The 60,948-nt window shown below is 42.9% G+C and overlaps 3 protein-coding genes across 3 annotated transcripts; 2 read left to right on the plus strand and 1 right to left on the minus strand.

The window, feature by feature from the left end:
* Positions 1 to 31,884: 31,884 nt before the first annotated feature.
* LOC123450806 (probable LRR receptor-like serine/threonine-protein kinase At1g05700) lies at positions 31,885 to 42,875 on the minus strand (the record flags this gene model as incomplete). Its single annotated transcript, XM_045127891.1, has 13 exons — positions 31,885 to 32,719; positions 32,805 to 32,994; positions 33,103 to 33,159; positions 36,127 to 36,253; positions 36,335 to 36,537; positions 36,653 to 36,810; positions 38,544 to 38,624; positions 38,711 to 38,782; positions 39,782 to 39,853; positions 39,961 to 40,096; positions 41,079 to 41,569; positions 41,677 to 42,259; positions 42,779 to 42,875. Coding segments are annotated over 13 exons (2,637 nt in total), but the record flags the coding sequence as incomplete, so codon positions are not given.
* Positions 42,876 to 49,669: 6,794 nt separating this feature from the next.
* Positions 49,670 to 50,711, plus strand: LOC123449698 (cyclin-dependent kinases regulatory subunit 1). Its single transcript, XM_045127006.1, has 4 exons — positions 49,670 to 49,782; positions 49,915 to 49,997; positions 50,111 to 50,171; positions 50,271 to 50,711. Exons 2-4 carry the CDS (start codon positions 49,945 to 49,947, stop codon positions 50,427 to 50,429), a joined length of 273 nt encoding a protein of 90 aa, XP_044982941.1. The 5' UTR covers positions 49,670 to 49,782; positions 49,915 to 49,944; the 3' UTR covers positions 50,430 to 50,711.
* Positions 50,712 to 52,896: 2,185 nt separating this feature from the next.
* Positions 52,897 to 56,445, plus strand: LOC123449697 (pheophorbide a oxygenase, chloroplastic). Its single transcript, XM_045127004.1, has 7 exons — positions 52,897 to 53,652; positions 53,742 to 53,977; positions 54,098 to 54,224; positions 54,814 to 54,950; positions 55,054 to 55,213; positions 55,547 to 55,825; positions 55,971 to 56,445. Exons 1-7 carry the CDS (start codon positions 53,236 to 53,238, stop codon positions 56,223 to 56,225), a joined length of 1,611 nt encoding a protein of 536 aa, XP_044982939.1. The 5' UTR covers positions 52,897 to 53,235; the 3' UTR covers positions 56,226 to 56,445.
* Positions 56,446 to 60,948: the final 4,503 nt, after the last annotated feature.

Below are 60,948 nucleotides of genomic sequence, written 5' to 3' on the forward strand. Positions count from 1 at the left end.
GATAGATTGAACGGAAAGAATAGCTTCGTGTTATTTTACTACGGACTCTTGAATAGATCGATCAGAAAGAATAACTTTGTGGTGGTTTCGTACCCGACAATAATCTCTTCATTTGTTCTCCGCTATTAGTGACTTTGGAGTGACTCTTTGTTGCATGTTGAGGGCCGGTTATATGATCCAATTATGTTATCATTGTTGAGAGATCTTCACTAGTGAAAGTATGAACCCTAGATCTTGTTTCCACGCATTGCAATACCGTTCGTGCTCACTTTTATTATTAATTACCTTGCTGTTTTTATATTTAAGATTACAAAATCCTATATCTACTATCCATATTGCACTTGTATCACCATCTCTTCGCTGAACTAGTGCACCTATACAATTTAACATTGTATTGGGTGTGTTGGGGACACAAGAGACTCTTTGTTATTTGGTTGCAGGGTTGCTTGAGAGAGACCATATTCATCCTACGCCTCCCACGGATTGATAAACCTTAGGTCACCCACTTGAGGGAAAATTGCTACTGTCCTACAAACCTCTGCACTTGGAGGCTCAACAACGTCTACAAGGCGAAGGTTGCGTAGTAGACATCAAGCTCTTTTCTGACGCCGTTGCCGGGGAGGTTAGCGCTTGAAGGTATATCTTTAGATCTTGCAATCGAATATTTTAGTTTCTTGTTTTATCACTAGTTTAGTCTATAAAAGAAAACTACAAAAAAATGGAATTAAGGTTGCCTCATATGCTTCATATTTTTAATGTCTTTCGTGAAAATGATGGGAAGGAAAATTGTGCTCAAGTGCTAGAAGAAGAATTACATAGAATGCTTGGCATAAAATATGTGAATGATGAGCATGATTGCAATGTTGTTAGTATGAATTCTTTGAATACCCATGATGCTAATGATATGCAAAGCCACAAGCTTGGGGATGCTATGTTTGATGAAGATGATCTTTTTAGTTCCCCCACTTTGAATGATCAAAATTATTATGATGAAAGCATGCCCCCTATTCATGATGATTATTGCGATGATACTTATGCTATAAAGAAGAATGATAATAAAACCTGTCACTGAGTACCCTCTTACTGAACATTAATCTTTTAATGTGGAAACAATTCGTAGTGTTCAAGTCTTTTACGATACTCCCACTACTATTGATGAGAATAAATTTCCTTATGTGGAGAGTAGTAAAATTTCTAAGCTTGTAGATCATGAAAAGAATGATTTAGGTGTTGCTTATATTGTTGAATTCATTCATGATGCTACTGAAAATTATTATGAGAGAGTATCATATGCTTCTACATATTGCAATAATATCAAGCTTCCTCTTCATGTGTTGAAACTTTTGAAGTCATGCTTGTTTTATCTTCCTATGCTAGTTGATTCTTGCTCCAATAAATTGTTTGATCACAAAATCCCTATGCATAGGAAGTGGGTTAGACTTAAATGTGCTAGTCATATGCTCCATGATGCTTCCATTATGTTCCAATCCTTATATTTTATGTGAGTATCATTGAAATCATCATGCCTAGCTTGAAAGGCATTAAAGAAAAGTGCTTGTTGGGAGACAACCCAATATGTATACTTACTGTTTTCGTGTGCTCACATGATTAAGCTACTGTATGAATCATGTTTTATAGCTTTTATTTCAATAAAGTGCCAAGTAAAGCCTTTATGATTAGTTTGGGTGATAGTTGTTTGATCATGCTAAAAAAGACAGAAACTTTACGCTCGCGAAATCATTTCTAATTTCTATCCAGAGAGTGACTTTAGGTTGATTATTTTTTATGCTGATTGATATACAAATTGCCTTAATTTTCATAATTTTGTTTCAGATTTTTTGGTGTTAATTAAGTATGGATCTTGCTGCATTCTTTACAGACTATTCTGTTTAGGCATATTGCTGTTTTGTTTGCATATGTTTGCTTGTTTAATGATTCCATTTGAGGATGGGAGTTTTAAATATGCAGAGGCATTTAGTATGCAATGTGAAATAATAATTTTAGTGATTTTCTACAGTAGAGGATGATATAGTTTTGCATTGATTTATACTAACCTATCTCACGACTTCTTGTTGAGTTTTGTGTGGATGAAGTTTTTAAGATTTTGGAGACCATCATATGAGAGGAATTAAGGAGACACAAAAGCTCAAGCTTGGGGATGCCCGTGTCATCCCCAATACATATTTCAAGAAGTCTCAAGCACCTAAGCTTGGGGATGCCCCGGATGGCATCCCACCTTTCTTCTTCAAACAATTATTGGTTAGTATCGGTTGAACCTAATTTTTTGCTTCTTCACACGATTCGTGCTATCCTTGGAGTGTCAATTTATTTTGTTTGAATAAGGTACTTAAGATCTGAAATTCTTAGATGGGAGAGTCTCCACATAGCCAAATAATTATTCAACTACTCATTGAGCTTCACTTATATCTTTTGGAGTAGTTTGCCTTTTGCTCTAGTACTTCACTTATATCTTTGTAGAGCATTGCGATGATTTTATTTTATAGAAATAGTTGAACTCTCATGCTTCACTTACATTATTTTGAGAGTCTTAAACAGCATGGTAATTTTCTTAGGTTATGAATCTAGTCATAATATGATGGGCATCCAAGAGGGATATAATAAAAACTTTCATATAGAGTGCATCGAATACTATGAGAAGTTTGATTCTTTGCATATAGTTTTGAGATATAAAGATGGTGATATTAGAGTCATGCTAGTGAGTAATTATGGATTGGTAGAAATGCTTGTGTTAGAGTTTTTGATTCCCGTAGAATGCACGTATGGTGAACCGCTATGCTTGGAAGTCGGAGCATGATGTTTTTATTGATTGTCATCCTTTGTGTGGCGGTCGGGATCACGCATGGTTAACTCCTACCAACCCTTCCCCTAGGAGCATGCGTCTAGCACTTTTTTTTATTACTAATAAAACTTCCGCAACAAGTATGTGAGTTCTCTCTAACTAATGTGAGTCTGTGGTATATACACACTCTCACCCTTCCACCATTGCTAGCCTCTCTAGTGCCGCGTAATTTTTGCCGGTCCATAAACCCACCATATACCTTCCTCAAAACAGCCACCATAACTACCCATCATGGCATTTCCATAGCCATTCCGAGATATATTGCCATGCAACTTCCACCGTTCCGTTTATTATGACACGCATCATCATTGTCACATTGCTTTGCATGATCATGTAGTTGACATCGTATTTGTGGCAAAGCCACCGTTACCTTTCATACATGTCACTCATGAGTCATTGCACATCCCGGTACACCGCCGGAGGCATTCATATAGAGTCATATCTTTTATTCTAAGAATCGAGTTGTAAGTAAATAAAAGTGTGATGATCATCATTATTAGAGCATTGTCCCATGTGAGGAAAGGAAGGAAGCTATGATTCCCTCACAAGTTGGGATGAGACTCTGGACTATAAAAATAAAATAAAAGAGGCCAAAGAGCCCACAAAAATAAATGAAAATGAAAAAAAAAAGAAAAAAAAGAGGCCAAAGAGCCCAAACAAAAAAAATGAGAGAAAAAGAGAGAAGGGACAATGCTACTATCCTTTACCACACTTGTGCTTCAAAGTAGCACCATGATCTTCATGATAAGAGTCTCATATATTGTCACTTTCATATACTAGTGGGAATTTTCGTTATAGACTTGGCTTGTATATTCCAATGATGGGCATCCTCAATTGCCCTAGGCCTTCGTGAGCAAGCGAGTTGGATGCACACCCACTTAATTTATTTTTGAGATTTCATAAACTTATAGCTCTTGTGCATCTCTTGCATGGCAATCCCTACTCACTCACATTGATATCTATTGATGGGCATCTCCATAGCCCGTTGATACGCCTAGTTGATGTGACCATCTCTTCATTTTTAGCTCACACCCACCACCATATTCTATTCCACCTATAGTGCTATGTCCATGGCTCATGCTCATGTATTGCGTGAGAGTTGAAAAGGTTTGAGAAAGTAAAAGTGTGAAAACAATTGCTTGACTAATACCGGGGTTGTGCATGATTTAAATACATTGTGTGGGGAAGATGGAGCATAGCCAGACTATATGATATTGTAGGGATAACTTTCTTTGGCCATGTTATTTTGAAAAGACATGATTGCTTTGTTAGTATGCTTGAAGTATTATTGTTCTTATGTCAATATTAAACTTTTTGTCTTGAATCATATGGATCTGAATATTCATGCCACAATATATGTTAGGTAGCATTCCACATCAAAAATTCTGTTTTTATCATTTACCTACTCGAGGACGAGCAGGAATTAAGCTTGGGGGTGCTTGATACGTCTCCAACGTATCTATAATTTTTGATCGTTCCATGCTATTATATTATCAACTTTGGATGTTTTATAAGCATTAATATGCTATTTTATATTATTTTTGGGACTAACCTATTGACCTAGATCCGGTGCCAGTTTATGTTTTTTCCTTGTTTTTTGACCTTTTCAGATAGGAATATCAAACGGAGTCCAAATGGAAGAAAACTTTCGCGATGATTTTTTTGGACCAAAAGAGACCCCCGAAGCTTTGGAAGAAGGTAAGAACAGCCACGAGGGAGTCACCCGGGAGGGCCTAGCAGGCTCATGACTTCCTCGTGGGCCCAACTGTCGTAATTCCACCGCCATAAATTCCTATAAATACAGAAACCCCCAAAAAGAAACCTAGATCGGGAGATCCGCCGCCTTAAGCCTCTGTAGCCACCAAAAATCAATCGGGAGCCTGTTCCGGCACCCTGTCGGAGGGGGAATCCATCTCCGATGGCCATCTTCATCATCCCAGCGATCTCCATGACGAGGAGGGAGTAGTTCTCCCTCGGGGTAGAGGTTATGTACCAGTACCTATGTGTTTGATCTCTCTCTCTCTCGTGTTCTTGAGATGTCATGATCTCGATGTACCGCGGGCTTTGCTACTATAGTTGGATCTTATGATGTTCTTCCCTCTCTCCCTTCTTGTAATGAATTGAGTTTCCCCTTTGAAGTTATCTTATCGGATTGAGTCTTTAAGAACACTTCATGTATGTCTTGCACGTGTCTATCTGTGGTGACAATGGGATATTCCTGTGAGTACTTGATGTATGTTTAGGTGATCAACTTGCGGGTTCCGTGACATCGGGAACCTATGCATATGGGTTGGCACACGTTTTGAGTCTCCGGTAGAAACTTTGGGGCACTCTTTGAAGTTCTATTTGTTGGTTGAATAGATGATTCTGAGATTGTTTGATGCATATCGTATAATCATGCCCACGGATACTTGAGGTGAAAATGGAGTATCTAGGTGACATTAGGGTCTTGGTTGATGTGTGTCTTAAGGTGTTATTCTAGTACGAACTCTAGGATAGATTGAACAGAAAGAATAGCTTCGTGTTATTTTACTACGGACTCTTGAATAGATCGATCAGAAAGAATAACTTTGTGGTGGTTTCGTATCCAACAATAATCTGTTCGTTTGTTCTCCGCTATTAGTGACTTTGGAGTGACTCTTTGTTGCATGTTGAGGGCTAGTTATATGATCCAATTATGTTATCATTGTTGAGAGAACTTCACTAGTGAAAGTATGAACCCTAGGCCTTGTTTCCACGCATTGCAATACCATTCATGCTCACTTTTATTATTAATTACCTTGTTGTTTTTATATTTTCATATTACAAAAACCTATATCTACTATCCATATTGCACTTGTATCACCATCTCTTCGCCAAACTAGTGCACCTATACAATTTACCATTGTATTGGGTGTGTTGCGGACACAAGAGACTCTTTGTTATTTGGTTGCATGGTTGCTTGAGAGAGACCATCTTCATCCTACGCCTCCCAAGGATTGATAAACGATAGGTCACCCACTTGAGTGAAATTGCTACTGTCCTACAAACCTCTGCACTTGGAGGCCCAACAACGTCTACAAGGAGAAGGTTGCGTAGTAGACATCAGTTCTCATGAAGATGTTGATGAAGATTGGTCTCCCCAAGATGAGAGGATTGTTGGTGACGATGATGGCCTCGATTTCCCCCTTCGGGAGGGAAGTTCCTCCGAAGGAATTGCTCCGCTGGAGGGCAAAAGTACTCCTATCTAGGTTCCACCTCGAGACGGCGGTGCTTCGTGTCGAAAGTCCTCTCTTGATTTATTTTAGGTCAAAAGAGAATTTATACCAAAAGATGGTCGCCATAGGTGGGCCAGGGGGGCCACTACCCACTAGCTCGCGCCAGGGGGGATGTCGCGCCCTTGTGCCTAGTGGGCACCTAGTAGCCACCTCTGGTACCTCTTTCCTCCAGTATTTTTCATTTATTCCAAAGCAAATCTACGTGAAGTTTCAGCCCATTTGGATATGTGCAGAATAGGTATCTCTGACATAGCTTTTTTAGGTCGAGAATTCCATCTGCGGCATTCTCCCTCTTGATGTAAACCTTGAATATTATGAAAGAGAAGGCATTATAATTACTCTACAAAGTGGTATAATGCATAAAAAACTAAAAATAACAGTAACAAAACATGATGCAAAATGGACGTTGATACGTCTCCAACGTACCAACGTATCTAATTTTCCAAACACCTTTTCTCTTGTTTTGGACACTAATTTGCATGATTTTAATGAACCTAACCTCGACTGACTTTGTTTTCAAAAGAACTACTTTGGTGTTATTTTTGTGTAGAAATAAAAGTTCTTGGAATTGGACGAAACTTTTAGTGAATTTTTTTCTCGGAATTATAATGAATTACAGAGCGAAGACCTACTCAAGGAGATGTGCTAGGGGGCACAAGCCAATAGGGCGAGGCCCTGGCCGCGCCCTGATGGCTTGTGGGGCCCCCGTGGCTCCTCCGACCCTATTTCCAGTCCTATAAATTCCCATTCGCGGAAGAAAAAATATGAGAGAATATTTCATCGCGTTTCATGAGACGGAGCCGCCGCCACATCGTGTTCTTCCTCCAGAGGGCTGATTTGGAGTCCATTTTGGGCTCCGTAGAGGGGGATTCGTCATCGTCATCATCACCAACCCTTCTCCATCAACACCACCATGATGCTCACCATAGAGAGTGAGTAATTCCTCTATAGGCTTGCTGTACGGTGGTGAGATTAGATGAGATTGATCATGTAATCGAGTTAACTTTGATAGGGCTTGATCCCTAGTGTCCACTATGTTTGGAGATTGATGTTACTATGACTTTGCTATGCTTAATGCTTGTCACTAGGGCCCAAGTGCCATGATTTTAGATCTGAATCTATAATGTTTTCATGAATATAAGAGTGTTTTGGATCATATCTTGCAAGTCGTAGTCACCTATTACGTGTCATGATCCGCATCCCCCAAGGTGACAGTAATTGGGACTCTTTCCGGTGATTGTCGTAGTTTGAGGAGTTCATGTATTCACCATGTGTTAATGCTTTGTTCCGGTTCTCTATTAAAAAGAGGCCTTAATATCCCGTAGTTTCCAATAGGAACCCACTGCCATGGTAGGGTAGGACAAAAGATGTCATGCAAGTTCTTATCGCAAGCATGTATGACTATATACGGAATACATGCCTAAATTATATTGATGAGCTGGAGCTAGTTCTGTGTCGCCCTAGTGTGTAACCGTTACATGGTCAATGTCATCTAAATCATTATCCATCACCGATCCACGTGCCTATGCTTTTCATGTACTGAATCTTGCTAAGTAACTACTGTTGTTGCTACTATCACACTTGCTACTAAATTGCTACTGTTACTTTTGCTACAAAAACTACTACTGTCAATACTATTATTTGTCGTGCTACTAAATCCTTGATGCAGAGAGATATCCCAGGTGCGGTTGAATTGACAATTCAACTGTCAAGGCCAATAAATACTCTTTGGCTCCCCTTGTGTCGAACCAATAAATTAGGGTAAAATACTACCCGTGAAGACTATCGTGGTCCCCTGTAGTTGTGGGTTATCAAGACCTTTTTATGGCACCGTTGCTGAGGAGCATAGAAATATTTATTGTGTTAACTTGAGGGTATCCAATTGCCAGTATTAAGAATCTGAAAGATACACGAACTAAGATCGCCCCCTCTCGCACGAGAGGAGGTAAGGAACTGCCATCTTGCTCTACTTTTGATTCACCTACTGTTTTGAATCAGCTTGTTACACCACGACCCGTTGATCGCCCTGATATGTCACATGAACTTGATGATGCTACCTCTGAAATTAATGATGCTACTACTGCTACATTTGATGAAACTGAAACTATGCCACTAAGTGAGTTACTTGATGCTCATATTGCTAAAGCTAGAGAACTTGAAAATGCTGAAACTGATCAAGATTTTGAATCACCTACTACACCTAGAGCTCCTATCGATTATGAATTGCCTTATGTACCTGAAGGTTATGTAGTCGATGACCAAATATCTAGGGAACTTTTTTCTTGTGAGAATAGAGATGACTTGAGGAAACCAGTGTCCAACCTAAAAGAAAAAACTATGATGGAGAAAATGAAACGTGATCCTAAATTTGCTACTTCTCCTATATTTGTTACTGATAAGGATTATGAATTATGTGTAGACCCTGAGTTAATCCCTATATTTCAATCTGATCGCTTCCATGGTTATGAAAATGAAACTATAATTGGACACCTCATCAAATTGAATGATATTGTTGCTTTGTTTACTAATGAGGAACATATATGCTACTACTATATCCTTAAGCTTTTTCCTTTCTCGCTAAAAGGCAAGGCTAAATATTGGTTTCTTTCTCTTGCTCCTCGTTGTGTGCATAGCACCCAGGATATGCTTCATTACTTCTCTGAAAAATATTTTCCTGCTCATAAGAAACAAGTTGCTTTACAGGAAATATTTAACTTTGTGCAAACTAAAGAAGAGAATCTCCCTCAAGCTTGGGGGAGGCTTCTCCAGTTACTTAGAGCTTTGCCTGATCATTATCTTAAGAAAAATGAAATACTTGATATCTTTTATAATGGAATAACCGATGCTTCTAGGGATTTCCTAGATAGTTGTGCTGGTTGTGTTTTCGGGGAAAGAACTATTGGGCAAGGTGAAGAATTGTTGAATAACATATTGCAAAATGCTAATAATTGGACACTTTCTAAACCACCGTCAGAACCCATTCCAAATAAGAGAGGTATTCTATTCCTCATCCCTGAAGATATGCAAGAAGCTAAGAAACCCATGAAGCAGAAAGGTATTAAATTGAAGATGTCAAGAAATTACCACATATTGAAGAAATACCTGGACTTGACACCCCCGACACAGGTAGTAAAGGTAAACTCTCTCCGTACCATTAATAAAAGTGATATATCTTATACTAAGACTCCTAGTCAATGCATATATGAATTTGATAATTATGTTGTTAAGCAAGAGCATTTCAATAATTATGTCAAAGATCATTTAAGACGTAATGTTATGATGATAGATCGCTTGAGTGACTTGATGTTTAGAATTGCTAATGATGTTAAAGGTCTAGGTAAACATGCTTCTATGGTTCACACACAACTTGACCAGGTTGCTATGTCACAAAATGATTTGCTTGCTGACATAAATAATAATATGAATGATCATGTTGTTAGAGTAATGACTAGGGGAGGTCAAATGACTCAGGAACCTCTCTTTCCTAAAGGTCATCCTAAGAGAATTGAACATGACTCTCAAAGAATTAATAACGATGCACCTAGCCCACCTAATAAGGAAAAGAAGAAGAAAAAGGATAGGACTTTGCATGCTTCCGATGAACCTGTCATTGAAAAACCTACTGAAAAACAAAATGATGTTTCTATTTCTGACGCTCACACACAGTGGTAGTGATCATGAGCCTAGTGATAATGAAAATGATGATAATAATAAGGAGGATACTCACGTAGATGTTCAACCAGACAATAAAGAGAAAGATAACGATGTGGAAATAGAACCTGCTAAAGATCTTGATAACCCACATCCTAAAAATAAGCGTTATGAAAAGAAAGACTTTGTTGCTAGGAAACATGGCAAGGAAAGAGAACCATGGGTTCAAAAACCCATGTCTTTCCCTCGTAAGCCTTCCAAGAGTAAGGACGAGGAGGATTTTGAGCACTTTGCTGATATGATTAGGCCTATCACTTTGCGCACTCGCTTGATTGATATTTTGAAAATTTCTCCGTATGCTAAGTATATGAAGGATATTATTACCAACAAAAGAAAAATACCTGAAACTTAAATTGATACTATGCTTGCTAATTATTCTTTTGATGGAGGAATGCCTAAGAAATTGGGAGATCCCGCTATACCCACAATACCTTGCTCCATTAAACGAAACTATGTTAGAACTGCTTTATGTGATTTAGGAGCTGGTGTTAGTGTTATGCCTTTCTCCCTATATAAAAGACTTGAATTGAATAATCTTACACCTACTGCGATATCGTTGCAAATGGCTGATAAATCCTTTACCCATTGGAATTTGTGAGGATGTTCCTGCTGTGGTTGCAAATGTTACTATCCTAACAGACTTTGTTATTCTTGATATGTCCCAGGATGACAACATGTAAATTATCCTTGATAGACCCTTTATAAACACTGTAGGGGCTGTTATTCATTGCAACAAAAGCAAAGTCACACTTCATGTCAATGGAAAACAACATACTGTGCATTTCCCAAGGAAGCAAATTCTGGTTAATGATGTTAATGTCATTGAGCCTAGTGTTATGGTCATCATTGGAAGCTTTGCATTACCTCTTCCTATTGTCAAGCAAAATTATTATAATCTTATTGTTGGGGAGATGCAAATCCCCATTGAGGTAACTTAGTGTGATACGTGAATTCTTTGTTTTCATGTCAATCGGAAATGATTATTAATAAGACTTGATCAACTTTATTAACAAATCCTTTTTGAAAGACATAAGGATGATGAAGTTAGTAAGCACCTTTCTATGTATCATTAGTTTACTTTCTGTTTTTCTTAGTAGAATAACATAAAATACCATGATAATCATGTTTTCTGATTTTACCGTGCATTAGAAAATAGCCCACAAATAAAAAGTCTCAGAATGCCAGGAAATTTTAACATGATTTTTTCTGGAATATTTAACAATTTTTGGCATAAATATTATAGCAGGGAGGTGCACCTGTGGTCCACAAGCCAACAGGGCACGACCTAGGCCCTGACCGCGCCCTGATGGCTTGTGGGGCCCATAGGGCCCCCCTGCCTTATCTCTTTAGCCCACTCCGTCTCTTACCTCTAGCAAAAATTTCCTAGCTCTCTCTTTCCCGTGTTCTTCCTCCAGAAACTAAAAAATTTGATCTCTTTGCTCGAAACTCCGTGTCTGAAACTGTTTTGAGGAATTGTTCCTTGGTATGTAACTCCCCCACTCCGCCAATTAGTTCTTGTTTTAGTGGTTTATATTATGCATATTTTTCTGCACTTTGTGCTACAAAAAATGAGCTTTCATGTTGAATTATTTGAGTTCCAAGTAGTATGAATGCTTGATATGCACTCTAGGCATCCCTAAGAGTAGTTGCTATCAAACTTACAAAGTTTCATTGACATAAATTTGTGGATCCAAAAATTTTCAGAAATTTGTTCTTGGAAAGATGAATTTCTTTAGGAGCAATCCTTCATAGAGGCACTCTTCGGGAGAATCATCGAGCGAGGGCTCGGCACGAAAAGCCTATGTCCAACTCGGTCAAGTTTAATAGTCATGGCTGATGCCAAATCGTGCTTTTGGGCATGTGAAGAATTCATGAGAGGTGCAGGCATCAAGGAAGAGTTTGATCGATACATTTATAATACCGACCTCGCCGACTTCCTCGCAATTAAGTGTGCCCGGCATTACAATCTTACGCGTACATTCACACAAGGATTTCAATATCACCCTCATAATTCTAGAGTATTGTTCAACCTCTATGATAAAGCCTATAGTTTATCTCTAGAAGAATTCAGCAAGGCTTGCAAACTTCCACTATGGGGCTCATTAGATAAGCCATAGAAAACTGAGTATAATATGTTTCTTAATAGCCTCTGTGTTGGAGAGGATAGAGGAGTAGCACAAGGTAGAATAAAAAGTATTCAATTTCCCTCCATCCGCTATTTTGCTTTATTCAATGGGAAGTGTGTAGTGTGTAAGCAGGACTATAGTGCATTATGCACTCCTGACTTGAGCCTCATTCATACGGCATTAGCAGCCAAGAGACATTATAATATCGGTGGAATAGTTGCTCGAAGGCTGCATAGCAATTCACATGTTGGTGACTTGTATGGGGGGTTTATGCCTCCCGAGTAGATGAAAAATTAAGAGTTTCACATCAACCTAATGACCCCGTGTTGCCTGGTAAATATTTAGATTTTGACGTGATGCGTAGACATGAGTATCTTACAAGTAATGCCAGGGATTATAATTATGAATTAATATTTGATAGATATAGATTTGTCCCTGTCACTTTGCCTGCACCTGCCCTCTTTGATTTTCAGAGCAAACAAAGATATTTTATCCCAGAAAACAAGATGCAAAAATATAAAGATGTGTTGGAGGCCCATCGCTTGGCTGAAGAAGCAGCGAATACGGTACCACAAGCTACCATTCCAATTATTACCCAAACCACCAGTGGTGATTACCAAGCTAGGCAAAAGCATAAGCTTGGGGGAGTACGTATTTCTCACCGACATTACATTCATGTTCGCACATTTCACATCAATTCTCAGTGTTCATCCTCTTTCATTGTACATCCATGTTAGTTTTATTTTTCTACTTTCTTCTTGCATGTTTAAAAACCTTTGAAAAATATCAAAATATTTATCACTTCTTTTCAGGTTTTCTTTCCCATTTGATTAACTACAGTATTAATATAAAAACCAAAAATATTTCTTTTGCATGTTGGGAGCTTTCCCGTGTAAATAGTTTTCTTGTTTTTATTTTTCCTTTGTTTCTTTATTCCCTTCTGGAAAAATCAAAAACTCCAAAAATATTTCAGTGTGTTTCACTGAACTTCTTTTCTTTTCCTTGAGTCGTTGAAGGAAAAATTCCAATGAAAATGTTGAGTGGCTCTCTTATGCATAAATGTGAATCTAACAAAATGAGCCATAATTACCTTGTCTTCACCTTTATTTAAATTGTCTCACAGATTCCAGCTTAGTCCAAGATGCACTCACACTATTATTATTATCATACCATTCGATCGTGCAAGTGAAAGTTAATAATGACAATATTTGATGGAGTGATCGTCGCAAAGGAAGCTGGTATGGACTCTTCTTGTTTCCCATTTTTGTAAATATGTTTAGCTCGTTCGATCTTGATTCAGTATATTATGAGTGAGCATGTTTATGATGACAATTAGAGATTATACTTTCCCATGCCATGCTTAAATAGCTACGAGTCGATAATGATTTATCTTATGAGTCAACATGCATTAAAATTGTTATGATGTGGTATGATAATATGGTATTTTCCTCTGAGTAATTCGAGCAGCTTGACTTGGCCCATGTGCAAACATGTACTTGATTCAAAACCAACGCAACCTTCATGATGTTTAAATTCAGAGTGTTCATATCCTACCCATGCTAATGTCCAATGTTAATTATTCACAATGCATGATTATGACCGTTTTCGCTCTCTAGTTGGTCGCTTCTCAATTTATTGCTAGCCTCTACCTATACCAAGCGGGAATGTTGCTTGTCCATCCAAACTCATAAAATCAAGTTGTTCCACATGAGTCCACCATACCTATATGCGGTATAACCATGTCGTTCCAAGTAAATTTTCATGTGCTATCTCTAATATTCAAATAAATATCTATTTTGTGTGCTCGTACCGCTCATGGAGCGATGGGGCGGTCATTATCTTCCATGCTAAGCGGGTTATTCTCAAAGATGAGTGTTTATTCACTTGTCATTACACAAGAGAGGCTGGTAAAAGGATGCCCAGTCCTGCATAATACAAAAATAAATAAACAAGAGCTCCCCCTAGAAATTTGACTGTTTGGATGGTACCCATGGATTCGGCTAGCCATGGAGTGTGTTTGAATGGTGGAGGGGGAGTAAAATTTCAATTCTGTTTGGGCACCGCCAATAATGTGATTAGCATGGAAGATATTGAAAAATCCATCGTAACATTGACAAGAAAAGCACACCACCCCAAAAATACAATTCCATTCATGTTTTGAACCTTGAGCTCTCGCACCTCTGCAAATCAATGCTTCCTTCTGCGAAGGGACTATCGATTTATTTTTATGCTAAGTCATCGCCTTCTAACTTACTTACCGCACCAGACGGAGAGCACTATTGTCATTCTTATGCATTGAGTCTAGTTAATGTTGGATTTGAGCATGACTATATATTTCCTACTCTGAATTATAATGTTTAGTCGCTGCTTGAACCTCGGAGGTTCTCTGCATTTATGTTTTGCGGTCTCCGTAAGGGCTACCGAAATACCATGTCACCATATTATATCATGATTATTTTGATAAATTGTTGACATATGAGAAATCTTATTATTGCTCACTAGTTGATTATGTATTGCCATGTGTGCATATGATGTTTAATTGTTATTATGAATATGGTTACTTATGATTTATGCTGAAAACCTGAACACTAGCTAAGCATATATACAGCAACAAGAACAAAAGAGTTTGTACAAGTTTTCTTTATCACTTTCAGTTTATCAACTGAATTGCTTGAAGACAAATAAGAACTTCATCACAACACTTTCATCATAAGAACTTCTCATAAACAAGTAACGATTCATCACATCGTCGAAGTATGAAGCATAAAATCTGTTGAAAACTAACAAACTATTTTTTTCAGTTGATTTTGCAACACAATTCATCATATTTTCACGAAGGGTCACATATTGGAGCTTTTAAGCAAGTCTACATAGTCAACCATCATTTAGTCGTCTATGATTGCTAACACTCATGGCATGCATATGAACAAAAGGTTTCAAGCGGACACATAGAAAGATAGGGGCTTAAAGTGTCGCCTCCCAACATATTCACCTCAGGGGTGATGTCAACAATCTTATGATGGATGGCACTCCCCTCCCTCTAGCTAGCCAAGGCACTCTTAGCACTTCTTCATTTCATGTTCCCTTTGTCGCTCATGTTCCTCAGCTTACCATGCAGCTCATGTCTGGTGGTCATATTGTTGACTCAAGTTGTAGGGTCATTCTCGTCTTTGATTCGTCTTCTGTTCAGGATCGTCACATGGGCGCTCTGCTTGGTGCTGGCCCTCGAAGCTCTGATGGTCTCTGGGAGCTTGACTGGCTTCGTCTTCCCTCCGCTGCCACCACTTGCCAGTCTTGCAACCCCTGTAACTACATCTACTAGCTCTTTTCAGAAGTGGCATCATCGTCTTTGCTATTTATGTGGTTCTCATCTCTCGTCTTTGGTTCATCATGGTGTTCTTGGGTCTGTCTCCGGCAACGCTTCGTTCGATTGTCTGGGTTGTAGACTTGGTAAGCAGATTCAGCTGCCCTACCCTCACAGTGAGTCAGTGTCCGAGCGTCCTTTTGATCTCGTTCACTCTGATGTTTGGGGTCTGTCTCCCTTCGCTTCGAAAGGGGGTCATCGCAACTATATTATCTTTATAGATGGTTTTTTTGATACACTTGGATCTATTTCATGTCTTCTCGTAGTGAGGTCTTATCTATATACAAAAAATTTGTTACCATGGTTCATACCCAGTTTTCCACTCATATTTGTGTTTTTCGCGCAGATTTAGCTCGCGAGTATATCTCTCATGCGGTACGAGGATTTTGTGCTGAGCAGGGTACTCTTACTCGGTTCTCTTGCCCTCGTGCTCATGCTCAGAATGGTGTGGCTGAACACAAGCATCGTCACCTTCTTGAGATGGCACGTGTGATGATGATAGCCGCCTCTATTCTGCCTCACTTTTGGGTTGAGGCTATTACCACTTCCGTCTATCTCATCAACATTCAGCCTTATATTGCTCTACATGGTGGTATTCCTCTCGAGCATCTTTTTGGTCATCCTCCTGATTATTCAACGCTTTGTTTGTTTGGTTGTGTTTGCTCTGTTTTTGCTTGCCCATCGTGAACACACCAAACTGACTGCTCAGTCTATTGAGTGTGTCTTTCTCTGATACACTGATGAGCATAAGGGCCATCGGTGTTGGGATCTTGTCAGTCGTCGGATGCGTATTTCCCACGATGTGACTTTTGATGAGTCTCGTCCCTTCTATCCGCGACCATCCTCCTCGACTTTTTCAGCGGAGAACATCTCTTTTCTCATGTTTCTGTATACACCTCCCTTTGTGCCCATTACTCCTATTCCTCGTCCTGCTGTTGCAGATCCGAAGTTGTCCTCTCCTGTGGATTCTTCTCCTCCCTCGTCTTCATCGCTTTATGGCCTTAAGCAAGCCCCTCGTGCCTGGTTTGAGTGTTTTGCCTGTGTGGTGACCACCGCTGGTTTTTCAGCGAGTGCTCATGATCCGGCGCTATTTGTCCACCTTTTAGCTCGTGGACGGACTCTTCTTCGTCTATATGTGGATGACATGATCATCACTAGCGACGATCCTGAGTACATTGCCTTTGTCAAGGCTCGTCTCGGTGAGCAGTTTCTTATGTTCGATCTTGCTCCTCTTCATTACTTTCTTGGAATTGAGGTTTCCTCCACCTCTGATGGCTTTTTTATTTCCCAAGAAAATTATATCCAGAATCTTCTTACTCATGCGGCTCTTAGTGATGAGCGCACTGTTGAGACTCCTATGAAGCTCAATATTCACATTCGTGTTTCCTATAGTGAGCCCTTGTCTGATCTGACACGTTACCGCCATCTTGTTGGGAGTCTTGTCTATCTCGCTGTCACTCGTTTGGATATCTCCTATCATGTCCATATCTTGAGTCATTGTGTTTCTTCCCCCACTTCGGTACACTATATTCACCTTCTTCGTGTTCACTACAAGAAATATGTCAACTTGTGACCTTCTCTCGGAGACCCGAGCTGAATTGGTCGTAAATCCACGACCATTTCGCTAGGAAGGGCTCAAACCCTGAAATTGCCTTACACCAAATGGTCATAAAGCATACAACAGTGGTCAACGACCTTATTTCTACCTGATTACAACCAATATAAATGGTCATGAGGTTGTGAACATAGATGCATTGGTACTTAAGGCCATCTCCTTTTTAAATGTATTGTGAAGGAAGTAACAATTTTTATTTATCCAAACGTTATGAAATTTTTCCAGCGCCTTCATATGCCCAAATTATCATCCTTCTCCAAATTGGAGCTCAATCCAATCATTATGTGAGCCCAACATCAATTTCTATTTTTTGTCGAGATTGGCACATTGCAAAGCAACTGCTATCTAGACCCCTCCTATTTCCCTCAGACTTTTCAGGCTCTCTTACATATTAAAATAATTTCTACATGCCAATATTCAGCTCCATTTGCCTAGCAAAGCTTCGTCAGCAAATTTCTAAAGTTTCTATGAAAAAATAAGCTTTGTGGAGGAAGTACTAGCTAGGATTATCCAAATGATCTAAGATTTTTTCAAATGTTTCATATGCTCAAATAGTCACTCTCCGCAAAATTTTAGATTTATCTAGCAATCCATGTGACCTCATCATCCAAACTTTTATTTTGGTCATATTTTTAGTTCTTGAAGCAACTATATTTTATATTGCTTAATTATTTATGAAACTTTACCAGGGAATTTTCATACCTATATAACTTATCTCCACCAAATTTTAGCTCATTTCATTTAGCCAATTTCTCTCAATAAATTTCCCAAGTTTCTGTCCAGAGAAGAGCATTGTGAAGGAAGTACCACTTTAGCACATCAAATGGTATCGAATTTGTACAGTACCTATCTACACCCAAATTACCATCCTCCGCCAAATTTTAGCTCAATCCATTCATTCATTTGATCCCATCTTTCAACATTCATATTTCTGTCCAATGTGGTACTTTACAAAACAAGTGCCACCTAGGATCCTCCGTTTGAGCTGAAAATTTGCCAATAGAGCCTCCTTAGTTGATGATCATCCTCAGCCAAAACTCAGGTTCATTAGCCATGTTCATTTCCCCCACCGCTAATCAAACACTTAGCTGTGAATTCATGTTTGAGCTTAGTTCCGTCTCCATGTAAGATTCTTCTGTTATATTCTTCTTCCTAACTCCTACCGGGGGAGTGTCCGACACATCAGACATGCCTAGGCCACCCACAACTCGTGGCAACGCCACAGTCACGCGGTTACCACCTGGTTGGCATGCTAGTTTGCGCGCCCTCGAGTTGGGGCCCTCGGACACCATCCAAACCTCGACGTCTTGCCACCACACCATGTATCTCTCATTAAATGGATATTTATGTACCTATAAATGATTTTTAGGAAAAATAAAGAGCAAACTATAATGCACATGGAGTTCAAATTTGACCCGATTCCTCCTGAATCGGGGGAAATTTGTCTTTTTTACGAGAGGTGTCTCAAAGATTTTGACACCCAACCATTTTGTCAATTGTACATTAAATATGATCCAATATTTTAGAAAAACGATTCGATCCAATTTTTCAACAAATATATGGTAGGTCCTTCACAAAAATACTCATTTTGGGCACTCGAAAAATGGAAAATGAATTTTCCGTCCAACGAAAATGAAAACTTCCTTAGACAACATTGTTTGCCATTTCAATATGCACCCTTGTGCACAATATGAGATCATTTGAAGAAATTATGCCATGAATATGGCCATAAGATTGATCATCTCGCTTGAAAGCTATGAATCTTCACACATGATAGCTCATTTTTTAGAACACTTTAAAAAAAATAATTGATGTATTACAAGTTTATTATTTTTTCTGGTAACTTGGTCACATAGAATGACACAATGCGAAGGTTTTACATTTTCTGATTTTTTTTAAATTTTGCATGCCCATTTCAAAATGTGGTCAAAACGACGGCCATGCATGTTCCTAGCTAGTGGTTGAATCTTGATTTTTTTAGGTGTTTATGTGATTAAATAGATACTTTTTTACCTAGAAATATTGTTTGCAAAAAATAAAGAGCAATCTATGAGGTTGCTGCAGCTCAAATTTGACCATCTTCCTACTGAATTGGGAGAAAATTGTCTTTTTCATGAGAGGTGGCTCAAAGCTTTTGACACCCAACCATTTAGTCAATTGTACACTAAATATGACCTAATGTTTCTTTAAATTATTTCGTCCAATTTTGCAAGAAATATATGGTAGATCCTTCACAAAAAACTCATTTTTGGCACTCGAAAAATGGAAAATGAATTTTTTGTCCAAATAAAATGAAAACTTCCTTAGGCAACATTCTTTGTCATTCCAATATGCACCCTTGTGCATAATATGAGATCATTTTAACAAACTATGCCATGAATGTGGCCATAAGACTAATCATTTGGAACACTTTTTAAAATTAATTGTCACATTACAAGTTTATCATTTTACGTGGTAACTTTGTCACATATAATGACACAATGCAATGGTTTTCCAATTTTTTGATTTTTTTTAATTTTTTATGCCGTTTCAGCCACGAATTCCCATAATCTCATTGTGTGACATCCCCGAATTATGCTATAGTCGTGACGTGTAATCAAGCTACAGTGATCACCATGACTAAACAAATGATTTTGCTAGGTAGTGTGTGATCACATTTGGAAATCATATCTCATTTAAAATTCCATCATTAAAAAGGATTTAAAATTAATATTATAAAATAAATCCTCAAACATCAAGGGGAAAATGTTGCACACTTGGCAAAAAAATCCAAAAATTTCGTTGTTAATGATAACAACATCACCCTCAAGCTGGTGTGGACCCCACCTTTGAAAACTGAACCAAAAAACAATTCTTAAATGCTCTTTTGTTTTGTGAAAATTGTCAACTTATTCAAATAATTCCCATTTTTTTGTGGATATGCATAATATTGCATGTTATTTAATGGAGCAAGTCACAAATGTTTTCAAGAAAAATGGTGCTGAAATTAATTAATACAGATCCTTTTTAATAAATCAGAAATGAAAAAGATTTAAAATGAAAAATAATAAACGCCCCCCCCCCCCCCCCGAGCCCAACTCGGCCTAGGCCCACTAGGCCAACCGGCCAGTCCACCCCACCACTGGGTATATCTCCCCTGCCCCGAAACCCTACCCACTCCCCCACCCCCCCCCCCACCCCGATTCACTCTCCCCTCTCCCTCCCGATCTAGATTGGATCAAGGCAACCGACGCCGCCCCGTCGGCGCCTCACCGCTTCCATGCTCCACTCCTCCCTCCCCTCCTGCGAGATCCAATGCGTGTGGCCTCCAGTGAACAAGCGCTAGGGTTTGGCTCGCGGCCTCCCTCTCCTCGATCCAGATCCTCGCAAGGAATCCACAAGGTCCTCCTTGGGGAGCAGCAGGGGGCGCTCCAGGAACCGCATGTCCTCCAGGCTGCACTCGGACACGGCCTCCGCGAAGTAGACACTGTCAGTGGTGCACGGGGTGGCGGGGCACCCCTTCTCCGGCTGCTCCACGATGCACCCCTCCAGCGGGTAGAAGAAGGCCAGCTCCTTGCCGAGGGCCTCGCGGATCACGTCGGGGGCCGTGTCGGCGCCGGACCGGAAGATGTGCATCGAATCCACCAGGCCACGGTGGGTCGGGTACCGGTCCACCCACGCGAGCGGCAGTGTGTGGTCGGGCGTCTCCGACACCGGCTTCACTGCGCCCTCCGAGATCCGCGTCACCTTGAAGCTCGATGTACCGTCCCCTTCCCCCTCCCCTCCCCTTCCTCTTCCTCTTCCCCGCGCATCGTCAATTTCGCCATTTGATTTGCTCTTTGTTCCTCTTCCTCACGCATGCAGAAAGGTCGCGATTTGACTTGCTCGTTATTCCTCTTCCTCACGCACGCAGCAAGGCCAAGACCATGGCGACCACCACCATCCATGGCCACCATGGCGACGGCCCGCAGCATACAACCGACTGTTTGGGTTGGGGATTCTCGATTTGACTCGTTCGGATCTATGTTTGCATGCAGCTGAAGGGCTTGTCGGCGATGGTGCAGGCGGTTCTCTCGGACGACAACACCGTGCATTTTGAGGCCACCACCCAGTTCCGGAAGCTGCTCTCCATCGGTGAGACTTGAATTTACATCTGTTGATGTCTCTGGAGATTATTTTTGCCCTAGTTGAACTATGGGGGATGAAATTAGGATTTTTTTTGGCGAAATTGTGGATTAATAACGCGAGAGGTCCACCAGTTCGAGATTTGCTCGTGGCTAGTATAGGTCTTGGTATATACTTGTGTATTGGGTGGGGATAAATCAATTACTTCTCCCCATTCTACTTTCTGAAATTTAAAATTCACTAAACATGTCAATTCCATTCACCTTTTGGATGCTCCTGCATCGTATCAAATGTTACTACTACTCATAGTGATTGATTTAACTGTTGCCTTTTAAATCAATTTTCCGTTGATCTTCTGAGTCAACTGTTTGTCGATCTAGGTAACATTGTTTCAATAATGTGATCATGCAATGCTTATGACAATAATAACTAGGGAAACAATGGATTCTTGTTTTTTGGTGTAGACCATCTGTTAAACATTCAAAACACTAGTTAATTTACAATCAGTTCATGTATTCAAATTTTTTTTGAGAAAAAGTCGTACCTGCTTCTAATTCAAAATTGTGTCAAGTTCACCTGCTGATATGTTGCTCAATGTTTGTAGAGTGAAGCCCTCCAATTGAGGAAGTGATCAACACATGCATGGTGCCTGATCTGATACGAAGTGGACATCAATTGCAATTGTTATGGACACAACATAACAACAAGTATTGGTTCAGTTTTTATGCCAAATTCAATTGTGAGTATTGTTTGATGATTCTTGCTTCACAGAAAGAAAATCATGGATAGATAGAATAAGGAAACAGCAGGCTTCCTTTCAACTAATCAAAATTTGGCTCATCAATTTTTCATGTCCTGTGTGTAATATGTACCCTACTATAAAATGCCACCATAAAATTAATACTAACACCAATGATCATTTGATTCTAGTCTAGAGATACAACAACAGTAGTTTGGTTCATGGATGGATGAACACACACAGCTATTAACCTAGCAGTGTTAGAAACAACAAAAATTAACCTTGCAATTCATTGTGTTGAGGCAAGCATGCTCTATTCGTTTTACATCCCAGCCATGCATGTACTAATAAGCTAGCTCAAGCACAAACATGCAGCTCAATTTATTTCTATAGGTATAACAGCAGTACGTATGTGTCTCCTATACTCCATCTAATTGATTCGGTTTCTAGTTATTAACAGAAAAACAATAAATTGCATGCACATTCTAAAACCTGCATGTGAAGCTATAAAATTACTTTTTTTTAGTACTCATCCGAGAAGAGAGCTATTATCTGCATGATGTTGTTGTTCCTCACTAATATAATATTTACTGATTGTTGTCAGACACTAGTATTCACTAATAACTACGCCTTGTTTTGTTTTTTCTACTGTTATTTAAGCATAGTCTGTGTGTAAGTTAACATGTTAGAATTTATTTTGTTCCTAACTATTTTGTTTTATAACATGCAGATGGTGGCCTTCATTCTTGTTTCATTGCGAGCTCTAGGATGAAGAAGTCAAAAGAAGCAAGGCATGCGAGATCTTGGCATGCATTCATGCTCTAGTATCGTTGCTTCTACACCTAGCTAGGGAGGTGCAAGACTTTGTTGTAATGTTGAATATTTTGGGAATTTTGATGTACTGGTGATTTTGCTGAGAATTTGGTGTATATCTGCTTGTTATTTTGTTTATTTCTAATGCATTTATGGACTGGAAAATATAATATACCAAATCTATTTAGGCTTTGAAAAGTCCATGGCCCAAAATATATTAGTGAGAACAAAGGCTATGGCCCAAAATATATATTAGTGAGAACAAAGCCTTTGAAATGGTTGTAGTCCAATTAAAATGACTGCGCAGTCACGAATAATCCCGCTAAAGTAATAGGAATTAGGCCTAAGACGATTCCAAATAGAAAAACTTCAATCATTTCGATTTGTTCGGGGGGATAAAAGAAGAGGTACGATCTATCCCTAAATAGTACTCTAAATTATCCACGAATCTCAATGACCAAGAAAAGAATTCCTAATTAGTCTGGAAAAGAGTCGTAGAATACCAGGAATCCCAAAGAAAGATTTTGCTTTTCTGAATTATTATTATTCAGTCAATTCAAATAAAACGTATCTTGTTCAAGCCAATAAATAGAGCTGGGGTTATAGTTAAAGCAGCCAGTAGCAAACCGAAATAACTAGTTAAAGTAAGCATGAAAGAGTTAAATTCCATTAAGGCCCAAAAAAGAAATGGCAAGTAACAGCCCACAATCCAGAAAATAAAAGGCCGAATTATTGGGTCAAGCCCATGTAGCCGATCAGAATTAATAGGAAAATATATATTAAATGGCTGAATTACTCGGCTCGGCCCATATAGACATCGAATTGGACCGGGCTGATTCTAATCGATGACCTTTTCATTTGGTCGCAATTTTGCCACATCAGCTTGCCATGTCAGATCCGACGTGGTGTGGGCAGATTGCCAGCGACCAAAAAATTGGTCGTAGAACCAACGACCTTTCATTTTGGTCGTTATAGTTCATTAGAGACGCTCAGCTTTTGACCAACTGTTTTTGGTCACAAAAAGGTCGTAAATGAAAAATAATGACCATTCAGTGACCAATATTGATGGTCGCAAGTTAGCATATTTCTTGTAGTGGTTCTATGATATCTTCGTGACACGGTCTCTCACCATCTCTGCTTTCCCCGCTCCAGCTCGTTACAACTCCGGGCTAATTTGGATGCTATGTGGGGCTAGTGATCCTACGGATCGTCGTTCACTTTCTGCTTACTGTGATTTTCTTGGTGATTCTCCCATTGCCTGGAAGACAAAGAAACGGGTTGCAGTTCCCGTTCAAGAGCAGAGGTTGAGTTGCGAGCTATGTCTCTTCTCACAGCAAAGTTGTTTCCATATCACATATAACTAGCAGAAAGAAAGAAAAGAAGGTGCTCACAGTTGCCAAGAGCATACACAGTAGCAGCTGGCTCTGGCACCTCTCTGCATCCAACACCTCACCGCTGATCTCTGTTGCCGCTCAATTCTTCAGCAAGTTTACAAAAGAGGGCAAAAATTGCGTGCCAATGCCACATGGGGAGAATTGTACCTCTAGTTCCTGCTCGGAAATTTGGGCAAGTTCCTGCTCAGGTTCAATGTATTCTACTGTATGGCATTCAGAGGAGGACAAGCAACATAGGAGGGCACTAAATGTTTACCCGTAGATGAGATAAATGAGTAGAGGGTCTGGTAGGCCAACCACTGCTCGTCGTCCAACTTCGACAGGCTCTTCATGGCCTGCACCGACGCATACAAGGGGTACAAGGGCACCACACCATGCGTGCAGCAACAGAAAACAACAACAAATGGTCGCACACGTCAGTCGAGCTCAGCAAGAACTGCATAAACAAAAACCAAAGAAAATAAGATTCAAGCTTGCTCATCTTTTGCGGCTCTTCTTCTTCTCGGCTGGACAAATCAACACGGTCGGAAGCGACCTCCGTCGCACCGTTGAGCTGGCTGTTGTGCGAAACCGGAACACCGCAAGCGTCAGCTGTACTTGTCGCTCGTTGCTGCAATTACAGTGCCTTGATACGTCTCCAACGTATCTATAATTTTTTATCGTTTCATGCTATTATCTTGTCAAACTTTGGATGTTTTGCATGCCTTTTATATATTTTTTGGGACTAACTTATTAACTCAGTGCCAAGTGTCACTTCCTGTTTTTCCATGTTTTTTACCCCTTTCAGAGGAGATTTTGAAACGGAGTCCAAACGGAAGAAAATCCCCGAAAAGATTTTTCCTGGAACAGAAGAAGATTGGGAAGCTTGGGAGCCAAGGCAGGGGAGCCTCAGGGGCCCCACAAGCCCCCACCCCGCAGCCAGGGGGGAGGCCGCGCCATCCATGCTTGTGGGCCCCCTGGACGCCCTTTGCCCTAGGTCTTTCGCCTATATATTCCCATAAATTCCAGAAAAAATCAGGAGATCATCGCAATCACTTTTCCGCCGCCGCAAGATTCTGTCTCCGCAAGATCCCATCTGGGGCACGTCCCGGTGCCCTGCCGGAGGGGGGATTCAGACACGGAGGGCTTCTCCATCAACACCATGACCTCTCCGATGATGCGTGAGTAGTTCACCATAGACCTACGGGTCCATAGCTAGTAACTATATGGCTTCTTCTCTCTCTTGGGTCTTCAATACAAAGTTCTCCATGATCTTCATGGAGATCTATCCGATGTAATCTTCTTTTGCGGTGTGTTTGTCGAGATCTGATGAATTGTGGATTTATGATCAGATTATCTATGAATCTTATTTGAGTTTCTTCTGATCTCTCTTATGCATGATTTAATATCCTTGTAATTCTCTTCGAGTTGTGGGTTTTGTTTGGCCAACTAGATCTATGATTCTTGCAATGGGAGAAGTGCTTGGTTTTGGGTTCATACCGTGCGGTGACCTCACCCAGTGACAGAAGGGGTAGCGAGGCACGCATCGTGTTGTTGCCATCAAGGGTAAAAAGATGGGGTTTTCATCATTGGTTTGAGATTATCCCTCTACATCATGTCATCTTGTTTAAAGCGTTACTCTGTTCGTCATGAACTCAATACACTAGATGCATGCTGGATAGCGGTCGATGTGTGGAGTAATAGTAGTAGATGCATAAAGTATCAGTCTACTTGTCTCAGATGTGATGCCTATATGTATGATCATTGCCTTAGATATTGTCATGACTTTGCGCCGTTCTATCAATTGCTCGACAGTAATTTGTTCACCCACCGTGATACTTGCTATTTTGAGAGAAGCCTCTAGTGAACACTATGGCCCCCAGGGTCTACTCCACACCATATTTTCAGCCTTACACTTTTTACGTCGTTGCACTTTCCGCCTTCAGATCTCATTTTGTAAACAATCTTGAAGGGATTGACAACCCCTTTGAAGCGTTGGGTGCAAGCTTGTTTGTGTTTGTGCAGGTACTATGGACTTCACGAGACCCTCCTTCTGGATCGATACCTTGGTTCTCAAACTGAGGGAAATACTTACTGCTCCTGTGCTGCATCACCCTTTCCTCTTCAAGGGAAAAACCAACGCAAGCCGAGCCTGTGTCAACGTGTCAATTTCTAGCGCTGTTGTCTGTGGGATAGCAGAAGAATTTCTGGCGCCGTTTCCGGGGAGGAAGATTAAGTCAAGAACTCATCCAGGTAGGTGTCGCAAACTCATCTCTTTCATTTACTTTGTTTGCCAGTTGCCTCTCTTTTCCCTCTCCCCCACTTCACCAATTCGCCTTTTCGTTCGCTCCTTTTCTCTCGCTTACTCTCTGTTCGTCTGTGTGGGATAGTCTACCCGTTCTCATGGCTAGATCCACCACTTCGAACGATACTCCCGAGAGCGAAGTTCTCAATTTCAAACAAATTGAGGAAGAAAACTTAAAGGACGCTTGGTATAGGAGTTGCAATGCTCAGAGTAGATCTACTCATAAGCAATCCACTACCGTCTTGCTTCGTAGTTTTTATGTGGGTGTTTCTCCTTGGAATAGGTATATTCTTGACACCATCGTAGGTGGAAATTTCTTGGGTAGCCATACCTTTGATTCTTACGGAGTTGTGATAAATTTGGTAGGCTCACCCCCACTCATGGTTAATGGAACTACCTTAACTCTGGAACATGTGATGCGTAGGCTGGACGTTATTGAAAATAAAGTTGCTATGATTGAACTCATTGAGAATTTGGATAAAAAGATCCACAATCAAATCACTCAGTACGAATCCAAGGTGGGAATGGTTTTGAAAAATTTAAAGGAGAAGGAACCCACAGTTAACGAAAAGCTAGGTCACGATTTCGCTAGGATTGGCAAACTAGAGGATGTTATGACCAACTTGGGTTCCGCTTTTGCCGTTGTGCAGAATACTCGAAATTTTGCCCACAATAAAATCACCAAGTCTGTTTTTGTTCCTAAAAGTAGTGGTGAATCTTCTAGCAAGAAAGATGAAAACCTTAAGATGATAAGCGATCACGCTACTTATGGTTTGAGCACCAACGATGACGATACGTGATTCTATCGCTTCTATGCCTACCTAAGGGCGTTAAACAATAACGCTTGTTGGGAGGCAACCCAATGAATTTATTGTTTTTTTTCTGTTTTGTTGAGTCCACACTTTCACAATTCTGTTGTGATTGTGTTTTTTGTGTTTCTTTTTGTGTTTGAGCCAAGCAAAACCTTTATGACTAAGTCTTGGTAATGGTTGTTTGATCCTGCTGGAAAAAGACAGAAACTTTTTGCTCACGAGATGATTTTTCATTTTTATTCAGAAAGAGCTTTTGAGTTGATTCTTTTTGCTTCTGATTGATATGCTTTTTTTCCCAGGCCTTCGTAATTTTTCAGATTTTTTGAGGTACCAGAAGTATATGAAGTATACAGATTGCTACAGACTGGTCTGTTTTTCATGGATTTTGTTTTTGTTGAGTTGGTTGCTTGTTTTGATGAAACTATGGTTAGTATCGGGGGTACTAGCCATGGAAAAGTGAGAATACAGTAGCCCATCATCAATATAGATGGAAATCAAGTTTGCTACAGTACCAAAAGAAGTGGTAGTTTGTTTTCTTGGACTAATGTTATCACAAGTTTTTGTTTAAGTTTTGTGTTGTGAAGTTTTCAAGTTTTGGATGATGTTCTCATGGACAAAGAGATAAGGAGTGGAAAGAGCTCAAGCTTGGGGATGCCCAAGGCATCCCAAGCCAAATTCAAGGACACCAAAAAGCCTAAGCTTGGGGATGCCCCGGGAAGGCATCCCCTCTTTCGTCTTCAATCCATCGGTAACATTACTTGGAGCTATATTTTTATTCATCACATGATATGTGTTTTTCTTGGAGCGTCTTGTATCTTAGGAGTCTTTTCTTTTTGTTGTGTCACAATCATCCTTGCTGCATACCTTTTTGAGAGAGAGAGACATGCACTCATCGTGATTTTGCTAGAATGCTCATAGTGCTTCACTTATATCTTTTAAGCTAGATATTTTTGCTCTTGTGCTTCACTTATATCTTTTAGAGCACAGGGGTGCGTGATTTGGTAGTTGGCTTATGCTACGAAAGTAGTCCCAAATGTGCTAGGTACCCAAAGAGGATGCAAAAAAAAAACCTCCATCTTCGTGTGCATTGAGTAGAAAGAGAAGTTTCGATTCCTCTCAATTAGTTTTGAGACGTGGATTCGGTAATATTGAGAGTTATGTTAGTAGGGTGTTGTGAATCTAGAAATACTTGCGTTGAAGTTAGTGATTCCCGTAGCATGCACGTATGGTGAACCGCTATGTTAGGAAGTCAGAGCATAATTGATCTATTGATTGTCATCCTTTGTGTTGAGGTCGGGATCGCGCGATGGTTAACACCTACCAACCCTTCCCCTCGGAGTATGTGTTCAGCACTTTGTTTCGATTACTGATAAAAACTTTCGCAATAAGTATGTGAGTTCTTCATGACTAATGTGAGCCCATGGTATAGATGCACTTTCACCTTCCACCATTGCTAGCCTCTCTAGTGCCGCGCAATTCTCGCCGGTGCACAAACCCACCAAATTCCTTCTTCAAAACAGCCACCATATCTACCTACTATGGCATTTTCATAGCCATTCCGAGATATATTGCCATGCAACTCCCACCGTTCCATCTCATGACTTGTGCCGTCACTCTCGTATTGCCATTGCATGATCGTAAGATAGCTAGCGAGATGTTTCAACGTCATACGCCATGCTAGATCATTGCACATCCCGGTACACTGCCGGAGGCATTTCCTATGGAGTCATCATCATTGTGATCTTTGAGTTGTGAGTAAATAAAAGTGTGATGATCATCATTATTAGAGCATTGTCCCATGTGAGGAAAAAAAAGGCCAAAGAGCCCAAAAACAACAAAAAAAGAAAAGAAAAGAAAAGAAAAAAAGAGGCCTAAGAACCCAAATGAAAAAAAAGAAGGGACAATGCTACTATCTTTTTCCACACTTGTGCTTCATGTTAGCACCATGTTCTTCACGATTGAGAGCTTCTTGCTTTGTCACTACCATATGCTAGTGGGAATCTTCATTATATAACTTGGCTTGTATATTCCAATGATGGGCTTCCTCAAAATTGACCTAGGTCTTCGTGAGCAAGCAAGTTGGATGCACACCCACTAGTTTTCCTTTGAGCTTTCACATACTTATAGCTCTAGTGCATCATTTGTATGGCAATCCCTACTCATTCACATTGATATCTATTAATGGGCATCTCCATAGCCTATTGATACGCCGAGTCAGTGTGACCATCTCCTCCTTTTTGTCTCACAACCACCACCACACTCTATTCCACCTATAGTGCTATATCCATGGCTCGCGCTCATGTATTGCGTGATAGTTATAAAAAATTTGAGAAAGTAAGAGTGCGAAAACAATTACTTGGCCAATACCGGGGTTGTGCATGATTTACATTAGTTGTGTGAGGATGATGGAGCATAGCCAGACTATGTGATTTTGTAGGGATAACTTTCTTTGGCCTTGTTATTTTGAAAGTTCATGATTACTTTTCTAATTTGCTTGAAGTATTATTGTTTTCATGTCAATAGCAAACTATTGTTTTGAACCTTACGGATCTGAACATTCATGTCACGTGAAAGAAGTTGCAAAGGACAACTATGCTAGGTAGCATTCCACATCAAAAATTCAATCTTTATCACTTCCCTACTCGAGGACGAGCAGGAGTTAAGCTTGGGGATGCTTGATACGTCTCCAACGTATCTATAATTTTTTATGATTTCATGCTATTATCTTGTCAAACTTTGGATGTTTTGCATGCCTTTTATATATTTTTTGGGACTAACTTATTAACTCAGTGCCAAGTGCCAGTTCCTATTTTTTCCATGTTTTTTACCCCTTTCAGAGGAGATTTTGAAACGGAGTCCAAACGGAAGAAAATCCCCGAAAAGATTTTTTCTGGAACGGAAGAAGATCGGGAAGCTTGGGAGCCAAGGCAGGGGAGCCTCAGGGGCCCCACAAGCCCCCAGCCCGTGGCCAGGGGGGAGGTCGCGCCATCCAGGCTTGCGGGCCCCCTGGACGCCCTTTGCCCTAGGTCTTTCGCCTATATATTCCCATAAATTCCAGAAAAAATCAGGAGATCATCGCAATCACTTTTCCGCCGCCGCAAGCTTCTGTCTCCGCAAGATCCCATCTGGGGCACGTCCTGGTGCCCTGCCGGAGGGGGATTCGGACACGGGGGGCTTCTCCATCAACACCATGACCTCTCCGATGATACGTGAGTAGTTCACCATAGACCTACGGGTCCATAGCTAGTAACTAGATGGCTTCTTCTCTCTCTTGGATCTTCAATACAAAGTTCTCCATGATCTTCATGGAGATCTATCCAATGTAATCTTCTTTTGCGGTGTGTTTGTCGAGATCCGATGAATTGTGGATTTATGATCAGATTATCTATGAATCTTATTTGAGTTTCTTCTGATCTCTCTTATGCATGATTTCATATCCTTGTAATTCTCTTCGAGTTGTGGGTTTTGTTTGGCCAACTAGATCTATGATTCTTGCAATGGGAGAAGTGTTTGGTTTTGGGTTCATACCGTGCGGTGACCTCACCCAGTGACAGAAGGGGTAGCGAGGCACGCATCGTGTTGTTGCCATCAAGGGTAAAAAGATGGGGTTTTCATCATTGGTTTGAGATTATCCCTCTACATCATGTCATCTTGCTTAAAGCGTTACTCTGTTCGTCATGAACTCAATACACTAGATGCAAGCTGGATAGCGGTCGATGTGTGGAGTAATAGTAGTAGATGCAGAAAGTATCGGTCTACTTGTCTCGGACGTGATGCCTATATGTATGATCATTGCCTTAGATATCGTCATGACTTTGCGCCGTTCTATCAATTGCTCGATAGTAATTTGTTCACCCACCGTGATACTTGCTATTTCGAGAGAAGCCTCTAGTGAACACTATGGCCCCCAGGGTCTACTCCACACCATATTTTCAGCCTTACACTTTTTACTTCGTTGCACTTTTCGCCTTCAGATCTCACTTTGTAAATAATCTTGAAGGAATTGACAACCCCTTTGAAGCGTTGGGTGCAAGCTTGTTTGTGTTTGCGCAGGTACTCTGGACTTGACGAGACCCTCCTTCTGGATCGATACCTTGGTTCTCAAACTGAGGGAAATACTTACTGCTCCTGTGCTGCATCACCCTTTCCTCTTCAAGGGAAAAATCAACGCAAGCCCAGCCTCTGTCAACGTGTCAATTTCTGGCGCTGTTGTATGTGGGATAGCATGCCTCGCCGGGTCAGCCGCCCGCGCGAGCTCTTCTGTCGCGCTCTCTTTCGAGCATTGTGGTAGCCACCCAGCAAGAGCTCCACATCTAGCTCCGCTCTGGACCCAGCTTTGCTCCACATCTAGCGCCGCTCTGGACCCAGCGTCAGCGCACGCGAATCCAGCGCTGGGGCATCCTAATCTAGCGTCCCAACGCATACAAGTTCGTCGTCGGCAAAAAGACTCGATCTTGACGATGGGGTGGTGGGAAAACGGGTGGCGCACGCGGTACGGGAAGGAAAACAAGGAGTAGAGGAATGGGAGAGGCCGGATACGACGAGCAGAGGCCGGTGGCAAGGAGAGGAGCGAGGAGAACGAGAGGGATGAGAGCAAGAGGAACGACAGGGATGAGAGAGTGAGCGAGTGCGTGCGGGAGGGCAATTTTTGAAAGAACAAAAATATCATAGCATTACAAGAATTGCACTAAGAAACCTTTAACGCCCTATAATTCGAAACAGATGGAGTAGTAAACAAAGTCATAGCACAATATGCCTCAACAGACACATGCTACCAAACAAAGTCTTAACGTAGCATCAACACATAAAGGCTACCAAACAATTGCAGTTGTGTGTAGTCAACATGTCTACCATCAGCATGTCTCAAGAGGGAACATAATGCCAGAGTCATGCTGGCTACCAAACGTACCCTTATGTGGTGTACAAAGATTGGACCAAAATTTGTCGTACGTGTGGCAACTCTGGGTCACAGAATGATGCGTTCGCTCCAGAAATTTACAGAACATAATTGAGTTACAAGTAAGATCCGTAAAGAAACCTAGGGGCAAGGGATGGGACAAGGAATCGGTGCTGGTGCTCATTTTTCTTATAGTTGCGGACTTTTAAGGAATGGGTGGATTATAAGACATTTGGTAGATATGCTCTAAGAACCCTATTGTAAACCTTGTGGCAGATAACCATTTTTCTTTATTTTGGTAAATGTATGTTTATTTTTGAGAGATGTTTCACCTCCGGTAAGTTCCGCCTTATGAGAACCAGCAAACTCGTTGTCAGCATACAGCAAACTGCCTGCCCGTCTCAACCGAGGAGCGCGACGAATTCTCTAGTTGCAAGCCCTCCTTCAGCCCCTCCACGACCTCCATCATCGTTGGCCGGTCCTGCCTCTTGTGCTCCGTGCAATGCAGGGCCATTTCTGCCACCTTCCATACAGAGTTGACATCATAATGTCCTCTTATCCTCAGGTCAGTCAAGCTCTCGATATCGCCTTCCAAGAGCCTGCTGCGTACCCAAAGCGATATGTTTTCTCTCTTGGCGTTGTTGGCGGTGACAATCACTGGCTGCGCGGTGATCAGCACCAAGAGGAGGATTCCGAAGCTGTACACATCGCTCTTCTCACTTAGATGTGAGGTTGCATAGTACCTGCCCATGTTTTCTCTTGGCCTGTTATTAATTCATGCGTGCGGTGGCTGTTCAAACAAAGATATGAAAGACAGAGCATGCGTACTCTGGGTCCAGGTACCCGCTGGTACCCATTGGTCGGGTTGTTGCATGTGTACTCATTTCACTGCTGAAAGCCCTTGTCAGCCCAAAATCCGATATCCTTGCTTCGAGATCTGCAGTAAGAAGGATTTTCACGGCCTTCACATCTCTATGAATCATCGGCCGGCCACAGGACTTGTGCAGGTAATGAAGTCCTACACGCATGGATAATTTTAGCAAGGGAGATATACATGATTGGTTAGATAATCACTATGTTGAATATTTACATGTACTACAAAAGAAAAGTATAAGTTGATGCATACCGTAGGCACAGTCCAATGCGATATTAAGACGTTGCAGCCAATTAAGGGGTACTTGACCTGTCAATTAAAAGGATTAATAAGGTCATCTAGTTTAAGACAGCTTAAGAATTGGGGTGGCACGTATTCACATGTATTTAAAAAAAATGCTTGAGAGTATGTATATATACATGCTACCGTGTACCGTCTAAGCTTTCAAACGGACTAGTTGGTCCAAGCAACCAAGTGAAGTTGAAATTGTAGCAAGAGATCATGTGTTCGTATTGTACCTACCTAAAATTGAGTAAAGCATAGTAACTGAGGAGGTCTGTATGTGAACTAGAGGGGGGGGGGGGGGGGGGGGGAGGGGGGGGGGGTATAGTAACTGAGCTGGGTTCAGGGCATTTCTAACCGATCCCCAATACGGCCATAAGGGAGTAAAAAATTTGGTTTACTCCCTTACGGCGGACCTAGCCGATCCCCTAAAAACGTTAACGGGGTATAATTTTTTACTCCAAGTCCCTATTTCCCCTAAGATTTCCCTAAATATACTCCATCATGCGCCGGTCGAGTAAAACTCCCTCTCGCGCTCCCACGCCGCACTGCCTCCCACCCCCGCCGCCGCCACCGATGATCCTCGAGCTGGACGAAATAGACAGCCAACACCCCACCCCCCCCCCCCCCCCCCCCGCTCACCCCGTCGGCCATTGGCGCCGACTTTTCACGCAGAAACCACCCACGTGCCGCCGCCGATGCCAAAAAAAGCTTGGGGATGACAAAGAACCACCAGGTCCAAGCTCCGCCTCCAACCACGCCAATGGTGTCCAAGGTGGCCACCGCGTCTCCAGCAACGACACGCCGACCTCCCGCCACACCTACCAGAGGGAAACGGGATCGAAAGCCGATGGCAACGGCGACGGCACTCGCCGAGGTAGTCGCTAAGATTAAGAAGACCACGGCGGTGCCTTGTCCAAAGCCTACGCCTCGTGCGGCTCTGGCTGCCCCTACACGGCCGCAGCTGGGAACAAAAAATGCAGCCATCAAGTGCTCGATGAAATGCCAACAAGGTAAAAATAAAACCTCGCGTCCCGTTGGTATTCGATAGTGATTGTTCGTGATCGGTAGTGATTGTTTATAGTGCTTGCTTTGACATTGTAGAGCGGAGATGAACACGGCCGAATTCCTCGCATCGTTGGAGTCCTCGACCACCGTGGCCTTGATGATCTCATCTATGACTCATTTTGGGATCATTCGACCATCCAAGACACGGAGGAGGCCGAGGAGGAGGTCCAAGAGGTGGTGGCCGAGGAGAAGATGGTGGAGGTGACCGAAGCAAGCACCAAGGCCTCGAGGAGCCGCACCCAGAACTACAACCAAAAGGAGGACCTTGTGCTTTGTGACGCTTGGTGTGCCATCTCCATGGATGAAACGATCGAAACGGATCAAACCAAGACCATGTTTTGGGAGAGGATCACCTTCTACTACAACATCTCCGTGGATGTGCGATCAAGCCGTATACAAGGTTCGCTTGGGCATCGTTGGAGCACCGTCCATGATCAATGCAACTGATGGTCCGGTTGCATCGAGCAAATGAACCATGCTCCACCGAGTGATGTGCAAGTGGCGGAGTATGACCCATATATACAAGAGCTATTCAAGCATCGGAACACCATGTTCGGCCACAAGCCCTTCACTTTGCATCATTGCTATAAAGAGCTATGCAAGAATGAGAAGTGGATCCAAAGAATTGTGGAGACCACTCCGAAGAGGTCAAGGTTGAGCATATCCGTTGAGGATGATGACGAGTTAATGAAGATGCCAACAATAGACCGAAAGGAAACAATATTGCAAAAGAAAGAAAGAAGAGGAATGCATTCGGTGGCACTTACAAGGATGAATTTGTGGCAATGATCGAGACCAAGAAGGTGTTGGCGGCCGAACACAAAGAAGACAAGATGGCAAGGTGGAATGAGCTCAAGGCCTTCGAGAATGAGAAGTGGAAGACCAAGTTGGCGGACGGAGAGAGAAAGTTGAAGGCCGAGGAGCGTAGGCTTGCACTTGAGGAGGAGAGGATTTGTGATGCGAAGAAGGCCAAAGAGTGTGCTATCATGTTCATAAATCCAAACACAATGGATGAAACCGAAAGAAAGTATTGGGAGCTTACTCGTGGAGAAATCTTGGCCTCTCTTCGGAATGTTGGTGGTGGCCGAGGGGGTGGTGATGGTAGTCATGGTGGTGGTGGTGGTCATGGTGGTGATGGTGGCCGAGGGGGGGTGATGGTAGTCATGGTGGTGGTGGTGGTGGTCATGGTGGTCATGGTGATGGTGGCCGAGAGGATGGTGATTATGGCCAAGAGGGTAGTGGTGGTGATGGTGGTGGCCGAAAGGATGTCGAGGTTGATTTCTCTACCAAGGACGTCGTTTGACTGGTGGTGGCCGAGAGGGTGATGGTGCATGCCAAAGATTGGCTCGATCCACAACATATACATACTATGTTTGTAGTGATTTTGAATCAAACATTGTGTTTGAAGTGATGTCTTTTGGGTGAACTTTGCATGTTTAAATTTGAAAAACATGGTGATGAAACTTTATGTTATGATGATCATTGCTATCCATGCTTTAGTTTGAATAATTTTAAGATATGTATTCTGTAGATATAGTATTTGTGCGGCTAGTATACAAAACGGCCACAAATTTGATTTTACTTCGCTAACTATAGGGAATCGGCTAGGTGCGGCCACCGTTAGTGGAGTAAAATTTTACTCCACTAACTTTACTCCAACTTTTACTCCACTAACTTTTAGGGGATCGGTTAGAAATGCCCTCAGAGTTAGGATGGGGCACTAGGCTCGACTCCATAAGGAAGCATCAGGTTTTTGACGTCATGTCCAAGCCTAATGGGCAGGGAATGGATAAGTAGGAGGACGAAATTTGCATCAAGGGAGAAACATTGAACCAAAGAAAAGGGCTAGGGATCTTCCCCAATGTCCACAATCATGCTAAACTAATTTTGCACTTGTGCAACATAATGTGAGAAAAAATTAGTAACCTTTGAGTCGGTCCTCTAGGTTGCCTCCATCCATGTACTCATAGACAAGGCTTAGATGTTTCTTGTCCTTGCAATAGCCAATTAAGGACACCAGGTTCTTGTGATGAACCCTGGCCAAGTATTGAGCCTGCAATATGTATATGATATACCATACATAGCAATTTTCTCTAGAATTAACTTGCTAAATTAAAGATTAATGTGTACGTACCTCGGCTAAAAACTCTTTATGTCCTTGTGAAGATGTCTCCGACCGCACCTTCACAGCAACAGGAGTTCCATTTTCCAAAGAACCAAAATAGACAGGGCCAAATCCACCCTTTCCAATTACCTTGCTAAAGTTATCTGTGATGAGCCTAAGTTCGTTGTATTTGAAGTTTCGGTTCTCAAATGGATTAACTGGGCGAGCCGCATCTGGAAGCAGCACAAGCACTTATCTTATTTTAGCACATATGCAGGCTGATTGTCAAGCAAACATGCTAAGCCCTTAGTAACGCAACTCTTCATAAAGTATTATTTATTTAGTTACCTTGCCTATTCTTTATTCTGTGCCAACAAACAAGTAGAACCACAGAGAGTAGAGCTACTGAAGATATTACTGGAACAATAATCTCAAGTACACCCGTTATCTTCTTCTTCTTGTTGTTGCAGGTATAATTTTCACAAAGGTTTGGGTTATTGTCGACCCTAGAAAAAGAATGTCAAAGAATATACTGTGAGTTTGACAAGGAAAGGTCACATTCGTGCATTCCAGTATAAGGAATATACTATGAGTAAGATATCAGAAGATAGGTCAGTGGTCCGACGATGATGGCAGCTTCTAAAACGTGTGCATGTGGTGTGCGTTTTAAATCTGCTGCATCGGTTGTTGGTCCCGATACGTTATGTCGATGGATTGGCGGCGACACCGGTTTTAGATATGGGGAATGAGAGCACTTCACATTATCGAGTTTGTAGGTCTGAGTAGTGGCTTTGGATGGAATCATGTATGTTCTTGTCAGACCTTTATGAAATAATTAATAAAGATGATTGCATGCATCGATTGATGCAGAGGCCGGGGTTTAACCTCCTTTTCAAAAAAAAGATTTCCTCATATATAGTCGTTCCATCTTCCTATACATGATGGTTAGGAGCACTAGGCAATGAATGAATGAGGAATAGGGCTATGACTCAGCACTAGGCTTTCATTGCCTAACAGTAAGGTCAACAATTATATTCCTAATAACATATGGGGTGTGCTATGCGTCGGCCGACGGATCTTTCTTTTTAAAAGATCCGTCAGGTTGCGAGCCGTCAGATCTGGTGTAATCAACGAGCTCAACGTTGTAATCACTTTTGTAGCAGAGGGCATGTTGCAATTTTCCTTTTGCAACACAAGTTTTGTTGTAAAAACATTTGTAAAAAAGGTAGTGTTGCATAATTCTTTTGCAACATGGGTCTCTTCGTGACGTCTCTGTCACAGTGCAGTACTCCAACAACTTCAAGCGGGGCTCTACAACAACAACAACCAAGCCTTTCAGTCCCAAACAAGTAACTTCAAGCGGGGCTCTAATTGAATTTTTTTGTTGGCTTGGAGTGGTTGGGGGTGTTTTATAGCTGTTCTTATGCATTGTTGTAACATGTCTTGGAAGTGTGGTGTGTGGTATCGAGTTTTATTCTTCAAGTTGTATGGAGGTTGCTTTATCTATAAAGAGGGGCGCGGGCCTTTTTCCTAAAAAGCAACTTCTATTACTCAGCGGTCAATAGCCGTGGCGAAGCGTAGTGGAGACCATCCTGGGCTCTGGTCCAGCCTTCTGCAGGAGAGATTGTGTCGGAACCAGGCATTTGTTAAGAGGAGAATTACAAAGGCCCCAGGCCAAAAGGCAAATTGGCACGTCCTCGGTTTTAGTGCATGCTTTGCCACTGATCAGTAGGCCAAGATATTACATGAAAAGGTATCAGGAGCCAATAAAGCAACATATATACTACATGTATCGGTATCCAGAAAGAAAGGAAACTCTCTTCAACAATTAATGGGGATAGGATACAAACACTACTATATAAACATGTCACATTCCTGTTGGTCCTTTTTTATACTTAATTACCACTGCGTCAAAATACTCATCCATCCCCTCTTGTTTGATAACAGCGGCACGACACGGCACCTTAATTTTGTAAAACGATATTCAGTAATTCACTAATGACACTTGCAAAATTACCTCAACTAAAAGTGTCCAATGAAAAATCGGTTGAAAAACAAGAATTATCAACACTAATGAAGTAAACATAGCAAGTTATATGAATATTATAACGGGATTACATGCAGACAATTAGAGTGAGATAATAAGTCCAAAATATATGAATCATGTATGAACTTAAAATTCACTTTCATCCATTCATCATTATGGTTTACAAAAGAAATCCAAGGAGCAGGCACGAACCTTAGTGCCAGCAAACCGTTCTGAGATTTTTCTAGCAGAGCCCCAGGAATTGGTCCACTGAAGTTGTTATTTGACAAATCCCTAATGAGAGATGAATAAACTAAAAATTAAATAGATTTCTTCTATATACAATTTGCCAATAAATATGGATCGGACGGGGCAAATACAGATATTTAAGTGATGTTAGTTCACCCAGAAATTCAGGTATTGATCCTGACAATTTGTTGTGAGATAGATCCCTGAAAATGCAAAGTAACATGAAATACTTATGAATAATTTACAAAATAACAGGTTTAATGTACAAGCTATTACCCCCGCATACAAAAGGTACACGCTAAGACTATTACCAATATTAATTTTAAATGTAGACACAAATTTTATCACAAAACTACAAGTTTTAATATGGGCTGAATTTCCCATCTGATCTAACAAACCAGGCCCACAGGACAGCCTCTCACAAAGTATGAACAGGTTAAGCTCATCGAGCATAGTGAGTTTCTATAGACGGTTTCCCCAAAATTAAACTTGTTGTATTTATAGTCTAGAACTAATTTGGTTATTGAGGTAACAAGCCAAGCCAAACTGAGCCAGAAAAGGATCACACTTAATCCAAATTTATTTATTTATTTAGAGCATATTTTCACCATAATCCAAGAAACTTGGAAGTTTGAACTGAGCCCACCAGGCACTTCAACAAGCTATTTTCCTACTTCCCAGAGGTGTTAGGCACAGGAGAGGCTGATGCAACATGGAAGAGCTATTTCCTCTACATTAAAAAAATATTTTTTGGCGGAAATTACTCAATATGTAAAAGGAGCCAAGTATCATAGAACAAATGTCCATGTTCTCAACACTGCAGTTTAAACCTGAGGCGCATGATATTTAGTGCTCCCTCCGATCCATATTAACTGTCGCTGATTTAGTACAAATCAGTGACAATTAATATGAATCGGTACTTGAAACTCAAGAATAAATGTACTTGATATTAAATTAAAATTATAAAATGGTTATATAATTTGATAATAAATTAAAATTATAAAATGGTATTTTTACAAGCCTACAGTTTAATGGTTTGTTAATGGTTTACTAGAAGTGACAGGATAATAAAAACTTCACTGGTCAATGGTCAAACATGTTCATATCAGCAAGCAGTAATAATTAATGAATCAAATTAACAGGGAAAGGCAAGAGCTCTTTCTAGAGTCTGAGAAGTCTGAAATGATATCTACTGAACTTACAAGTATTGGAGCAACTGAAGCTGACCAACAGAAATATCAACTTCACCAGCCAATCCACTGGATGACAAGTTTCTGCGAGGAAGACAGAATAGAGCTGTAACTTTTCATTTCTTAGTTTCTGGTGCATATAATATTTTTGAAGCACATATAAGAAGCTATTCTGTCCATTCACAACTTACAAGGCTATTATTCTTGGACTGCTGGGAGCATATCTACATTCCAAGCCATCCCATGCAAAAAATACAGGGGAGCATGGATCACCCACCCAATTCTTCTTCACAGAGAATTTCATCTGGATGGTCATCATGGCATTGGCTAAAGATGCCAAATATAAGTGGAGTACATGCACAGTTAAGTCCAACACTTAACAAGAAGAACAAACAGTCAACACATTCCGAAACTAATGCAGCAGAACCTTTGGTCTTGTAGTGTGGCTGTGTGTGGTAGACATGCCCTTGAGGTATATATTTAATTATACTTGGTCATTGTAAAATTAGTGTGCCGATTGTACATTATTCTATCTATTTTTGGTTTCGCCGGGAACACTAATTTATTTTTAATCCACGCCAGGGGGAAAAATTAAATAACTTTGCAACTCTAATCACACGAGCAGAGCACTCCCAGCCCCAATCGTTGTACCTATATCAAGTAATAAGTCCATGCCAAACTAGGGGAAACTATAGTACGCGAGTAATTGCCATGTGGTGTGTTGTTTGTGTGACGGTTGTAAAATGAGCAAACTCTATTCCCTCTCAATTAAACGATGAGCCAAATCTTTTGCGTCCGTTTCGAAAAAAAATAAGTCCATGCCAAACACAGAAGTTTTGCTTGAACTTTGATATTACCCTTACCAATATTATCATCTTCAAAATGAACCCTGCCCAACTAATATATTTTCCATAGAAAAAGCAGTTAACGGTGGCAACAAAATTAAAATGGCATGAAAATGTGAAGATAATTATGGACGTGCATTAGACAAAATGAAGAAAAACTGGAAATGAAAAGAATCCAAAAGCAAAAAATAGACATAAAAATAACGGATGAACTTAAAGCTTCTGTAAATTTAGCGAGGGAAAAGCTTTGCTAAATGACAGTTAAAATAAATTGCTCACTCGCCTGACTGAGTTATCATGTGTTTACCCCCAGGACTAGTTCTTTCTCCCAAAAAGCCTATACTAAAGTCAGGCTGGACAGGACGCCAAGTATGCCACTGTTAGTTATACGCGCATAGGCTAATATGAATATAAGTTACTATACCAATAAGGAAAAGAGATATTTTGAAAGTTATAACATATACCGTCTGCAGAGTAAGTGGTAGATTCATTCTGTTGCCGCAGCATATATATCTCCATGCCACTGATCACAGGACCAACCGTGGAGTTTGGTGTTGCTATGAGGGAGACGACATAACGGCTTGACCTTGGCACAGTCCAGGTGAGAACACTAGCCCGGAAGAAGCTTGGGCTAAATGCATCGGCTAACGAGTAGTTATCCACTGAAACATTGAAGTGCCTAAAGCCTACTTTTTTGTCCTCCAACTCAGTGAAGTAGAGCACCAGAAAGTAGTTGGAGCCAACGTCAAGGGTCAAGGATGAATCCGAACTCCACCACATGTCCATTCTCGAGGCATTCAATGGACTGGATGCACGAAGCATCACTTCAGATGGTGGACTATAGTGATCATTTGGGGCATTCTGGACTACCCCAGATGTTTTGTTGGGCACGTCAATCCAGTTAGGGACGTCTTCATACTTCTGCCACATGCGGTCATAGGGATCATGTGGGTACCTTATTAATTGATGAAATTAAAGAACATGGAGCAGGCTGAATCATATACACCACAACTAGAGCTCAGACAAGATTACAATTAATCAAACTTTGCCCAATGAGCTCACCTGATGTTTTGATCGTCCGTCCCAAAGTGGTAGCGGTTGAACCCAAAATTGACTGTGTCGCGGAAGAAATTAAGCAAAACCAGGGACTGTGCCAGACTGGCCTCCGGATAAAGTGTCGGTAAAAGTGACCTCAATTCAAGCACTGAGATGAAAGGAGTTCCTGATCCTCTGTCCACCAAGCATATATGCAGGAATTCGGCAGGGGCCACAGCGATAATCTCATAAAGATATGATGTACTGGTATTGACAATGGTCACTGTCGTCCAGTAGTTGACCCCAAAATAGAGATCAAAGGTAGGGGGGCTGTTTAGTGTGTCATAGTCACCATAGCCAAATGCAGCCCTGACGAGGTACTTGCCGCCCGGTGTTAGCGACTGCAACGTGTAGCAATTGCGGGTCCCATTCGGGAAGAAGCGGACGGTAGAGTACTGCTGTGCAAGGTCAGCTTGCTGCATTTTGCTCGGGTCAACAGTGTGGATTAATCCTGCATTGATGAAACTCGCGTCGCTTACATATGTTAAGCCAGTCTTGCTATCTGTGTAGTCTGGGCTTGCTGTATATCCACAGTCAATGCTTATGTAACCTGCCAAAAGAACAAGAACAACTTATGAGGTGCCCAATTTTCTAGCTCGTGGAAGAAGCAAGGACAGTTTCAATTTCTAGCCAAAACATGTTGCAAGTGCCCAAAATAGCATTCTTCCGAGTTCCGATGATTTCTTTCTTCTGTCACACTTTCTCTTTATACAAGAACAAATACCGTTAGCTGCAAATGCAATGAAAAAACAGCGTTCTTTTAACTGCAACTGTAATATTCTCGGCATGTGTAAAATTGCGGCTGTAAAAAAGCTAAAATGGTTTGTAACTGTAGTCACAGAAGATACATTGTGTAGGCGGTCCTAACTGAAGAATGAAACCCCGGTGACCAAAGGAATCCATCAAGTGTAAACATCGCATTCATCACAAGCCCGAAATTTGTCGCACTAATCCGAGCAAGAATCAAGTTCTAGATCTAACCTGCCCATGGCCATGGATCCAGGCAGCGTCTTCCCAGGGAAAGAAGGGAGCGTATGAGAGAAGCGGGCGGAGAGAGGGGAGGACGGACCGTGGCGAATAGTAGTGCCTCCTGGCGCCCCGTGCACGTGGTCGGCGGCGCGCTCGCCGTTGACCGGGACGCCGGCGGGCGAAGAGCAACGGTAGGGACGTCATGAGTCATGACGCGGGTGCCAGCGGAGACGGGGACAATTTGCTTTGGGAAGACACCGTGATATTTTAACAAAAAATCTAGAATAACCATATTTTTCGAGAAAGTTTCGCAAAAAAAACATATTTTTCGAGAAATAATTATAGTTTCTAGTTTCTTTTTGAACTTATTAGATTCTAGTTTTAATAACCCCAAAGCTTGAAAATAAAATTCTTATACCCCTTTTTTTAAGTTTGAGAGGAAGTTCCAAAAGGAATAAATGTTTTAGTATTTCACAAAAAATTGATCGTGTTTTTATCTTTGAAATTTTAAATATTATTCAGGGTTTTCTAAGTAGGATATCCTTTTATTTCTTTTTCTGGTTATATTTTAAAAATAAACCAAATCTTTCTAAAATCTCTTTAATGGTCTGAAGATGAATTAGTGTATACGACTGTGGTGCTGGAGCGTTGGTAGGGGCATCTACACCAAGACTTTACGGTTGTCATCGATAATGTCAAGTCAGGCTTTGATAGGGGAACAACGATAGCGTCGTGTTGATGCCTCGTTCTGACAGCGGTAGTGGTTGTTCGGTTATCCAGTTCCTCAATGTAATTTTTGTTTTGTTTAGCATATTTTGTATTTCTTATGAACCTTTATAATATATCTAATCATTTTCCTTATAAAAAAGAGTTGAAGTTAAAAAGAGCTACTCCAGGAAAAATACTACTCCAGTATATTGCTTTAAAACAGGAGTACATTTTTCGTGCCACATCATTTATAGTTGATTTGAAATGGTCTAAAATACTTTGGAGTTTTTTTTCAGTTCAAGAATTCGACGGTGTAAATTACTCCCTTCATTCACAAATATAAGATGTTCTAGCATTTTTTCTAAATTAGATGCATATAGACACATTTTAATGTATTTGCTCATATCAGTCCGGATGTAGTTCGTATTGAAACATTCAAAATGTCATATATTTGTGAATGGAGGGAGTACCATCTAGAGAAAGATGAGGGGAATGGAAAATATAGTTTTTCTTTCACATTTGTACAAACTAAGACATCCATACTATTCTTCGGAAAAAAGAATTCATTTACTCTTGGTGGGAAAATGAAACAAAATTGCTCCTAAATTTCAATCACGAGACCTACATCCAATAGCTATTTGATAGGAGGGATTTCGATCCAACTTCCCAGAAAATAGTGGACATCATTTGCACAGATAACACAACATGTCTGGGCAAGACCAAAACAAAAATATTAATGAATACACGTTGAGAGAGAGAGTGTGTGTGTGTGTGGCCGTGTGGACCCAGCCAGTAGGCACTAGTACTAGTTTTCTGCATATTTGGATTAGTATTCCTACGAATATTTTGGATGGTCGTGATAGCCATGCAGCACCGGAGCTGCCTAAAAGCCATGTTGTTTCTTGCCAAATAAACACATTCTCTCTTTTCTTTCTGTTTGCCAATATGAAAAATATATCAGGATGTATGAAGGATTCAATGATACAGAGGTCATTGTGCATGCAGCACAATAGCGGCAGAGAAGAGAGTTTGATTACCCAGATTGTCCAGCTGACCATGGATGCAGATGATGCTAGAAGCGGAGACCAGAAACAATCTAAGCTGCGCATCACAGCCCATTGTGAAGAGGCCTATTTTCCCATTTCGCTCGTTGAACAGTGGTGGTATGCACTACAGTACTATATAGCGAAAGAGACCAAGACTACGAGACGAATAAGGCGGAGTTTGTTGGGCAGAATCACGCCCAAGGCGCAGGCAGAGAGGAACAAACTAACGCGACAAGGGAAAAAATGTGCCACCCTTGTTCTCTCCACCAGACTTGTGGCCTGACGCCGCCGGCTGCTGACACCGGAATGGACAGGCTTGCGAGTGCAGCAAAATTGAAACTGTTTTGGGATCCACTAGGAAGGGGCGGCGCGTATATACTCTCCCGTGAGACGGCTACTCTCTAGCAGACCCCGCATCTGTCCCCAACCTGCAAAATAACCGTCAAAATGCGGATACGGTCCGGAAAGCCTGCCCGACCAGATCCCGTATTTCGTTTCGGTTCATAAAAAAATTTGGGAGGCGCGGTAAATTCCCGACCCTAACCTGGGAAAACACGGGTTTCCCCTCGCGGTTGCGGTGTCATGCATCACAGAGAAGCAGTTGGCGGGAGGGACATTTCAGCCCGTGCTCTTTTCCTCCTCCTTCCGCCACTGCCCCGCCCTTGCTTCCGCCCGCCCGCCGCCGGCGATTTCGGCCATATCTGCAGGAGAGCCGCTGCACCGCCCCTCCGGATCCAGCGAGAAGAGCCGCCCCCCGCCGCCGCTGCCGCCGGGGATCGACCACCGTCGAGGGCACCACCTCGTCGCCGCCCGGGATCACCCGCCACCGGTTAGCCCCTTTTTTGTGATTTTTGCGAGTTGTGCGAGAAGATGAAATTGACCCCGTGCGAGAAGTTCTTACTATCCGATTCGTCCGATTCGGACGGCTCGGATGTTGAGACCGTGCTTGCAAACTTTCGGCAGCAAACATTAGTCATGTCGCTTGCCGTGAAGGAGCATGAAGACGAGAACCGGAAGAGGAGGCGAGGATCGACTGTCGGGCGTTTATGCATTCCTCGGAATCGCCATCTTGGGAACGAGATGTTGATGCAAGACTATTTCACGGAGAATCCTACATATCCTCCGCACCTCTTTCGGAGAAGGTACCGGATGCGCCGATCCCTCTTTGTGAAACTTGTTCAAGCTTGCGAGGCAAATTGCCGGTATTTTACTCAAAAAAGGAATGCCGCGGGCTTAAAGGAATTTAGTGCATATCAAAAAATCTCCGCAGCTATGCGGGTGATTGCATATGGCATTCCGGCTGACTATGCCGATGAGTATCTTCGCATTAGTGAAGATACCACAACTGAGTCTGTCCGTAGATTTGCGAAAGTGATCATCCGTGTCTTCGATCATAAGTATCTTCGGGCACCCAATGAAGATGACACAAAGAAATTGATGGCATTTAATGAGAGGAGAGGTTGGCCTGGCATGCTAGATAACATTGATTGTATGCATTGGAATTGGAAAAATTGCCCCAAGGCTTGGCAAGGAATGTATTGTTGCAAGTCTCGTGACGCAATAATTATGTGCTAGAGGCCGTAGCATCCGAGGATTTATGGATTTGGCGTTGCTTTTTTGGTATGCGGGGCACTCTCAATGATATCAATGTGTTGCAACGGTCTCATTTGTTTGCTAGGCTTGCTAGTGGTGATGCTCCTGCTTGCAACTACACTATCAATGGGCATGAATACACAAAGGGATACTATCTTGCATGTGGTATATACCCTCCTTGGTGCACGTCAAGAGCATCAAAGAACCCAAAACAAAAAAAACAATGTGAATTTGCAAGGGTGCAAGAGGTAGCCCGCAAAGACATTGAAAGAGCATTCGGTGTTTTGCAATCTAGGTTTGCCATTGTTCGTGGTCCTGCTCATTTTTGGGATAAGAAAACCTTGAAGAACGTCATCGTGTTATCCTGCACAATATGATTCTTGAAGATGAGAGAGGATTGAACTTAGAATTCTTTTACGACAATGTGGGTAGCCGTGTCAAACCAGCTAGAGACCCAAACCGCATTAGAGCTTTTCTTCAGACATACAAGGAGATTGAAAATGCAGCCATCCACTTTCAACTTCACGAAGATCTCATTGAGCACCATTGGCAAAGGCTGGACAGTGACTTATTTTTGTATTCATTTGTATCTGTATTCATGACAAGTTTGGTATTGCACTATTTAAGTTTGCTACGGTTATTTGAATAATTATTTGTAATGCGGATGATTATTGTATTATGTTTGATTCGAGTAATTCAGTTTGTTTTCGATTATTGAATTATGTTGTATTTGATATTTGCGGGTTGATGACATGCGGGATGCAACGACGCAAAGAGCAGACCCCGCAAAGCCGACCCGTAAAAAAGTATATTCCACGAATATACTTTTTTACGGATCCGTTTGGGGGTCTACATCTGTGCCAGCCCGCAAAAGCTGTTTTACGCGAACTGCAAACACGTTTTGCGGGCCGACGGGATGCGGGGTCTGCTAGAGTTGCTCTAAGGGCATCTATAACAGTGAGCCGCAAATTTTTTATCTGTCTGCAGACAAGGGTAACCAATCCGTGGATGGGAGACGGTCATCCAGCCCTATACACATATATTTCAACAACTTTTCAAACAAGCTGGACGGAATTCGTGCATTTGGAAGTTAAGAAATGAAGGACGCATATGAAGAGGACTCGACTGTGTCCTTGCCAAGTTAAAAGGTGTTTTGCAACATTGAATGGTTCTCTGTAATGACACGAAGGCGGATATCCTACGGCGATGCATCCTCCTGTTGGAGAAGCATTCTACGGATAGCCTGAAGTTGAACATGTGATTGACATGTTGTTTTTTCTTTCGTTACAACACACATACATGTGTGCTAGTAACATATGAAAACATAAACCGGTTCGGAAAATGTTCTAGAATCTTCCAGTACACGAGTGGGGGTGAAAGGCATGTGTATCGCAACTATGTGTCAGGCCATATCCGAGCCAGCGATTCGGCGAGGTGCGTGTTAGCTCCCTGCTCTGTTCAAATAGGAGGTCCCACCATCCATGAGAACCCCTATGTCTCATTTTAAGCGAGTACACGTACATGCCTCACGTCGGGGCAGCCCAACCGAGCGGGAGGATACCACCTGTCTTTTTTTCTTTTTTTTTCTGTTCTTATTTTTTGCTATATTTTTGTATTTTTCTGTATACTATAAATATTGTATACAAAATAATATTTGAAAAAGGTTGAAAAAGTACTTCAAAAATGTTAAATAAGTATTATAAATGTTAAATAAATATTTAAAAATATTAAACAAGTATTTTTTAATAAGTATACAAAATGTTGAAAAAGTATTTAACCTTTTGAATAAATACTAAAAAAATGAACAAATATTTGACAAATGTTGAATAAGTACTAAAATTTTTTAATGAGTATTTGAAAAATATTAAATAAGTATTTAAAATGTTGGACAATTATTTAGAAATTATGAATAAGTATTAAGAAATATTGGATGATTTTAGAAAAAATGTTGATTATGTATTTCAAAATTGTGAAGAAAGTAGTTGAGAACAAGTAATTAGATAAATGTTAATCATGTATATAAAAATGTTTAATAAGTATTTGAAAAAAATGTTTATCATGTATATCAAAATGTTGAACACATATTTATAATATGTTTCACAACTATTTGAAAAATGTTGATCATGTAAAAATGTTGCACAAGTATTTAAAAAGTATTGAAGGGAAAAAGAGAACCAAATAAAAGGTGGAGAATAAAAAATCAAAAGAATAAAGAAAAAAATAAAATAAAATAAAATAATAAACACCAAAACAAAGTGCAAAAAAGAATGAAAACAATGAAAAAGTGAAGAAGAAGAAAAGAAATAAAAGAAAACAAAGACAAAACCCGGCTCAAATGGCCTTAAGTAGGGCTCGCCCCTTCCACTTACCAAGGTGGCGCCTTGGACGGGGTGGCTAGCCCCTTCCACTTACCAACGGTCCCTGGTTCTCACTTTCTCCACCTCTCTTTTTTACTTCATTAAATTCATGCAAATTTGGTCGGCCCAATTACCCCAGAACCTTCAGCGAAACATCATGCGGCGATTGTTTAAAGCGATAAATAGACGTTGTGCACCATCCATGTCTCTACTACCCGAAATCAATCCCACGCTAGGTATGATTTTGAATTTGTGATGGGCCTCAGCGATCGCTTAAAGCGATAAATAGCGATGCATACCATCAATGTCTATACTACCCGAAATCAAGCCCGCGCCAGGTATAATTTTGAACTTGTGTTGGGCCTCAATGATCGCTTAAAGCGATAAATAGTCGATGCACACCATTCATGTCTCTACTACCCGAAATCAAGCCCGCGATTTTGCACTTATGGTGGGCCTCAGCGATGGCTTAATGCGATAAATAGTCGTTGTGCACCATCCATGTCTTTACTATCCGAAATCAAGCCCACGCCAGCTATGTTTTTGCACTTTGTGATGGGCCCGAGTGATTTTGCATTTGTTTAAGGCAAGGCAGGACCGGCCCACCAACACCCTAAGTTATCTTCGCAAAAAAAAACACCCTAAGTTATCGGTAGGGTCCGTTTCTCCTTCCCAATTAAAATTTGTCATCTAAAAAAGATATACCCCTAAAAAAAATAAATGAAAGTTGTTTCTCAGAAACAAAAACTAAAAACCGATCGTTTGCTAAAAAAATCATGTAAAAAAGATTTGTGCTAAAAAAGAGCCAACTATTTATCCGGGTATTTTCAATTTTTCTACTGCCCTCTTTCATATGGGACATATCAATTTTTACCAAAGACCGGTATAGAGATGTATATACACATATTTTAGAGTGTAGATTTACTTATTTTGCTTCGTATGTACAGTTCTAATGAAATCTCTAAAAATATATGTATTATATTTAGAAAATTAAGGGAGTACATTATACTGAGTACAAAGATATGCCGCATGTCCGGTCCAAACGAAATGCAAAGCCCGTTGAAAACTCTCGGCTCCCGTTGCGACGATCGAGAAGGGAGACACCCAACGGATAGATTTCCGCGCGATTTCGAAATTCGAAGCCGACGCGAAACCCAGCCCACGAATCTGGTGCGCGATGGAAACGTCTCCCTGCCCTACCCGCGCCCCGCCATCCGGGCCGTCCATCCCCGCACCGACGGCCCCGCCCGCCCGGCTCCGTTTTAAATAGACACACACGCTCCCCCACCCCAACTCGTCTTCTCCCCCCCTCAGCCGCGCCGCTCCTCAGTCTCGTCTCGTCTCGAGTCTGCCGCCGATCCGTTCGCACCAGCAGCCAGCCGCCCCATCTCCGCTCCGAGGTTGGTCTCCCGCCGCCCTACCCTTCGAATCCGCCCATCCCTCCGCTGGATTAGCCGTTCGTTGATCGATTAGTCGGTGGTTTTGCCCGGATTTTTCTGAAATGGTTTGGGGATCTGTTCTTGCTGTTGCAGACCCTCGATCGACAAGCGGCGGTGGTGGACATGGGCCAGATCCAGTACTCCGAGAAGTACTTCGACGACACCTTCGAGTACAGGTTGGCGCCCAAACCCTAGCCCCCCCCCCCCCCCCCCCCCCCTCTTCTTCCTCGCTTGCGCCGCGGATGGCGAAACCCTAACGAACTAACACGGCCGCTTTCCCCGCGCGCAGGCACGTGGTCCTCCCGCCGGAAGTCGCCAAGCTCCTCCCCAAGAACCGCCTGCTCGCCGAGGTAACCGCCCGGATTTCCGTCCGCATTCCCGTAAGATCGCGTTTCCTCGCCGGATCGGTCGCCTGATGTTGCGAAATTGGGCCTTTTTTACCCTTGCAGAACGAGTGGCGCGCGCTGGGCGTGCAGCAGAGCCGCGGGTGGGTGCACTATGCCGTCCACCGGCCGGAGCCGCACATCATGCTGTTCCGCCGCCCGCTCAACTACCAGCAGCAGCAGGACGCGGCCGCCGCCGCCGCCGCCCTGATGATGCCCAAGTGATCGCCCCCGGCGAGGGCAGCGGCGACCGGGGGTTCGACCTCGCGAAAACCCCATGCCCTTTTCATCTCTAAAAGGGCGGTCGCACACTGGTTTGTTTCGGTCAGGATCTAGTTAATGTTGGTGGTGTCCACCATGTGTTCGTCGAAATGCCTGGGGGGAACTTGCAGTGTGTTAGTCTGTGTTGTTATCCTGGATACTCTGGAATGCTACCTTTTATGTTATGATGATGGTACTGTTTGTAGATCTTCCCATGATGATCTATTGCTGTTAGTTCTTGCTTTACTGTTATCTGGTTCCTTATGAGTAGGGGTATAGCGTAGATGTGATAGTGAATCTTATGTTAGCAAGAGGACATGGAGCATTTGGTTATGGACGGTCTACCCACTGTCCAAGAATTACCAGACTCACAATGCACCTCTTTTGCACATTTTATTACATCATCAACCTTGGCATGTTAGTCTGAAGGCACATTTTGTTTGCTGCGCTGTTGAATGTCCGCTACGGGCATATGGTATCCACATTTGTTAACATCATCAGCATGGTTATGATATCCACATTTGTTAAAATGCACCTCTTGAATGCTAAGTGATGCTGGTAGAACTTTCTGTAATGATCTGCTAGTGATGTTGGTAGAACTTCCTGTAATGTCTGGTTCCTCACCTTTAGGATTACAGAGTGATGGTGAATCCCATGCTAGCAAGAGCAAGTGGACATGGATCGTTTGCTAAGGATGAACTTTGTACTGTCCAAGAATTATCACAGACTAAGAATTACGCACCTTGGCCGGTTAGCATGGAGAGGAGTCACTGTTTTTTTGTGAGCTGTTGAATGTCCAGTACCGCCGTAAGATTTCCTAGGCTATATTGCTGTCACAGAGAGTAAAAACAACTGTCCAGTTGGTGTCCTGCAGAGGTTTAAGGACAGGTTGTGCAAGTGTGGCACGTTGAAGTCACTGAGCACCATGATGCATCTTGTGGTCACTCTTTTTGTGAGATGTTTTGAAGTCACTAAGCACCACACACTGATATGTTGATGGTGGTGAGGTGATCAGTACAAATGTATCTGCTGGAATGGAGTTTCTGAGAAGATTTTGGTTATCTGTCGCGTTTCTTAGATTATTTTTTTTAGAGGAAAGTGTTTCTTAGCTTGTTGCATTGCCGCGGGAGTTTGCCAATTTTTAGTGATTGTGTTGTCCAGTTTCCATGGGTGTAAGCAGGATCATGATTGGCCACGGTATGCTCTTTACTGAAGCTGAGGTTTGGGTGAACGTCAATCAGTTTCCATGTTGCCCAAGCCTTTAGCATCCTACTTTTTGTGTATCTAATGGGAAGAGGGAATGCACTGGTTTCGTTGGAACCTAGCGTTTGAATTGTACTACCCGAAGCTGCGTCCTATGTGATTTCAGATGTGGTACCAACTGTGTTCACCAGCATGGTACCAACTGTGTCCTACCCGAAGCTAGCGTTGAATGGTACCAACTGTGTTCACCAGCATGGAAAGATCCGGTTGTGTTTTCAGGATCATAATCTGAATGAATTGCCCCGGTATTCTAAACTCAACTATGATCTGTGTTGCCAGGTTTTCGCCTCGTAAGCAAGCGGATATATATTTTTGAGTCCGGCATTTGCAATGTGTTTCCTGGCAACGCGCCAACCGGCCTCCCCGTTTTCCCCCCTCTCCTTATCTAGCTTGTATTGGTGGCGAACTTTGTATTTCCGTTTCAGCTCGTTTTTGACTGGTTTGAATACAGACCTGCTACAGTCGTTTTAATTTCAGACAGGAATAAAGAGATGCCCTGTAATTTACATTTGTAGAATAAATATAGGTGTAAGAATTTACACCCATTCAAAGCAGGGCCTAAGAAATTATTAAATGAAGACGGATGCCTGATTGGAAAAACATCTCGGCCGGTATTCTGTTGTGAATCCATCCCCGTGAGGTAAAATTCACTGTTTTGACCTTGGCTGGAAAAAAAAATCGGATCTGACCCTTAATGCTATCAGAGTCCTTGACGGTAGAGTATAACGACCTGCTTCCGAGACCTCTGACGGTAGGAAAATTGCCTACCTTCAGAGGGATTGGCGGTAGCGCATGTGACCCTATTATCAAGGGGTCCGACGTTAGGCACTCGCACGTACTGTGCCGTAACATACAAATCGTTTTACGATAGGCGTGCAACTCTACCGACAGGGACCTCAACGGTTGGTTGTTACACCCTACCGATAGGGACCTCAGCGGTTGGTTGTTATACCCTACCGGCAAGGCTCTAGCCGTAGAAAATGGTCAAATCCGATTTTTTTTCCAACCGAGTTAGATCCGGGTTAACTTTTCGAAAAAGGTCAAACAGTGAATTTTACCTTCCTCTGAGTCTGAAACCAGTGGGTCGGTTGGTTCGTGTCGTTCTCACGGGTCAGTCGGTCGGTCGGGGCGTTCCTTCCTTCTCTTCTCCCTTGGCCCTGTGGGGGGAGGGGTCGACGTTGCGTGTGGCTGGCTGGCCCAAGCTCCACCACAGAAACGCCGGGAAAACGCCATGCGCCCTCCACTTCTCCGGTCTACCCGCGGCCCTGCTCCGCTCTGCCGTCACGCAACCTCGCACCCGCCGCCTCGCTCCGGTTCTCACTTGACAAAATCCGGCCGGAATTCTTCTTCGCTTCCGCCGGTTTTAGCGCCAGAGCCATGGTACCAGCACCAATGTTCTAGAACCGCCCCGAGATAAGTGGCAGTACAAAGCCGGAGCGAGGAAGATCTCACCCCCAAAACCTCCGCCCCCCCTCCAGACGATCCCGAGGAAGGAAGGAAGGATCAAATGCCGGCGGTGGCGATGCCTACCGCCTCCCTCACCCTGCTCTCCCCGCGGCACCGGCCTTCCCTCCTCCTCCCGGCCTCCCGTCCCTGCAGCAGCGGCCTCCGTCTCCGTCCACGCCGCGGCCGCGGCCGCGTCGGGAGCACCCGCCTCCGCGTGGCCGCCCCGCCGTCCGTCCCCGGCGAGGCGGAGCGGGCGGAGGACCCGAGCACGAGCGCGAGCGCGTCGCCGGGGTCGCCAGAGGAGCGGTTCGTGTGGCGGGACCACTGGTACCCCGTCTCCCTCGTCGAGGACCTGGACCCGCGCGTGCCCACCCCGTTCCAGCTCCTCAACCGCGACCTCGTCATCTGGAACGACCCCAACTCCGGCGACTGGGTCGCGCTCGACGACCGCTGCCCCCACCGCCTCGCCCCGCTCTCGGTACCGCCCCTCGCCCTCCCTCCCCGCCTCTGCTTGTTTGAGCGCTCCAGATCCTGTAGTACTGACGAGTGGATGCTGTGTGCGCGCAGGAGGGGCGGATCGACGAGACGGGCGGCCTGCAGTGCTCCTACCACGGCTGGTCCTTCGACGGCTCCGGCGCCTGCACCAGGATCCCGCAGGCCGCGGCCGAGGGGCCCGAGGCACGCGCGGTGCGCTCGCCCAGGGCCTGCGCCACCAAGTTCCCCACGCTCCTCTCCCAGGGCCTGCTCTTCGTCTGGCCCGACGAGAACGGCTGGGACAAGGCCAAGGCGACCAAACCTCCAATGTAAGCAGTATGCGCGTCGACCCTGCTGACACTGCAGCTCTGCTGCTGTGGCTCTTGGCTGCAAAATTCAGTTCAGAGGTAGTAGTAGCATCAACATCGTTTTGTTTGGATTGGTCTCAGGTTGCCGAAAGAGTTCGATGACCCGGCCTTCTCCACGGTGACGATCCAGAGGGACCTCTTCTATGGGTATGACACCTTGATGGAGAACGTCTCTGATCCCTCGCACATAGAATTTGCTCACCACAAGGTAAATGCCGCGTCCAGGTTTCAGGATGCCTAGTTGCTTTACTTTACTCTCATTTGTCATTTCCAGCCGGGCCTTGCTGCGTTGAAGTTTAGAGCCCTGCAATTTTGATCTGACCAGTTGTTTATATAATTGTATCCGTTTCTGTCCATGGAGTACAATCTTCAAGTTCACCACTTCGACTTGGTTTTAGCATGTTAGTTGGGTTCTGGTTAGCGAAAAGTGCACAGCGGTCTTATTTGTTGCAGCTTGAACTATGATTGTTTGACCGCATAATACTTTGTTCGCTTCACCCATGCTACCGGCTTATGCTAAAATCAGGCTGTGCGTAGGTTTTTCCAGACAGAACTGTATGTAGTTGATTCACACATCCATATTAGCCATTGGTATTGACTCTTGGTATACTGACAACGATGATGTCAACTAGCTGTCTTGGCCTCATTATCCAGCAAAGTCGGAACACTAACTTTTAACTTGGGATCTCATGCTAAATTGAACGGGGAAAACTGAATTCAATTTATCTTGCTTATGTACTTTACTTTCGACAACCCAGCAGCGTTACCCACATTTAAGAATTTAACTGCTCTGACAGGTCACTGGGCGAAGAGATAGAGCCAAGCCTTTGCCGTTCAAAATGGAATCAAGCGGCGCATGGGGATATTCAGGGGCAAATACCGGTAACCCTCGCATCACTGCAACTTTCGAGGCCCCTTGCTATGCACTGAACAAGTACGTTTCAGCAAAACACCCTGATCATCCTTTTTTCATTTTTTTTCTACTTCACTTCTGGTGAGCTGCGGTAGCTCATGTTATTGGTATTTGGCTTGCGCAGGATAGAGATCGACACTAAATTACCCATTGTGGGAGATCAGAAATGGGTGATATGGATTTGCTCCTTCAACATTCCCATGGCCCCAGGGAAAACTCGTTCGATTGTCTGCAGCGCTCGAAACTTTTTCCAGTTTACCATGCCAGGAAAGGCATGGTGGCAGGTATGTGCTCATCTTGTTTTTGCTTTCTTTTTTACCTCCTTTTTTACTCAAGTGTGTTTTTTCAACATTATCATATTTGGTTGAACATGGAACTCCCTCCGATCCATGTTAATTGTCGCTGATTTAGTACAAAGTTGTACTAAATGAGCGACAATTAACATGGATTGTCGCTGACTTAGTACAAAGTTGTACTAAATCAGTGATAATTAACATGGATCAGAGGGAGTATCTTCGTATTCGCAAGGGGAAACAACAGGCTTGGTCTCTACTGTATAAGGAATGGGAAGAGTATAAAGTGGAATCCTGAACATTGCTTTGGTATTTTTGATGCAGCTTGTCCCTCGATGGTACGAACACTGGACCTCGAATTTGGTCTACGATGGTGATATGATCGTGCTTCAAGGCCAAGAGAAGGTTTTCCTGTCTGCATCCAAGGAGTCGTCTGCAGATGTTAATCAGCAGTACACAAAGCTCACATTCACGCCCACACAGGCCGACCGATTTGTCTTGGCATTCCGGGCATGGCTAAGGAAATTCGGCAATAGCCAGCCTGACTGGTACGGAAGCCCTACCCAAGATGCATTGCCTTCTACGGTCCTTTCAAAGCGAGAGGTAAGAGTTCTCCGGGTCATCTATCAAAGCAGACATCAGAACTTACCTAATTATTCTGTTGCTTCTGCATCTTGCAGTTCTCTTGTTCTTATGTGTGACATTATGTTGATGACACAATCGCAAACTACTACGTACTTTTGTGCAGATGCTGGACAGATACGAGCAGCACACGCTCAAATGCTCGTCCTGCAGAGGAGCGCACAAGGCCTTCCAGACTCTGCAGAAGGTGTTCATGGGGGCGACGGTGGTGTTCGGCGTGACATCCGGGATCCCTGCGGATGTTCAGCTCAGGATATTGCTCGGCGCCGGCGCTCTGATCAGCGCTGCTCTGGCCTATGTCTTCTACGACCGCCAGAAGCATTTCGTGTTTGTAGACTACGTGCACGCTGACATTGATTGATTAGGGAGATCAACATGAGTTATTTTTGTGAGGATGTGGTGTGGTGTGGAGACATCACACGAGATCAATCATGTGCATAGCCTAGCCAAGGAGTACATATAGCTTTCAGTGGGTACATGAGATTGTCCCAGCATGTTTATACTAGGCGCTGTATGAGCACTTACCAGGCTACTTTGTAAGGAAGAAAAGTCGGGTTGAAAACCAATCAATTGTTAGACCATATCTTACCTTCAATTTTTTTCCATTGGTAAGTAGATAAACAATTCCCTTGGTGCAGAAACAAAGAGATCTGTTTAATAACTTGGTGCTAAAACGATGTATGTTAGCTACTGTAGATTCATAAAAGAGATGTATGTTAGCTACTGTAGATTCATAAAAGAGAGAGCAGTGGTAACAACCAATATGCACTAACGAACAGCTAAACTAAAGGCGTCTAACTAAAATCTTATCATTGCAGTATATAAGAGGGTGATGATATTACTCGCGGGTACCGAGATGGCGAGATCAATTTGGCACGAGGGCCTCGTCAGGGATAGAAGCGCATCTCGTCGTGTCGCAAGAATGGATATCGTTACAAGTACATGTACTGAAAAGAAGAGATATATAAAGAGTTGGCTTACACTCGCCACAAGCTACATCAGAGTCACATCAGTACATTACATAATCATGAAGAGTAAGAGCAGGGTCCGACTACGGACGAAAACAAACGACAAAAGAAGAACGACGTCCATCCTTGCTATCCCAGGCTGCCGGCCTGGAACCCATCCTAGATCGATGATGAAGAAGAAGAAGAAGAAGCAACTCCAAATGAACAATCAACGCGCTCGCGTCAAGTAACCTTTACCTGCACCTGCAACTGGTGTTGTAGTAATCTGTGAGCCACAGGGGACTCAGCAATCTCATTTCCAAATGTACCAAGACTAGCAAAGCTTAATGGGTGAGGTATGGTTAAGTGGTGAGGTTGCAGCAGCGGCTAAGCATATATTTGGTGGCTAAACTTACGAGTACCAGAAATAATAGGGGGAAGATCTACGCATAGCGGACGTGAACTACAGATGATTAAAAGAATGATCCTGAACACCTACCTACGTCAGACATAACCCCACCGTGTCCTCGATCGGAGAAAGAACTCACGAAAGAGACAGTCACGGTTACGCACACAGTTGGCATGTTTTAATTAAGTTAACTTCAAGTTATCTAGAACCAGTGTTAAACAAAGTTTCCACGTTGCCACATAACCGCGGACACGGCTTTCCGAAAGATTTAACCCTGCAGGGGTGCTCCAACTAGTCCATCACAAATTACCACAAGCCGCATAGAAATCCTCAATCACGAAGCTCGCGATCTCGCCGAATTCCCTAGTGGAAAACCTCAACTCTGAGATTACCCAAAGCATCACCGGAATCCCGATGCACAAGATATCTCGTCAAAGGTAAAACTAATCCAGCAAGGCCGCCCGACGTGTCGACGATCCCGATAGGAGTCGCGTACCTCGTTCTCAGGACACGACGGATGGGTCACACTAGGAGTACCAAACCTCAGGTTGCCCCGCGGTGGCCCCGTAGTCTGCCAATTTGGACCAACACTCATGAGGAGCACTGGCCCGGGGGTTGATTAAATTATCCTCGGGGTCCGGAAAGTCCCTATGCAATTTTATTAGGTGTTTAGGCAAATGTAATACCAAAGTTGGGCCTTGCCAGACCAGTCTTAATCTAAAACGAATTATCAAGGGGGTCCCCATAACAACCCCGATCGTGTTAGGAGCGCTCAATTATGGAACATAACACCGGTAGCCGAAACTAAGGGGGCAAAGGTGGAACAAAACACCAGGCTAGAAAGGCCGAGCCTTCCACCTCTTACCAAGTATATAGGTGCATTAAATTAAACAACATTAATATGGTGATAAGACAAGGAACCCATGTTTTCACATGGAAGCATCTGCACCTGCAACTAGCAACGCTAACAACAGGGTTAAGCAAGCAGTAACATAGCCAATCAGTGGTTTGCTAGGTCGAACGGGTTGAAGGTTAACATGGCATTGATGAGAGGCTGATATTTAACAGGTGGTAGGCAACGAGACATAATCGATAGAAGCGATAAAACTAGCATGGCAATGATAGTAATGGTATCTGGGGAAATGATCATCTTGTCTGAGATCTCGCTTGGAAGAAGAATGCCTCCGTGAAGCAGACGAACCGACGTAGTCGAACGGATCCTCACAATCCGGCACGCTGCGGAACTCTATCGAGACGAAGCAAACCGGAAACACAAATCAACACACGAAATTCACCACACGATGCACAACACCAATGATGCATGAACAGCTGAATACATGCAAGTCACGGCATGACAAATCACACAATCAAACACTACACATTAAATGAAGTTCAATATGCACGAGTTGCATATTGACGAAACTCCACGTTAATTATTTAGTTCACTCCTGGTTATCTACACGGCAATATTAAATGTGGTTAAACATGGCAAGAGGTGAAGCGGAAATTAAACTACATATCTAGGCATTTTAAATGAGGTCGGAAATGTCTTATAGCACCTCCGAAATGACCTCACAAGTTAATTTACAATTCTGTCCAGATCTGAACTAACACATTTAATTGGTTGTTAAACAGCAAAACAAATAGGTTCACGTGATTCTACACGTCAAGGCAAGCAATCTACACATAAAGAACATCTCCAACGGAGCTACGGATCAAAAGATACAAGCACCGCAAGATACGATGGCATGAATGCAAAAATGTGTGCAACGGCGGCTACGAGCACTTCAACACATACAAACAGCAAGAGAAAATGAAACTACACGTGATTCTAAGCAAGTTTCATGTAGGACACGATCAAATCGGAGCTACGGTTCAACATCTACGAGCAAAACAAGAAATGACTACAATCTGCCAAAATCAACCACATAGCAATTTCTACGCCTCACAACTTCGGCTACCCAACTCCGATATGCTCAAGCAAGGCATGGCACGGAAGAGGTAAAGAAGCACTACTACAAACAGCTAACAACAACTAGCATGGCAGCAAGGAGCACTAGGAAAAGAAGACACAAAATGGCATCTCACGCACTATTTCAGACTTAGTGAAAATAACACCTCATGAAAGTGCAGTTTTCAGCCTGAAGGCATATTGACAGCAGCAAAATCTCTAGCTACAGGTCTCCAAATGGCATGAAACTTAACAGCATGCTAGAGAAACACAAGGGGTACAACTAACTCCATTGGACCAACCTCAAAAGAGCTACAGATCACAAGATGCAAGCAAGACAAGACAGCAACAAAATATAACAGATTCCAGACTTAGAAATATTCCAGCTCCTCCAAATCAGCACTATTTCTATCAACTTGAGAGCAAGCAAACAACACCTAAACATGCATTTCTATTGCAACTAAAAATACCACGGGCTAAACAAAACATCCAAGATCAACTCTCTAGTTGACAACTCCGTCAAACGATGCACGGAATAAATCCTACGAATTAATCAAAAGGGCAACATAGCAAAATATCTCGCGAACTAACTTCCTCAAAAGCTAAAACTAATTGCACAGAAAAATCCATGGGATTTTTCTACCCCGGAAACATATAACATATGTGGGGTTTGCAACACAAAATAATGCCGCACATTAATGCGAGAGAATCACCTAGATACGGGAAAATAAATTACCGGCAAATCCTACACACAAAAATACGAGTGACCGCTCTAAAATGCATGAAAAAATGGACCCTAAAACATGGACATTTATACTACGGCATCCGATCAAACCGTACTTGCGTGCAAATTAAATACGGACTAAATCCTATTGGGACAGCACGCTAATCTATGCATTTGTCACATTAAACTACGCCGAAAAATTATGCAAGTTTTATAAACGGGTTCTACGCGTAAAACTATCCGAAAAGCATATACAACTCATCGCGATCCGACATGCGGATAAAAAGTTACGGGGTCCCAAATATTTACCTATTTTTCTGGAAATAATATTTTCACAGAAAAAAAAACAACCCTACTCTAAATGGGCCTAACAGCAAATGGCGCTAGACAACTAGCATGCGCCTGAGCGGGGTTTAGCGGGGTGGCTCACCTTGGGCCGGCCCGGTCGGGTGGAGAGGCAGGCCGGCTCGGGATCCAGCTGGGCCACGTGGGGAAGCAAGGCGCTCCTGGGCCGAGCCGGCTGCTGGCGCTGTTGGGCCGCGCGGGGGGGGGGGGGGGGGAGGGGGAGGCCCAGGCGGGCGACGCGGGAGGCGGCCCAGGAACGGCGTCGCTGGCGCTCGGCTTCGTGCTCCTCGGGAGGGTGCTCGAGGCACAGGCTGGCGGCGGCGGCAGCCTGCCTTGGCGGCGAGGGAGGCCGGGGACGGGGCCCTCCGACCCGGATCCGACCGGCAACGGGGCCCTCCGACCCGGATCCGACCGGCAACGGGGCCCTCCGACCCGGATCCGACCGGCGACGGGGTCGGCAACTCCACAGCAGCGAGCTCGGGCAGCCCCCATGGCGCCATGGTCATCCTGCAGGAGAAAGAGAGGGCGGAGAGATTAGAGAGAGAGAGAGAGAAACCGAAGGAGAGGGGCGGCGAGGCTCGATCCGGCTGGCAGGACCTGCTCCGGCGGCGCTGGGGCTCCGGTTGCCGGCGGAACGCGGCGGTGCGGCGAGGGCCTCCGGTGAGGGCCTGCTCGGGCAGGGAGAGCCTCGGGCGGCGCAGGCACGGG

Source organism: Hordeum vulgare, chromosome 4H, assembly GCF_904849725.1.
Source record: "Hordeum vulgare subsp. vulgare chromosome 4H, MorexV3_pseudomolecules_assembly, whole genome shotgun sequence".
Lineage (NCBI taxonomy): Eukaryota > Viridiplantae > Streptophyta > Magnoliopsida > Poales > Poaceae > Hordeum > Hordeum vulgare.

What these genes read in the sequence shown, in the direction of transcription:
- LOC123449698 (XM_045127006.1), top strand. Translation starts at nt 49,945, where the DNA reads ATGGGCCAGATCCAGTACTCCGAGAAGTACTTCGACGACACCTTCGAG. An exon ending in GACGACACCTTCGAGTACAG is followed by an intron (nt 49,998 to 50,110) that starts GTTGGCGCCCAA and finishes CCCCGCGCGCAG; the next exon opens with GCACGTGGTCCTCCCGCCGG. An exon ending in AGAACCGCCTGCTCGCCGAG is followed by an intron (nt 50,172 to 50,270) that starts GTAACCGCCCGG and finishes TTACCCTTGCAG; the next exon opens with AACGAGTGGCGCGCGCTGGG.
- LOC123449697 (XM_045127004.1), top strand. Translation starts at nt 53,236, where the DNA reads ATGCCGGCGGTGGCGATGCCTACCGCCTCCCTCACCCTGCTCTCCCCG. An exon ending in ACCGCCTCGCCCCGCTCTCG is followed by an intron (nt 53,653 to 53,741) that starts GTACCGCCCCTC and finishes GTGTGCGCGCAG; the next exon opens with GAGGGGCGGATCGACGAGAC. An exon ending in CAGGAAAGGCATGGTGGCAG is followed by an intron (nt 55,214 to 55,546) that starts GTATGTGCTCAT and finishes TTTTTGATGCAG; the next exon opens with CTTGTCCCTCGATGGTACGA.